The sequence below is a fragment of the Psammomys obesus genome, unplaced genomic scaffold (genome assembly GCF_907164565.1).
Source record: "Psammomys obesus unplaced genomic scaffold, mPsaObe1.curated_primary_1811, whole genome shotgun sequence".
Taxonomy (NCBI): Eukaryota; Metazoa; Chordata; class Mammalia; order Rodentia; family Muridae; genus Psammomys; species Psammomys obesus.
In genome coordinates this window covers 18,607,557-18,679,645 of record NW_026585504.1, presented here as the reverse complement: position 1 = coordinate 18,679,645, position 72,089 = coordinate 18,607,557, and the positions used below count along the sequence as shown (strand labels likewise).

At 42.7% G+C, this 72,089-nt stretch overlaps 1 protein-coding gene across 1 annotated transcript; it reads left to right on the top strand.

Moving 5' to 3' along the window:
* The first annotated feature begins 52,597 nt into the window (after positions 1 to 52,597).
* On the top strand, positions 52,598 to 65,493 carry Tmco5a (transmembrane and coiled-coil domains 5A). Its single transcript, XM_055605264.1, has 10 exons — positions 52,598 to 52,632; positions 53,557 to 53,706; positions 54,121 to 54,244; positions 55,692 to 55,742; positions 56,433 to 56,504; positions 59,464 to 59,520; positions 59,948 to 60,007; positions 60,479 to 60,543; positions 61,553 to 61,654; positions 65,295 to 65,493. The coding sequence occupies exons 1-10, from the start codon at positions 52,598 to 52,600 to the stop codon at positions 65,491 to 65,493; spliced, it is 915 nt and encodes a 304-aa protein (XP_055461239.1).
* The last annotated feature ends 6,596 nt before the right edge of the window (positions 65,494 to 72,089 follow it).

Genomic DNA, 72,089 nt, shown 5'->3' with positions numbered 1-72,089 from the left:
TATGTATTAATCTGATATCTAAAAACTAGGTCTTAGCTTGAATAAAGCATTAGGCATGAATGGAACCCCCATAGGTGATAGATACTGGGCCATAGTGGACTTCACATTGTCTGTATTTTTTTAAATCAAACAGAACTGTTTCCTTCAGTATTGCCTTTGACATTAATAGGTTGGTATTTGAAAAGTCACAGTTCACTAGATGAGCAGGCTTGTGGGTGCAAGCTCATTAAACAAACCCCCTGTCCTTGTTGTCCAGTAAAAAAAAAAAATAATAATATATATATATATGGCACCATACCACCACCTTGTGGCGTCTCTGTTCTTGTGCATACCACCCCCAGAGAGAGGTCTAAAAATCAGTTCCATTTTCCATATGTATAAATCCAGGTGGGACATAATTAGAAGATCAATAGTGTGCTTTATAAGTGAGTACATTCACAGGCAGCTTTCACTTAAGACAACACATTGCCAATAAGATCATCTGAGTTTCATAATGTATCTTTAGATATGCAATATGAGAGCCATTCCAGCCACGTCTGTCCTAACTTTGTGACATTCCGATGTCCATATACCTGAAGAGAACGGGCAAAGCCATTTTCTCCACCTGTTCCCTCAGAGGTGCCCGCTAGCTCCCAGATTTCAACACAGCTAAAGGGAAAACAGGACTCTTTGAGCTTTCCATAATCTTTCTAAATGTGGGGAAGACCACAGAACACCATCAAGCCCCTTTCTGTTCATGTCCCTAAATCTATATTGACAGAATTCTACGGACCTTCATTGCTATGATTTCACTGGGGGACCTTGAACAGGTTCAGTGTGCGCTAGCCTCTCGATGTGGCCCTCACACCGGGCATGCAACGCCATCCCGCAGTGTCACTTGAATTGACTCCTTGAACCACGTGGCCTCCGGACATCATCCTAGTCTCAGGTTCAGGACAGCTTCGTCCACTTCGGCACTTAAAGATAAGCATCTAATTGCATTTTTTTCCCCTCGCCTTTAATCTCACGAGCAACAAGTTAAATGTTAATTCATATCTCAGGCAAGATTTTTTAATATTGAAAGTCTAATGAAGATTTAGTGTTCCGTTTTTTTTTTAACAAGGCTGACATTACTGTCGAAGGAAAGCAAATACATTATTTTAATTAATATCAATTCATAAGTGCTCCTGATTTATACATTAAACAAAGAGAGAAAGTATCTTGTCACACAGTACAATTGAGTCTGCATTCACCCATCATTTACGCGGGGCCCATTCTACCCCACACCCCCACCTCCTTCCATGGAAAATGCATGACAGAAGCCACCATGTAGAACTGTGTGTCTCTCATACGCTGTTGTGCTGTGCTATGATCACTCTCCCCGTACTTCCTCACAACGAGTTTCAAGTCAGTTCTAGCCAACAGTGCTTGCCTCCACATGACATCTCCTACAAGCAAATAAGCGGCTTCTATTGTTTTAAGGGTGATGCTTCCGTGTACGGCACAGCCTCCCAATAATCGCAGAGAGCCCAACAACACGTGTGTGATAAAGGCATGATGTTAGGCCAAAGGAGGTAATTAATAATAGTGTTTTAATGCAGCTGGGAACAGAAACTGCCTTACAATCCAGAACATCTTCAGCTATTTAGTTAAGCACAGAATTAACCTAATGGTTAGGGCCTGCTTGAAAAAGTCCTTTCAAATGTCATTGCCACAGACTAGAGGAGAATTCTGGTTCCTGGAGATGCTCCGTTTGTTACATTCCACTGGATTTTCTCCGTCTTCCCTTCAGTCTTCACAATGGCAGTGATTTTTTTTTTTTTTTTTGTCTTTTGGACTCAACACCGTGATATATTCATGAAATCTCTATCCCAGAATAGTTAATGCTCTTATGCTGTCTCCTCACCTCTTCCCATGCCCATCCCCATAAACATGCTGTCAAGTCATTTATGTCCATTTCCAAAGTAACAACATCAAAGTGGACATTGGAGCACTCTGTGCTTCAGGAAACACACATTTTGGTCCAAGGTCTACTGCCTCAACCCTGCCCCCCAGAAGATGCGAAGACACAGGCAGATCCAGGAAAGATCCTGTGGGTGGGCAGGCAGGAGGGGGCAGAGCCACGGTGCTTAAAGTAGAAATGGATTAAGCCAAAGAAAGGATTTCCTTTCTCGTTAATTGTTGAGCTGTAGGACAAGCCAATAATTATTTTGTCCCCCACTACTTCTACAAAAAAAAAAAAAAAATCCTTCTCTTAATATTTCATGCTTGAATCACTCCAACCAATGCAGACAGATCCTGTTTCTGTGCTGGAAGCTGCTGGATCTGTAAAAAGCATTCCGAAGCTCTGAGGCAGGGTCCTAACCCCACCCCATTTTTAAACTGGAAAATAACTCATTTGCCAAGAGTAAGACAATTGGTATCTTGAGAGGGGACCCGACCTGGAATTTCAGCCCGATTCTTCTCCTGTCTGACCTAGCCTCTACCTTCAGTCAGTTCAAATACAAAGGCATGTTTATTTTCCCGGACTCTTCGGAGACTTCTGCCTGGCAGTAGACATGGCTCTCTCCCCCAGATTCCTAACGGACAGAAGCACACACACACGCGCATGCCTGCACGCACATCACTCTCTTCGTTCCGCTGTAGTCACCTGGGGCTTGGAAAGGCACTTTAGAAATCAGTATGTAAAGATACCTGTCCCTTTTACCCTCTGTACAGTAAGGGGGCTCCCATTTGATATCTCTAGTGGGACTATATATCTGCTCCATGTTTCAGAAGTAAATCCTGGGATGCTTGAGTAGTTACTGTTGCCACTTTTGTTTCTCAGTAACTCTGTAAGTACATTGTGCCATTGTTCTATGTCCTAATTCCAGATGGAAAATAAGGCATTTTCCCCCCTGCGGCTTCAGCTTGAAATCTTAACAGCTGATAAGAAGCCTAGATGCCCATCTCAGCTACATCCTAGGCATTCTGCATTAGCATTGTTGGGGGTAGGGTATTTATCCACAACCTGAATGTGTTTCTGGGATGTCTAAGCTATCTCCTAGGATGTGATGTGCAAGCATTGAGCCATGGAAGAATGCTAAAAGCACTTCTGAAAAGGCCTCAGCTTACAAAGCTGATTCAACTTGGTTCTCTCTACCTTAATTAGCACAAGTCCTGTCCATATTTGCTTATAGCACTGCATTAGTGACTAAATAAAACAGTTATGAAGCTGACCACAAGGCCACTAGATATGCACGAAAACCCACATAGTCGTTACTGCCCAGTAGAGGGCAAACATATTGTATTTTATTGCTAATTTGGGTCAAATCCTTATAATTTGGTGCTTAAAGACTGTGCACGGGTTATGAGCATACAGTTATTAAATAAATGCACCTCGATTCATTTTTTTTAACATCTGTGGCTGTTTCAATTGAATAATAGTCTCCTTTCTATGTGGCTTAAAGGAAGACATTGTATATCTGGTAATTTGAACTAGGCACATTATTTGGAAAAGAAATTAAAAGGAATCGGCTTCCGCTGTCTAGAACTCCCCTACACTGCTAGAATCTGGGATGGGCAGGCAGAGCTAACATTTTTAAGTTACATATGAGTGGAAAATCGTATTTCTCCTTTGTGATCATGTTTCCTTTGTTAAAGGACGAAGCTCTACAACTCTGCTCCCCCAGTGGAAGGTAGTTTAGGACAGTGTGTTGTGTTATTCCATTAGTTTGTGTTTTAGACTAAGAAGAGATATTTCTGTGTTATAAATTATTTATAAACACAAGAACAAAGGGAAGCTGTCAGGGCTGCCGCTATTTTGAGAAAATAAAAAAAAAAAGAAATGATGAATTTATGGAGAACCCAATTTGATAAAGAGGGAGGAGAGGCAATGGCTAATTATTAACTTCCATCGGCAGACAGCAGAGAATTAGATGGATCCATTTACATCTGTCTGTCACCCAAAGAAACCTCACTAATGGTGTTCCACCCTGTCACCAGAATCCCCCTGCCATGCAGACTGGAGAGACTTAGAGACATGCAAAGATATTTTAATCAAGAACAGGCCACAGAAGAAATTCGAAGAACTTGAGAAGTGGACAATGGTAAATGACAATGGTAAACAACTTCATCTCTGCCCACACCCTTTCTTCCCTCATCAAACATAAAATGACTGTAAAATTCCGTGGTCTTGATATTTGTGTGGTATCTGGAATGGAGATGTACAGGTTCTGAAAGCTTGTCTATTTAAGCAGCTGCAAGCCACAACCCACGGATGCCAAGCATGGTGTAGAAGCCAAGGTAAAATAAACAATGTGGGGGTGAGAGCATGTTTTGTTTTATTTTATTTATTTTGACACTGAGCCTATCTCTCGTCTTCTGGACTTGGCTTTCACGCGTGGGAGGGAATAGACAATAAGATGCTTTCAGACGCACAATCTTTTCTTGAACGGAACAGAGGGGAAGGATAAGTATATTAAGAATTTGTCAGAAAAGAAGTGTTCCGTGCTTGTGTGCAGCTTGTTCAGGGAAGGAGAAGAGTTCTTCTTTCTCAAACATGGGTTGAAGCCTGTGGGCCCCTGAGAGGGGCTGCCATTTCACCTTTGCCCCGTCATCTTATTTTCAGTTGCAAGGTCATCTATACTTGGGAGGTTGCAAATCACCTTCAAGAAATTTGGGGTACTATTTTTATCTGTGATCCCTGTACACCCAAGCCATGAGCTGGTTCCCACATCTGCTATTCTATGAATAGATCTGGCAGATTTTTAGCCTTGATTTTTGATGTGCTGTCCATCATAAGATTTTTTTTTCCCCAGCTGGTCTGGATTAACCAGGCTGAGTATGGGAAGATCTTTTTTTTTCTTTCTAATTCTCTTATTTTGTTGCATAGTTTTAAAAACTAGGCAAAAAGAGAGTCAACGTGGCTCATTTCAAAATTTGGGAGACATCATTCTGTATATAGTATCCTTCCATGCAGCCATCCCATTGGCTTCTACAAAGATTATGGTGTTGATAAGCCAACCCATTTTTTCCTTTTAAATATGTCTCAACCTGCTGAGCCATCCCATCAGCCCCTGGAAACATGATTTTTTTTTAAAGACAGATCATGACTATCTATTTCTAAAGAACTTTCTTTTTTGCATTTAGTAAGGAGGAAGAGTCTACCCTTGAAAGCAATAACAAACGTCCAAAGCAAAACATGAAATAAGTAAACACACCCAGTGCAATCTTTTGTCTCTCTGCACGGACACAACCAGAAAAATCTGGAGCAGGTGAGCAACTGGTAAACCGTTTTTGAAACTACTTACAAGGTTGATCTTGATTAGAGTTGTCAAACATTTTATAATAATCTATGAACTGGAATTTGTAAGTGTTTTTCCTCATGTTCAACTATCCTTAAGAATGCTGGTTCTTAACAAGGAAGTCAAATGCTAGACAGGCCTAAAATCTCCAGGGTTCTGCACAGTGGAAAATCTCCAGGCGTAAATGTAACGGGGCTGCATATGTTGAATTGGAAGAGATGGGTCTGTTTTAAATAGCAGTTTTGTCGGAAAGGTGCAGAGGTCAGCCAACAAATCAACCTAAGGTAAACTTTTGAAGGTTATTCATTTCCTTTTCTTCCCCCAAATACTTTTCATTTATTATCTGGAGCATCTAGGATGCAGAGGGGAACCTTTTCCAGCAGAGATTATCAATCAGAAATCAGGGCTTGACCATGGAGCTTGAAGACCAGAGACACATGAAATACTGTCCCAAGATGGAAGCCTGTGGCTGCCTGGAGAACAGCCCCTGTCTTCCAAAGGAGCACGGTTGCTATCTCTTAGCTTGCAAATTGTCTATGAAGAAGGAGGCAGTGCCTAAGATCTGGGCATTGTGTACAAGAAGGAAATGGGCGAAATGGAGAACTGTGGCAAGGAAGAAGGATTAATCTGCATTACCACTCGGAAACACGGCAAGTTAATTCAGCACCTTTTACCAAGAGAAAGCAAGCATCGTCCTATTGCAGGGCCTACATTCACTTACATGTGATATTTGGATACAGTGTCCAGATAAACATCCAAGAAACCATGAAAGATCGCATAGAGATGCTGACCAAAGAGTAGGAAAGTCTGCTCACACCTCTACCCAGCTGGGGACCTGAGGGAAGCACCTGTCAATCCTGGATCTCTGTTTCCCAGTCACTGGGGTAAAGGTAGGGAATTCACACAACAGAACTCTCACGTGAGCTCTTTGCCAGGAGCAGCACTTGGGTGACTAAGTTGGAGAAACAAAACAAAACAAACAAACAAAAAAATGCTTGCATTTGTTCTTGAATTTGTGTGTTTCTAGAGCGTTGGCTATGTAGAAAATCTGTGTGTATGTTGTGTGTATCTGAATGCACCCACACAGACACACACACACACTTGAAAATATCCCACACATGGACGAATCTGCGGTTTGAGTCATACTATTTATTACCGAAAAGGAACATTCTCAACATTCCCCTTCATCAAATTTTGAGACTCAGCCAAACATTTCTTTTTTTTTTTAACAACCACTGATTGTAGGCCTTCAGAAGACAGTGAATCCTCAGTATATTACACAGCTCAGGTGCACCGTAGATAATGAAGGTGGAAGCAGAAGAAAAGAAAATGCATGTCCTTGGAAGTTCATCTGCCTCGGTCCTCCAGCACCTACATTTGTGCCGTAAGGCTCGTCGATACCTAGTTGGGTCAGTAAAAGATGCCAGTAGCTGCCTGCTATCATTTGTTATTTAAATAATAAATTGTAGTTACCATGCCACTCACCTGCTATACCTTCTTCCAGGCCCAGATAGCCAGTTCCGACTTAGCAACGTTTTGACTTTGGATCTATCGGCTTTATGACGGTGCAGGCACCACTCTTAGAAGTTTGAACTTTGGTCTCTTTCCTAGCAAGCAAGGTAGGCCGATCTTTGGAAGTAGATGCTGCGCCCTGCTGCTTCCGGTCAAGCAGGCAATCACAGGACGAACAACGGATACTCCACGGGGCTCTGTGTTGCTAAGCTGTATGTTCATGAAGGTTCATCGTTTTGAACGCGTTTTAGACTTAAGATATTCTTGGTTTATAAAAGGTTGGTTTACTGGGTAGGTGACCGCCAGCGTAAGGATCTGTGCAGACTTTGCTCAGCTCTGTGACGCTCGGGCTGCACCTCGGAAACTCCCCCCCTTTCCAGATGGTCTAGATGAGAAGACCAGGAGCCCCGGTGGCTGTCCTAGTTGGCTTTCTGCTGCGGCAAATAAACGTCACGTCGTGACCAAAAGCAACCTGAAGAGGGAAGGGTTTGTTTCATTTTACATTCCACCATAAAAGGAAATCAGGACATGGGCTTAAAGAGGAATTCATGGAGGAACAGTGCTTACTAGCTCAGTCTCTGGCTTTTGTTCAGCTAGTTCTCTTAAATAACTCAGGACTCCACGCCTGGAGACGGTACCACTCACAGTGGTCTGAGCGCCCTCTCCCCCTCCTTCATTAATAGCAATGAAGAAATTGCCCCTTCGACATGTCTACAGGGCAGTCTCCTGACTGGGACTCTCTCAGATGAGTCTGGACTGTCAAATGGACAACTGAAGCCACCTAGGAGAGGAGCCAAGGCCAAGGAGTCTTTTTAAATCTTTTTATTCTTTCTCCACCCTTCAGTGGCTAGATGGCGGCTTCCTAAACCAATGTGAAAGGACACAGAAGTATATCACCTCTAGTAAGCCAGCATAGGCACCCAGTCACGTGGCTTTGAATTAGCATTCCGTGATACTGTCTCTAATCAACCAGTGACTCAACAAATAAAGCCATCCAAGGGACACAGAGCGACTTACCAACCCAGACGCTCACGCTTCCAAAGAGTGTAAGAGTCAGGCATTAGGCAAAAGGTTAGCTACATCTTCCTCAGGCTTGGGGAGGGAGTTATACATAAATTAAGAAAATTGAAGGAAAATGAAATTAAACGTAAAACTATACTATGGCATTAGTAAAACAGCATCCTTTATACTCAGAAAATGTACTGTGAATTTTAAGTGAATACTCTTGGTAATAGAAATACGAGTCAAAATCAAAACTATCTGGCAAACTCCATGGGAAGATTTCTATAATGTGGAATTGCTATCACACAGGCTTCCTTTAGCTTGTATTGTCATTTTCTTCAAGGCAAAGCTAGTATTTCAACATGATGATTCCCACCTAGTGTGTGATAAGAAAATATTGATTGAAGAAAAGGCATGCCAAGTAGCGCTGAAGTCTTAGTGAGATGGGAATCATCCAATGTTTAGTCTCAATCTATTTTTCATAACTTTTATTAATTTCCTTATTTGACAATTTAATGCTTGTACATAATGGATTCTGGTTACTTCTACCCGCACCTCCCATATCTCTCTCCCACCCCTGATAACCCCACCCCCAACCTGTACCCCTGCCTCCTGCTTACAAGTCCGTTTCTCACATGCATGCCTCTTGTCTTGTGCTGTGATCCATGGAGTTTAACAAGGGCCATCTGCGTGACCATGGGTTTCACACTATTTACTGGAGCCTGAGAGGCTCCAGAGTTCACCATTATCAAACCGATGGTCAGGGGGAGGTGTGTTCCTGTGTCTCCCCCATCTATGATTGACTAAAGACAGGACCAGTTGGGCAGGAGACGGCAGCTGCTGTGAGACTGTGATTTGCAGTTCAGCCTTCAGAGTCCTTCTCCCTATCTTTCGACTCTGACATTCTTTCTGCCCCCTCTTCCTCAATGTTCTCTGAGCCTTTGAGGGGGGTAACAGGAAGTTCTGTTTAGGGCTGAGCACTCAGCTGTTCCTTGTATTCAGCCCACTGGGCAGCGATGAATCTCCACCTTTGCCCTGTTCATTGCACCGGACCTTCTCTAATTCAGGTTAAGTGTGGTAACACTTGTTTATGAGTAGAGTATAAATATTCAAAAGGCAGTTTGGTGCCGTATCTCTTTAGCTAAATGCCTATAGGAAGTTGTGTAGGGTCTAAGACCTCGTGCCATGAGTTTTGGCTAGATTTACTACAGAAGGTATGAACTCCGACCTGTAGAGAGGGTTCAAAGCCAATCAGCGAATGCTTGGTCAGCACCATGAAAGTCCCTATCACACTTGTGGGTGCAGACTTGTACTGTAATTCATAGAGCTGACAACTGGGTAAGAGCGTTAATGTTTTTTCTTTCCCAATAGCCTGCATAGCACCTTTTGGCACTGTGAAAACTAGCCAGCTGGAAAGAAGTGTCCATCTCAGTTCGAGCTTGATTTCTCTATATCTTGTAACAAAAGCATGTGGGGTGAGGCCCTACCAATTAGTTCTAGTGGGTAACCAAGAGAAATGATGGGAGAAGTGTTGTTTTGGCGGCCTTTGGAGCTTCTCTGAGCAACAAATCATAAAGAGACACCGCATGCCTGATACAAGGATGTTTGTTTAGTAATCCATGTCTTCTGAGGGGGCAGAGTTATCTATCCCTGCAGGATGTCTCTCTTCTCTTTATTGTTTTAACTTATATTTTTTTTTCTTTTTATAAGAGTTACTTTTATTTTTAATGGCATGTGTGTGGCTGTGTGTGGAAATGTGTGCCATATGAGTATAGGTGCCCATAGAGTCCAAAAGAAGGCATCAGATTCCCTGGATCTGGAGTTATAGGCAGTTGTTAGCCACCTGACATGGTGCTCGGAACTAAACTGGGATTTTTGGTACAAGCACTACACACTCTAAACTACTAAGCCATCTCTCCAGCACCTCAGCTTATTCCTTTAATTGGCTTTAAGAGTAATAGATTCCCACGTAGATCTTTCTGACCCCCCTTGTTTTGTTCTCTCTCTCTCTACTGTTCCCTCCTATCCCCATTTCCATCGTTCCTCGAACCTTTCCACCTCAGTCACCCCGCTACTTTCAAATCACCCAGATTCTACCGTCTTCTCTCCCCGAGAGCATGCCACACCCCGTAGAGCCCTTTCTGGTTTTCTGGATTCTGCAGGTACTCTAAGTTAAATGCACAGACCTCAAGGTTTAACTTGGATCCATATATGAGTGGAAACATACGACACTTGCCTCTGAGCCTGGATTACCTCACTCAGCATAATTTTTTCCCAATTCCATTTATTTGATTCCAAATTTAAACATTTCACTCTTCTTTATAGCTAAATAAAATCCCATTATGTATGTGTACCACATTGTCATTATCATCCACTAGTTTGTGGACACCCGGGAGGATTCCATTCTAGATTTTGTGAACCGGAGTGGTGATGTACATAGATAAACCAGTATCTTGTGGTAGAATCTGAAGTCCTTCAGGTATGTGCCCAGGATAGGTGTGATAGTTTGAATGAAAATGGTCCCATAGGCTTACATATTTGATTATGTGGTCCCGGTCGATGAAACTGTTGGGAAGGGTTCCAAGTGTGTTACTGGGGTGACTGAGGTTTCAAAAGCCCCCCACATTCCCAGTTAGCCCTCTCTGTCTTATGCTTGTGGGTCAGGAATAAGCTCTCAGCTGCTGCTCCATTACCATGCCAGCCTGTCTGCTGCTGCGCTTCCCACCATGAAGGTGACTGATTCTAACGAACCCTCTGAACCTGTAAGCCAAGTGAAATGCTCTCTTTTACAAGTTGTCTTGGTCGTGGTGTTTTATCCCCGAATTAGAAAAGTAACAGAGACAGTGTCATAGCTGTCCATACGGTTGTTCTGTTTTGAGACGTATTTTCTTAGGAACACACTGATCTTCATAGAAGCTGCACTAATTTACATTCCCACCAATGGTCAATCAGGGTTGTTCTTTGCCCACATCCTCGGGAGCATTGGCTGCCTCTCTGTTTCTTGATGATAGTCGGTGTAAGATAGAACACAGAAAGTAGTTTTAATTCACATTTCCCTGATAGCTATGAATATCGAACACTTTTTTCAGCATTTGTTAGCCATTTGTATTTCTTTTTCCAAGAAGTCTGTATTTTGTTCAATAGCCCATTTTTAATTGGGTCGTTTCTGTTTTTGTCTTTATGCTTTATTTTTAGTTCTACGTACATTCTAATAGTTAATCCTGTTTGGTGTTAAAGCTGATAAACAGTTTCTCCTGTTCTGGAGGTTGTCTCTTCATTTAGATTACTGTTTCCTTACTGTGCATATTTTTGGTTTCCAAGGTCTAAGATAGTCTTGAGAAACCCGTCTTGACTTAGGACCTCCTAACGTACTCCTCTGTCTTGAAGTGTACTCCATAGTGTTTGCTCTAGCTATTTCAGAGTCTCGAGCTTTATACTGAGGTCTTTATTTCATTTGATGTTGATTGCTTTCCAGGCTATGGAAAGATGTCTAGGATTATCCTTTTACATGTGGACATCCAGCTTTCCCAGCACTATTTGTTCAAGAGGTTGTTATTGCCCTCAATGTGTTTTTGGCATTTTTGTTAAAAGCTCAGGTGACTGTAACTCATGGAATTGGATATGGTTCTTCTATTCTGTTCCATCGATACATGTGTCTTCTTTTGTGCTAATGCCATGCTGTTTTTATTACTAGAGCTCTGTAGTATAGTTTCAGTTTGAGTGTGGTAATGCCTCTAGCATTACTCCGTTTGTTCAGGATCCTGTTGACCATAGGGGGTGTTTGTGTTTAAGATTATTTTTTGTGTTTCTATAAAGAACAGCAAGGGACTTTTGGCAGGGGTTGCATTAAATACATAAATTGACTCAATAATCCTAGTATGGATAATTAATTATTCCATCTGTTTCATTAGCATGGTGTAAGGTGACTCCTTGCTCAGGAGATTGACCTAGCCCTGACTGGAATGTTAGAGCTGCACTCAAGACAGAGATTCTCTTCTCTTGACCAGGAAACATTTTTATTTCTTAACAGGGCTTCCTGGCTACTTTAACATTCTACCTCCTTAAAAATTCACAATCTCTTAAGAACTCAACTTAGTGGAACATAAGTTTTCAAAGTGCATCATTTTGATTTTTTTGAATTTCCTTGATATCTGTTATGATATTCACTTCTAATTTTGTTAATTTAGGCCCTTTCCCTTTCTTCTGGCTGTTTATCTTTTCAAAGAACAAACTCTTCATTGATTCTTTGTATTAGATTTTTGTTGTTGTTGTTGTTTTCCATTTCATTAAGCTCTGTTTTGGTTTTGATTGTTTCTTACCATCCATTGCTTTTGGATTTTATTTGTTCTTGTTTTTCCAAAGTCTCGGAGACACCATTTAGTTACTCATGTATGGTCTTTGTTATTATTTAATGTAGGCCCTTAGAGGTATAAATTTACCTCTTGGGACTGCCTTTGCTGTTTCCCAGAGCTCTGAGTATGTTGTGTCTTCATTTTCATTTAATTCCAGGAATTGTTTTTATTTCCTTCTTGATTTCTTCAATGAGCCATTCTTTATTCAATAGTGCTTTGTTTGATCTCAATGAGTTTGCTTATGTCATGGCATTTCTTTTGCTCTGAATCCAAGATTCATTCTATTATGGTCAGGAAGAATACATTCAGTAATTTCAGTTTGCGTAAATTTGTTGAGGTTTGCTTTGTGAACTAGCATGTGGTGTACTCTGGAGCCACTTTCATGGGAGACTGAAAAGAATGTGTATTCTATAATTTCAGAGTAGAATATTTTGTAGATATTTGCAGGGGCTTTGGTTAATGATGCCACGTCACTCTGATATTTCTCTGGGGTTTTTTGGTTTTGTTTTGTTTTGTTATTTTTTTGTCTAGATGACATGTCCACTGGGGAAAGTGGAGAATTAAAATCACCCACAATTACTCTGTTGGGGTTAATCTGTGGCTTACTCTCTATTAACATTTTGGTGTGGTTTTTTTTGTTTTTTTGTTTTGTTTTGTTTTGTTTTGTTTTTATAGAATTGGATGCTCTTATGTTTGATACGTGTGTGTTGAGAATTGTAATGTCTTCCTGGGAAGTTTTTAACAGTGGAAGAGACAGAAACTGTTCTTTGAGACACTCCGCCATGCTCTTTGTCAGTTATTGGCAGGATAACTATACACTAATTTTTCCAGCAGAGTCCTATTTGTGCTGTTGATCTGGCAAACTCAACAACACTCTCATTTACTCTCAAAACTATCCTCACTGAGGATCAAAGTATAGGGTTACTCTGTTATGCCTGACCTTAAAACTCTATTTCAGGTTTCTGAACCCCAGTTTCCTCAATTACAGCTCTGAGGGGGAAAAAACTATGAGAATATACATTAAGCTTCTTAAGCATCCGGTATATGTCCAACATTGTTATCATCACTATTATTAAAAATGTTAAGTCAGGAAAGTATCAACTATTAAAGTTCTTTTCAAAAATCACTGCTCACTCCTTATTTCATTCATTCAACAAATGCTTGATGGACTATAGCTGTGCATCAGCATCTGTGGATGGCATGGGGACAAAGATGAAGAAGACAAAATACCATGCATGCATTCACACTCTCAGCTCACCCTAATTTTGCTCTGAAAAACGGATTCTATTCGAAAAGGCTGAACAGGCAGTTCCGTTTAACAGACATAACAGGAGGATGACTAAAATGCAGGGGAAGAGTGGAGTTCGCAGACCACAGTTGCAGCTCAGTCCATTTTGGTTGGAGGTTAAAACTTGCACATCCTGGTTTACACCCAGACTAGCCAGCTCACTGTTTTGTTTTTACAGGATTAGTGGCGATTCTTAGGGAGTCCTTGATCTTACCTCAGATCTCTCCTAGTCCATCCTGGCCCCTAGGCAGTATTGCCCTTAAAGGCAAAACAAAAATAGCAAGACTAATCCTCGTGATTGTGCGGTGTTGCTCAGTCATGTTTATACAGGTCCCACAAACCAAGCTCCAGGATGTTACTTTAAAGCTTAATGGCCCCATCTTCGGAACTTTATACAAGCTGCCACAGTCCAGAGACCTCAAAACAATGCAACATTCTAAACTGAGAGACAGGGAAGGGACGTTGATGGGAACCAAAAGGAAAGAGAAAAGCCTCTCACCATCAAACGTCCAAACAAATCACAGTTGAGCAGAGTTTTTGGCAAAGGGCTTCACAAGAGTACACTTTCAGAGTGAGCCTAAATATCAGTCTTTTTTTTTTTTTCTTCTTTCGCTGTGTTCTTTGTCCGTCAAAATAGCAGCTCCTCTTGACATTAAAACACTGCTTCTCAGCAAATCCGCGGGAAACAACAGTAAGAATGTGCAGTTTTAGGTTTACACGTACAAACATGAACACTAATCTGCAGTTAGAAAAGACCCCCCCCCGGAACAAAAAGACCTCCACACCCCTCCAGGAGCCAACCCCTGTCAAATTGCATCTATTCTATAAAGTGGGAAAGGACCAGGACAAATATCAGCCGAAAAGCCTGCTCCGGGGCCCTCCAACAGCAATCAGAAAGCTCCGAGTGCCCTCTTTTGGCCAGTAGCGAGAACTGCAAGCTCCCTCTATTGTCAGCGGAGCACTCTGGAAACACAACAAAGCCCTTGACTTAGGAGCAAACCACAGTGATGACGAGACAAATGGAAGTTGCCTCCAGTCAGAGCACTCCTGCTTTTAGAAAGCCTCATTAAATGAGTTTCATTATACATCTCTCGAGCCTGGTTGGCAAACAAAGCTCACTCTTAAGCCTCTCGAGCTGATCGCTGGCTTTTAATAACGGTTCATTGGAAAAGCGCAGGGAGTTCTGTCTTAGAAGCTGCCTCCAAAGGCACGCTGTGGCCAACAGTTAACCATTCCCTCCGCTCTGCGTTCAGCGTGTATTCCATTCCTTCCTGTGCTATGGTTAGCTATTCCCAAACTCCTTCTTAAGTGCCGGGAGGGTTTGGACTATTCAATGCCTATCATTGTAACCCCGGAACCAACCCCAGGAATTTACTTGGAGCTAGGGTTCTGGAGAAACCGGAGGGAAATATGAGGTGTGGAAGAAGTCATTCGGAATATATGTCCTCTTGGATCACCTTGGAATTAATTTTCTTCTTTCAATCTATTTGGTTCTAATTTGCTGGTAAACCTTTCGGGCTTTCTCTGCAGGACCTCTGGAATTCGAGAACGGCAGTAAGAATTCCCAAGGCTTAATACCTCCTGTGCTGGTGTCTTCGTTAGGTTTCTGTTACTGTGATAAGAACAAATGGCCAAAGGCAACTCTGGGAGGAAACGGTTTATTTCATCTTACGTATTATAGTCGGTCATGAATGAAGGGCAAGGCAGGAACTTGGAGCAGGAATGGAAGCAGATGTCTCGAGAAATGGGGCTTCCTGGCTTGTGGGTTTTATATAATCTGGAACAACCCACCCAACTATCCACATGAGCCAGGCCTTCCCACATCAGCCCTTGTTCTAGAACATGCTCCACAGCTGTCTCTGACTGTGTTGACTGCCTTTGGGACCCTTTCCCCCCTTTCCTCCTACTGGGTTACCTTGTCTCTTGCCTTAGTGGGAGAGGGGGTGCCCTGTCTGGTTGGTAGCCATTGGAGGCCAGATTTTCTCTGAAGAGAAATGGAGGACGAGTGGATGTGGTAGGGGGAGGGAAAGGGAAAGAGAAAGGGAGAGAAGGGAGGGGAAACCGAGGTTGGGATGATTGATGAATTAAAATTAATTAACTAACTTTGAAATTAAAATTAATTAATAAAAGAATGCAAAGTTTCAGGGAAGATTAATAGATGATCGCGTGAATCTTCCCTCCAAAAAGAAGGTGCTCCACAAACTTGTTTGCATGCCAGTCTGATATTGACACTTCCTCAACTGATGTTCCTCTTCCCCGATGACCCTAACTTGTGACAAGCCAATAAAAACCAACAGGGACAGCCAGGCTTCTGCCTTAAGAAATAATTGATTAGCAGTATAAATTTCGTGGCTCTCAACCTTCTACCTCATCAACAAGCTATGCAGCCCTTTCTGCTGAGGAAACAAGTTCAAAAGCCACTAAGACAAAACCAAATCCTGAACTGCCCGTGTAACCGCGGCCTTCGAGCCTCGAGCCGTTTTAACGTATCTTGAGCAGTTAAAACGTATCTTAAGTTAAATATTTTGATGCCTGGCTATCAGCTTTGCCACTGCAGTTAATACAGTTGCTGATGTGCGGGTGTAAAAAAAAAAAAAAAAAAAAAAAGTCACGGTGAAGTTTGTGAGTGTCTATACCGTGAGTTCCTGAACTTTTAAAGAGGGGAGCACAGGACAGACCTGTAAGAGCTATGCCCATGACCAAATTAAGTTTTATTGGCAGTGATTTCTAAAAGAGTGCTGAAGTGTTACTGGGTGTGATTGGCCCATTGTGTCACTCTCTGCCATGAGTTGGCTATTTGCTGAACACCTGTAAAATCCGGAACCACCTTACTCATTACTTACTACTGGACTGAAAAAAAAATTAAAAATAATAATAATAAAAAGACCGGCAAAGCGATGGATGGATGGATGGATGGATGGATGGATGGATGGATGAATGGATGGAGCTAAAAATAATAATAATAATAATAATAGTAATAATGGGCCTTGTGTTTGCTTGTCTCATCAGTGTGACCAGGTCCCTGACAGGAATCGCTCTTGAGAGAGAAAGAGTTGTTTTCGGCTCACAGTTCTGGGGAATTTCAGTTCATCGCTGGGAGGGGGAGGCATGCAGTGGAGCAGCATCTCTGCGTGGGTGCGGGAGCCAAGCCAGGGCTTCTCACTGGGTGATTGAATAAACACGAAGCAGAATCAAGCCTGAGCTAAACCATCCAACACGTGTCCGGTACCTACTTCCTGGAGGTTCTGCAGCCTCCCAAACCAATGCTACCAATTCTAATGCACATGCCTGGACAGGAGATTTTTACATTAAAACTGTAACGTTTTACCTCAGCCTTCATGGGCTCAGGTCCATCTCATGACGCAAAATGAATCCCGTGCAACTTTAAGAGCCCTCATAGTTTTAACGGCTCCAGTAATATTGAAAGGTAGGTTTGGTTTGGTTCTCTGATACTCCTGGCAAAATCTTCACTGAGAGCTCCTGTAAAACAAGAAATAAATAAAGTCTCTTGTGCTTCCAATATACAATGGCTTTAGAAAAAGACTAGAAACAGGGGATAGAGAGAAAAGTTCTGACCAAAATCAGACCAGAATCTGGCAGGGAAAACATTGGTTTCTGTGTTTCCCTCCCCAACACGCTTAGCATATGGTGACATCGTGTGGGTGACAATGGGACTGGCCAGCCCTGCCCAAGGCCCTGCCGTATGCTGCAAACATGGCCTCTCTCTTGAGCTGCTGCTCTCTATGACAGATGTTTCAGGCTCTGGGTAACAACAACAACCTGAGGTGACCACTACAACTTACTCTTCCTCTTCACAGAATCACACAGGATATCCTCAAGAGCTCGATTCAAAGCTGTCTGTGTCTGGCTATGCCATGCAGAATTTTTCCCCTGGAACCTTAGCGTAAGCCTCTGTGAATCCATACCTGAAAGCACCCATCATTGCTTGTAATGTCAGTGCTATGTGGACAGCACCATGTTTTTTGCTGCCAGCTCAGGATGCAGCTGGGCCCCCGCGGACTTTAAAACATTGTTGTTTGGGTGTCTAGTTCCCCAGACGATCCTGTCAGAGCACACTCTTTTAGAGGGAATTTTTTTTTCAAAGAAATTTGCATTTTTAAAAATTTGATTCTTCCATGAGTGAGCTCTGCCTCTCTAGGCACCTTTGCTATCATCCCAAAGCCAAGGCCAGCGTTCATCTGACGTGGCCCTTCTGCCCCATCCATAGCTTTAGCGAGTTACTGCTCCCCTCCTTGATGAAGCACACATCTGTCACGTCCTCCTGCTTTGCTTTCTTAGTATAAATCTGGCTACAAGTAGTGAGTAATAATCACTCCACAGCCTGAACCCAATATGCTGTCTTGACCTTTCTTTTGTCGAACAAACTAGTCCATGATTTTTGAATTCAGCCTCACTCAGATTTTAACAGTAGCAAGACTGCAGTGATACTTTTTGCCATAGTGTGACATGAATGCTTTCTGATCCAATTCCTTTGCTCCCATCTGAAACTTCATGATCCAGACCTTCATCATCCACATTTTCATCAGCGTTCTTCTCTTCCAGATTTCCACCAGAACGGAAACTGCTCATTGTGTGCTGGGGCTTTTCTAGCTGATGATATATGAACTTTCCGATACTCTTCCTGCAAACTGGCTTCAGAGCTAACCAGGCAGTTAGCTTCACCCCAACAACCCCACTTCGCCTAACTAGTTATTTCACTTGTCACTATGACAAAACACCTGACAAAATTTAGTTAAGAAAAAAGGTTTGAGTTTTGTTGTTTTGTTTTGTTTTGTTTTGTTTTGTTTTGTTTTGTTTTGTTTTGGACAGATCATCTCATGCCATTTCAGTCCGCCATGACAGGGAAACAGAGCATAGTACCTTGTGTCCATGGCAACAGGCACTTGCTCCTGCTATCCTTTCTCCTGGTAACAGACTCAGAAGCAGAAGGAACTAGATGGGAGCGAGGGCTGGGCTATACCTTAAGAGGCTTCTCTCTAGCAACCACCTTCTTCAAAAGTCTCTGTGGCAGCATTTAATAATGCCGACCACTGGGGAATGAGTGTGTGAGACGCTTCACATCCAACCACAGTCTTCCATAAGCAGATACAGCTCATGGGGCAGAGGCACTGATATCTACAGAGAGGAGGTGAGGCACAAAGCCAACTAGAGACACCTCAGTACACACGTATAAAGAATACCTATTTCAGTACTATTGGGATGGCACACTCAGATCTATTCACTATCTGCTGATAGTTACTGGAAGACGCATATAACGGTATAAGTATTCCTGCTGCCCTAGTCTCAGAAGGCTTTATGAAACTGTGAAGATGGGAGCATTGTTTTTAAGCAGGAACTCTGGAACTGACCAAAAATAAAAGGGTCAGCAGAGGAAACTTAGTTAGAAACGCATACATAAATAGAAATGTTTTCAGTAAAACTTTAAAACAAGCAAAATTTGCCTCTTCTTCAGAGTAACATTTCAAGAAGATGAATAAATTATAGTATGGTATACCGATATTATCCAATGAGGCAACAGTGGTTACTCAACGAAACGTTTTTAAATTTCATAGTTTTAAATTTTAAATTAGTTAAATTTCATAGTGCCAAAAGATAAGAGAGCCATTCATTAAAGAATTTTTTTTCTTTAAATGATAAGAAATTCCTGGTTAAATAATTAAAAGTAAGTTTTGCATGCATAGCAGATTAAACTCTGGTATCCATGTGTGTGCAGAAATACAGACTTGTGTACATAATGTGTTAGGAGATGTACACAAACACAGAGAGCGGGACAAAGACAGAGACAGAGACACACAGAGAGATATATAATCACAAAACACACTTGCCTAGGGATAGATTCAAACCAGGAGACAAACAGATAAATCTCTCCTGCAAAAAATTATGTGTTAGCCTTTTCCCTAAATGCATATTCAGTAAGGAACGTGTGTGATTAAATACGATATATTTATTAACAGTTCTAAGATTGTTCCCGGTTTATAAATTTTCTCTCTGTGCTGAAGCACTTTGTACTTGATCACCATGCATAACTGTTTAGTTAAGCAAAACAGCAAAAAAAAAAGGGAGGGAGCAGTGTGAAAATGGGCCCAACCCTTTGCTTGGCATTAACTGTCAGCCATTTGGAATATCCAATGGCTGGATTGCTGGGTCAATCTCTCTTTCAAGAAAACAAAAGAAGTGAGGGAAAACATTTGTCCTGTTTGATAACTGTCCTATCCATGCCTAGGTTGTATGTAATCCGGGCATTATTCCAGCTGTGTCTTAATGCATTACCTAATCAAACACTCAGAATGTACCTGGGATTCCTTGGGCAGCCCAGTCAGATGTGCGGTTCCTTTCCAGGATTATTAGTGCTTAGATATATGTAGTAACATATGGGGAATTACAAGGCAATCAGTTATACCAAAATATGCTAAGTGTTCCTAATTTTAAAATTATAGGGTGCTATCTTATAGCCTTCTTAAATTTGTTATGAATCAGAATGTGGTGATGGATTTTAAAAACTACCATAACTTCAAAAATCGCAATGAATATAAATGACCTTTCAAGAGCTTTGCAATGATAGGCTGCCAAAAAAAAAAAAAAAAAGTCTGTAATTTCAACTGGTGAAAAATATATAGGTATTTAAAACTAACAAGGCTTTTTTTTTCTTATTCCTAATTGAAAGACTTTTTACATTTTAGTGACAAATTAGTGAAAAAATATAATTTTCTTCTCCATCCATGCTCATATCTTAAAAATCCCCTGATGTAGTTTTATAGTACTGGAGACACACAGGTCTTCCAAAATATGACTAATATATAATAATATATTTCCTCTTTTAGGAATAAAACATGCCTACAGTTCCCTTTGGGGTCATAGATGTCATGGATATAATCTTTACAATGCCAAACTTAGGAAAAAAGAAACAATGTCTAATATTACACATTTTTAAACCACACATACAATTGTCAAGGTACAAAGCTGTTCAAAGACCATGGGACATGGAGGGAAACTACTAGAGAATTAAACAATAGAGAAAGAAATGGATCAAACACACGTGCCTCCTTTAATGGTATTTATAAGGCCTAAGTTCAGTTGCTTATGGGGTTGTCTTAAGATTTCAAACAAAAAGCTGCTTTCTTGCTATTGTTTCCACTGCTCTCTTTCTCTCTCTGGACTGCTTACAGAGTCCATAACACACATAAAGAAACAAACAAACTATGGCTAGAATAAGATCTAGATTAAGGGAAGACAAAGAGAGACAGGAAGAGAAATGTTGCCTTAAAGGAAAACTACTTCCGGTTCTACTGCCTTCCTGGAGGAGTGAGGAGCATCTTTAGTATGCTCCTCAGTGGATATCCTGCGAGCCAGCAGGTTTCGACCAACATGAACGACAGAGCAAGACAATGGAGGAAAACTCCTGAAAACAGCTTGCTTGGATGAAAGAATGGAGGGTTAGGTTACCGATTGGAGGGAGTGGGATTCAGGGTGAGAGGAGAGCAACTTGAGTGCCTGCCACAAAAGGAGTACACCCCCCCGCCATTGAACATAAGAGGTCCCTACCTTCTAGACAGGCTTTGAAGCTTTAAGCTTGACTTCCAAACCAAGCTGTAGAGTGACAGGGTCATCGGGCCCTGCTCTGCCTCTCCTATGATCTGTTTCATCCAAAACGCTGATGTAGCATAGAACATACCATCTGTATTGTGTACTTACACAAAGCTACCTACCCCCCCCCCAGGACCAGGTGAACACTTCTAAGTTTTCATATGAAATTTGCATGCCCGCACTTAGCTCCGTGACAAGTCCATACCTGACACGGTGATAGTCATCTCAGATGATATATCTTTATGGCGAGGGAATACTGCAACAACAGAATGGTAACCACTGCTAACAAAGACCTTGAAAGATCCTCCCCTTCGCTCTGACGCTTCACATGGCCTCCCTTTACCTAGTGTACTGTCTACCTGTTACCTCTTATAATAAAGCCCAGACGACTGTCTAAACTAAGAGGTTGTGCAAGAATTGAGAAATTTGGGTTTCTGTCTTACCCTGATGGAATGTCTACCACACAACAAATTCTCAGTAGAGAAGGCGAACTATTTTAAATTATTAAAATGTTATAAATGGGTAGTCTGTAAATCGGAAGGTTAGCATTTCTATTGTATTCAGAGTTGGGTTTTCTTTTTTCCTGACCATAACAGCTCTAGCTGACACACTGACCTGTGTCTGTGCAGGTAATGGCCAACCTCCAAGGTAAGTTGAGGCCAACAAAAAGAATCAGGGCCCCAGGTGCGCCAGAGGCTCATCGATTTGGAGAGGATATAATACAAAAATGGGGGCATCTCAGCTCAGCTCCTGGATAGTTCACATGTCTTCCAGAAAGTTAGTTACAGAGTCATTTTAGCAACCATTACAAATGAAGACATCTTTTAACCATCCTCCTCCAGTCTACAACTTATCAGCCCTGACCTGAGAAATGAGTGGAAGACAGAGAATAGCAAAGAAAATTAATAAATAAATAACTCCTCTCCCCCCCCCCCACAGTACAGATTTCTGAGGCTCAGACAAACTGGGAGTTATGGACAAAGATCAGAAGAGAATATACACTGAACAAAATATTAACTATTCATTATTCCTGATACCTGCCGTGTGCCCTGAATGAGAACACTTCCTATGCATTTCGCCCATTAGCAGCAGCATCCTGTTTCCACTTTTGCCTGCTACGCCGTGAGTGTGTTGGGCCACCAGGAACCCTGGCTCAAGGCGTCAGAGAGACTTGGCGGTTAGCAAGTACCTAGACCTCCCTAAAAACCTCAGCTTCCTCGAGTGCATTAAGAGGGTTAACAGTGCACAGCTCAACCAGGTTTGCTACGGAAAGGGAAGCAGAGAATGTTCTTTTATTTGTCTAACACTTGTTCCAAGCCTACTTAATTTGTTTTCTGAGCCTGCTCAGACAAAGTCCCAACAACGTGTGATAGAAAAATAGAAATTTACTGTCTTGAGTTTCTTGACAGGACCATGTTCCTCTGAGATCAGACACTAAAGAAACTCAAGGCCTTTCCTTGAGTTCTGTGTTGTTCCTAAGCTAGGAACAACATGACTCCAGTCCTTGTGTGGTGGTCTCCCATGGTACGACTATACCTTCACTTACCCTTCTACAAATAAGGCACTAATCCTTTGGACCAGGGGTCCTCTCTGCTGTACTTTATTCTCTACTCCACTACGAGCTCCTCCTACCCTACTACCTATTTAACAATCCTATTCCAGAGTTACATTTCAAAGTACTGAGAATTCTGGCTTTAATAAATGAATTTGAACGATACACAATTTAACCTATAACGAACGCCTAGTTTGTGACAAACACTGCTGGAAACTGACATGGTAGGGTAACCAAACTGTACTTAGGATGTTTGTGCTCAAAGCGGGGAAATCACACGATAAATGGACAAATTATTTCACATAGGGATAAATGACCTTGAAGAAAGTAAAATGATGAATTGGACCTATGTTCCTCAGACATTTTAGTCTCACCATCTCTCTTGGCTTCCAAAGAGCTTTCGTTTGGAGGGCTCACATATCTGCCAGTGTTCTTCATTTTTAAATTGTAAGAATTTTAAAATCCAAAAATTGGTAATATATTTAATGATTCATTGAAAATACTAAGATTAGCATCTATATACACATATACTCACCAAAATATAGAACTGTTTTGTAGATACTTATAACTCAAACAAAAAAAAATTAATAACATGAGGGAATTTCAGTTCCAGTAGTCAGTCATATAACATCATGCCTACTGGCCAGAAAAACTCATTCAGTGGGTAACAGATCTTGCCTCTAAGCTCTGTGACCTGAGTTTTTTTCCATGAGACTCACAATGTGGAGAAAACTGACATCTATAAGTTGTGCTCCATTTGTGCATCCACTAACATTCTCTCTCTCTTTCTCTCTCTCGCATTCTCAACACACAATAAATTAGTATAAAAAGCATAACTAAATAAATATTGAGACTGTGAGTTCCATATTATGGATTCATGTGTAACTTTCTTCTGTGATGGAAACTCATGCTTAATCAAACAATAGCAACTTTACAAGAACCACATATGGACTGAGGGATAACTTACCATTCCTCGTCTCTAAATATTTATTTCTCAATTTAGAAGCACCTGAGAAACTTTAAACATTTTTGAGGACTATGTATCATCACCCAGCTCCTGAAATCAGTGTTTGAACATGAGTTCTGCTAACAAAGCAAGCTACAGTAGTCTTGAGGAGTCAAAACCAAGGTGTATAAGCACAATGCATTTGCCTCAGGCCTGATCTGAGGACCATGCTCCTTAAATGAAAATAAGCTCAACAAGCACAGATTATACATTCAATCTCCTTCCCAACGTGCCTCACCTGACCTTGTTATTTTCATTCTGAACTAATATGAATATGAACAAGAATATGCACATTCTATTAACTTCACCTCTACAGGAATGGCCAAGGGATTTCAACGTGAGAAAAGATCAACTCTCGTTACCTTGGAAGATGCCCAACATTCTGTCCTGCTGAAAGGTTCCAGTGTCAAATGACATTGTTCCCTACAAAGCTAAATTAGAGTGTGGCCTCAAATGTTAATATATTCAGAGCCTTCCTCTGCCCTTAGGAGCCAAATATTCACAACAGCCATAAAATCTGCATTGTCCTCTCCTCCTTGAGTTTCTAAGGCCAAAGCAACAAACTATCAAATGAAAGAGGAAAAAAATCTGTTGATGAAAAGTTAATAGTCTTAAGAAAATATAAGATTCAGCTAAATGGAGAAATGTATCTTGGATAATTCATTCATAACTAATAACTGTGCTGTGGCTCACAAATTTACAGGACATTTCTACCTGTGCGTTGATTTGATACTCATGACATTTTAGATAACCTTCACTCCTATTTCCATTTCTATGAAGGAATGAGAGACTGTGGGAGGCTGAGTCATCCAGGGTTTGTTAGTGACACAGCTGAACTCGGCTTTTTTCGAGACATCCTCAGCCCTTGCTACTGCCTTTGGCTAGGAGGATGTGTCAGTGTCTCTTAAAGCTCCACAACCAAATAAATACAACATCTTTCACATCTTACCTACACATTATGTTACTTACAAAGCAGCAAAGTTTAATTTGTTCACTGGAATAGTATACTTTGTCACCAAAGATGATTGGCAATGTTCAGTTCTTCATTTCTCACTAACAACAGCTTAGCCGCACAGCAAACCCAGCTTGGGGTAGATCTCTCAAGGGGGAGATAGACTTTTAAGCTATTTTTGGTCTCAGGCTCAACCCTTTAACAAAGCAAATGTTAGAACTGAAAACGCAGTCAGTCTACGAAGGCATTCATTTTTTTGGAACCATTTCTGAGCCAAATGAGGAAGCACACAGGGCTAAACGAGAGAAAGAGCAGCGAACGTTTCACCTGAGATTCTGGCCTGACAAAGAATGTGAGGACGGCAGCCCACAGAAGAGGCAAGACTTTGTCTCAAAGGGATGAGTATGAGTGAAACTTAAGTCAATGCCCCATTTCTGACATTTGTGCGTGTCTGCAATCAGTGGAAACAACTGGGTTAGTCTCTGCAGCTGTCCCTGTGCAGAGGTGAAAGGGGGAAAGCCCCCAGAACAAGAAGGCAGGAGGGACCCCTCTTTATATCAGTTCCCAAAAAGCAGTCCATTTTCGAAAAATAAAACACACGAAGATGGACAGAAGGAGAGACGACCCGGCCACTGAAAAGCAGATGATTCGAGGAGACGGGAAGGACTTCTGCAGCGTGTGTGTTTATCTTCTTGAAAGCAGCGTGTAATTGAATAAAAAGAGTTTTTAAAATAGTGAGGCATTAATTAGGCGGCGTGGGTTAGAGCATGGCGTTTGGGTAACGTGGGAGGCCACTGGGAGCCTCAGCCAGCGCTTATCGATTCTGTCAGGGTGCCAGAAGAGCCAGGAGCCCGGCGTTCACCCCTTCTGGAAACTACCTGATTCATTTGGAAGTGGCTTCCGTGCACAGGCTCTGTTCAAATCACCCCATAATTACCCTGGCACTGTGAGCTGCGAACTTGGCGGGCTTTGAGAGATATCAGATGTTTTTCTCATGCTTGCTGAACCTCTCTTAGACAAATTTTGCATTGTTTTCTGTGTCAGTTTTATCGTGGAACATCGTGTTGCCATCTGGGAAGAAAAACAACATGGTAGCGAAGCAGCTGGTGAATGGCAGTGGCCAAATAAACATTGGCAGGCGCCGGCCATTAGGTGAGATAAGAGGGATGGCAGCGGCCAGCACCACCGCTCCCTCACCGCTGGAGCATCGGTCACTGTCCCCTTCTCGCTTATCTCCGCTCAGATTCGCAACCATTTTTCATCCAGAAGCGCAGGATGTGTCAGGTGCAAGGCCTTCCCTCCTCTACCCTGGAAGTGCAAGATAGGAAGGCTTTCCGCCAGCTAGAATTCTCTCCTGGGCCGGACAATGGCTTTCCCGAAGCAAGGGGAAAACTACTGGCCGTGACTTCCACTGGACTGCACCCAAAGAAAGGCGGGCGCTGCCTCGCCCGGCCTTTCAAACAATGCGGTGGCCCTTTTTGTTTCCACATGGCTTTGTCACTAGTGTCAGCTGCTCTCCCATTGCTAGGTCTCCTTAGATTTATGTGGGGTAAAGAAACTACTACCCTGCGCTCGTGTTTGGAAGCAGGGCAGAGGGGAGACGCGTTACCCCAGCCTAGCAACAGTCCACCCCAGGCTTTCCGGTTTTGAAGAATTTTCTTCCACTGTGACGCTTCTTTTAAATTTTATTATGAGTGTGCCTGAGTGCGCCTGTGTCTGTGCGTTTCTGTTTCGATGGGTGCGTTTGCATCTGTGTGAATGTGTCTATGCCTCTGTGTATATATGTGTATGTATGGCTATGTCCTTCTCTGTGTATTTCTCGGTGTGTGTGTGTGTGTGTGTCTGTCTGTCTGTCTGTCTGTCTGTCTGTGTCTCATGAAAACATTCCACCACTGAGCCACCATTTCCAGCCCTTTTTCTTTTCCCCTGACTTTTTTCTTCTTGAGGCACGGTCTCTTCAGGATGCTTAGGCTGGACCTGATGAAGCCATCGGGTTCAGATCTCCACCTTCCCACTTCAGCCCCTCGAGTACCTGGGGCTACAGGGATGTGGCACCAGGCTCGGCTGCAAAAATGATAGTAATTCTTTTATGCTGTTCAAGATTTGACATTCTGTTTCATTATGGTGCAGAATCAATCTTTTTTTTTAACCTGTTTAAGTGAATTGAGGTTGCCACCATGAACATGTGTTAGAGAGGCTAATCCCCAAACGCCAAGGGACCAACCAAATTAGGGCCCATCAGTAATTCTTCCTAAAACTTAAGCAGAACAGATTCTCTGAAAAAAAAAAAACCTTCCCTATTACCGAATCAATTTTCATTCATATATTTATGATGAAATAATCAAGATCAAGAAAAATGTTGAAGAGTACCTAAGAGAGACATAATGAGAATTTCTTAAAGGTCTGTTTTGATTCATCTCGCTATTACTCATTTAAAACAACAGTTATTCTGGATGTTTCCACACATAAAAAAGAAACGTAATCTGTGTGCAGCCACATTCTTTTGCAAATATACTTTTCATTCTTCTGATATCTGTCAGGTAAGCAATGCTGTCACTCCTTGGCCAAATCTCTAATGACAGTGAGTTCATCTATTATTCTCCTGCTAATTTGGAAGTTGGGTGAACACACTCTTCCAGTTCTTAATACTGAACCTATAAATTAAATAACACTTTGGCCTATAGACCAGTTATGATTAAACTTTTTAAGTAACTTGGCCTTCCCACAGCAGGGAAGTCCTTTATGAAAGAAATCACTTGTTGGCTCACAGAAGCTGTAAGTCTTCCTTCTTCTCTGCCTGAGAATTCGCTGTGGATAGCAATACCAGAGAGACTCCACTGTGAGGCAAAGAATGTGGTCTTGGCCTCATTCCACCCATAAGGAGACTGGAGTCTAGGACTCATAGACAATTTGTCCAAGGCTCAACGCCTCAGATGTGACTCTGTGGCCTGTGGCTTGCAGCCCAGTGCTGTGGGGCCAGGTGTTCAGCACCTCTCCCCCTAAGCGGCAGCCTGTAACCACAAGATCCTAAACTCGGTGAGCACAGGAAGGCTTCCTGGAAAAGCCTGGAAATAAATACTGGCTGGAAGGACAAGTAAAGTTAGCAATTTTACAAAAGCCACAGCAAACATAACTGAGGAGGACCCACCCGTGCACCCGGGAAGTGGGGGGGGGGCTCAGAGAGAGCACCTAGAATTTTGCAGAGGGCCTTCAGCAGAAGAGATTAAAATCAGACTTAAAATGCTGGCCAAGGCAGTGTGAATCAATTTGTAAACGATGGATGTGCCCACTGGCTGGCTTCCAGGGAAGCTACAGGCAGGAAGCTGCCTCCCTGAGATGAATAAGTCAGTGCCTTCCTGTGAAGGGTAATGGCCTCACCTCAGTGGGGCTCAGATGACAGAATACAACAAGGTGACAGGGGTAATATGAACGTCCTGTGATAAATTAAAACCTACTATCACGAAGAGATTTATTTTTTTTCACCCTCAAAGAGAGGATTGTCACTTAACAGGATCACTGTATAAAGAAGCATATCCCCCGGCCACTGAGGTCCCCAAAACAGCTGCATCTGAAAGGGATTGAGCTCAGGTTGCTGAGACAGGGACAGATGGTTCAGATCACGCAAAGGACCCCAACCAGGTCCCAGTAAGAAAGGAAATCTCAGAAGGATCCAATCCAATGTTCAGCTATAAGAAAACAGCTGAAACTGGGTAATTTATAAACAATAGAAATGTGTTTTTCACACCTCTCTGGACATTATAGATCTGAGACTTAGACACTAACAGGTTCAGTATTTAGGGAGGGCAGACACCTGCCTCCAAGACAGCATCTTAAATGCTATGTCCTCTAAATGGAGAAAGAATGTTGTAGCCACGAATGGCAAAGGGCTATAAAGGTAGAAGACAGGTTTAACTGGTTCCCTGTGATCCTTGCTACAAGGTCAGCATAATGTGAACTGTGAAGGCTGTAGGATCCATCTATTCCATTACCTTCGCTGAGCAGAACACCTTGAATCCACCTATGAGCGAATGTTTGCTCGCTCGGTCTTTTGCAAGCCCTATTCAGGCAATTCGTCCTGACCTCTAAATGAAACACTGGGATATAATGCCAAGAACCTTAGATTCTCAAAATGGAAGATTAAACTTTGGGGGTGGGGGCAGGGGTTGGTATTAAAAAAGAAAAAACTCCACTTGACAATGAACTTGAGAAGTGGAAGAGGTTTTTTTATTTCTGATGGAATCCCCGGGGCCAAGTAGATGGCCCAGTACACATTAAGAGTTCAGTAGGGCTGGAGAGATGGCTGGGTCATTAAAGGCTAGGCTCACAACCAAAAAAATATAAGAGTTCACTAAACATCTGATGAATAAGAAGATGTGGGGCACCCTTCTGAGAGTCTGTAAACTGTAATAGAGACAGAACTATCATTAGAAGAGCTTCAGGCATAACTCGATCGGTGGAGCATTTTTTTTTAAAAGATGAGACAGGGAGAGTTGGTGCATTCTCCTTTCATGCTAGAAAAGCAATACAATTCAACAACAAAATTCTGAATTCTTGCGTGGAGAAACCACTCCTAACCCTCAAGGTTGAGGAACAGAAACAACATTCATGCATGTATACGAGACATCCTGGTCACACTCATCAGTTTACCCCCTCTCATCTTCCACCCACCCCTAACAACCTTCCCTCCACCAAGTCCTCATCCACTTTTATGTCTTTTTGGTTTTCATTTTGTGACCCAGGAAGTTTGACTAGCATGGTTTATGTGGACGTGGGTGTGAAGCTTTCCAGTGGAGCATGAAGACAATGACTTTTCCCCCAGCAACTCTCTATCCCATTACCTTTGCTGAGCAGAACTCTTTGAGTCCATCTAGGAGCAAATGTTTGCTGGCTCAGTCTCATGCAAGGCCTGTTCAGGCAACTGTAGCTTATATGAGTTAATGAGTGCCACAGACCCGTCAAGCCCTTATAAAGTGATTCACAACTGCCCCGCCCTGCCAATTACCCAGCTCTTACATCCTTCTCATTCCTTCTTCCACTGTGTTCCCTGAGTCTTAGGAAGTAAAATAGGTGCCCCAAAAACTTACCGCTCGACAGTCACTGTTCTCAGCACCTTGACCAGCCAGGAATCTATCCTGATCACTCTTCGCTGCACAGAAAACTGTTTTGATCAAGGCAAAGGACGGAACTAGTCTGAAAATATAAACAAAAGTAAGTGTTCAGAAGGCAGTTTGAGAACATGTCCACTTACCATGTCTTCCTCAGGGTTGAGCCTTCCCAATCCACAGGACCAGGCATGAACTCTGTCCAGTGGAGCAGTCCATAGATACAACTAGAAATCATTTGGCCACACCCTGTTGAGGCAGTAAGAACATCTTGCCTGGCAAGATTGTATGGTCACATACAAGGGCCAAAGCCAGAGAAGACCTTTGGTCATTCCTCCATATTACCACCAAGGTTCCTGCATGGCAACTTACAAGAGTCAGGAAGCGTCCAGCTGAGTGCCAGCATGGTTCCTCTGTATTCTGAAACTGAAGGATTTGGCATCTTCAGTAATAGGGCTTTACCATCTCGCGCTGGTAGGCATCCATGGGCATTGGACTTTATCTGTACAGTTTGGGGAACCCCGGGGCCTTCCTAGCCAACAACTCCTAGGAAGGTATCTCTCATCTGGCAGTGGAATTTTTATTTAATAACCTGTGGCTTCAGGAGTAGCATCGTATACCCATGCATAACACTTACATTCAAAGCATTTTGTTGTCGTTGTTTTGTTTTGTTTTGTTTTGTTTTGTTTTGTTTTGTTTTTGAGACAGAACCTTACTGTTCAGCCTACTTGCTTGGAATTCACAAATTCACCTGCCTCTGCTTCCTAAGTGCTGGTATTAAATGTGTGTGCCACCACATATAACCAGTCTTTTACAAATTATGTTTGATCAGCTTTAAATTAGTGAGTTTCCATGTGACTTAGTCACGAATCTTCAGTGTGAGTCAAGCCTTTCCTTTAATCTGTGCCTTCTTTCCATCCTTCAACCAAGTCCATGTTAGACCTTGCTATCGACTTTGTTTTTCTGACTCTGATTTAATCTTTTCAGGATAGGAATAGCTATAGGAGCTGCATTATCATTCTTCTTTTCCTCTAGATTGGAAAAAAAAATGTCATTAAATAGAATTTTCTTGTTTCCCCAGAATTAAATTCAAGAGCAAAGCTAAGGACTACAATATGTCAAGGGAGCTGCCTGCACAGCTTACAGGGATACTAAGGTGGAATACACCTTACCTCCACCTCCCTCTGGCTACTTTATGAAGAAAACTGAGAGGGCAGTGTGGCCGGTAGCATACTAACGAGATACCATTCCTTGGGCAGGTGGAGAACTTGTTCCTGAAAATCAAAGGAAGAGAGCTTTAAACGAATCAATTCATTTTTAAGAATGAGGTGTCTACCTGACAGCAAGAAGAAAAGTTCATTCTCCAGTGGATAACATATTTGAGCATCACACGTGGCTCCCTGAGCCAAGAAAGAGTTGGAGAGTGTGACAAGGCAGAGCAGAGGTGGCAAGGCGGCTATCTGGTTCCACTATTTGATGCGATCCGGACAGGTGAATCTCCAGACTCAGTTGACACTTCCAAGCTAGGCAGGTGGGCCCGAATACAATTTCTGAATGGGAAAGACAAAGCCAGATGTCTAACATGAGGAAGTATATAATGGGAAGGAAAGGACTTGGAAGGCCTTCAGAAGAGCCTACATGAGACTAAGACAAAAATTATATGCCTGCTACACAAGAGGGCCTTCGTGACGGCCTCAGCGGACCAAGTAGGGAACTGGGCTTCACCATAGACAGAGAACCAGTAAAGCATTTGCTCTTGTTCCTCCACGAGGAAAAACTGTCCAGAAGATTGCGGGTAGAGAAGTTGATTATTTGTGGGGAAAATGGAGGAAAGGGCTTTTGAAACAACGTAAGATTATCTAAATAACTGAAGGTCACTAGAGCTTTCTACAGTCAAGTCAGCACATTATTAAGATACCTGTTAATACCTATACATAATTAGGTACCATGATACTTAATTGCATCATAGTATATTGATGGACGGTAACTGGAAGCCTATACTGAAGTGAACTGAAACTCCTCAATAAATGTATTTAGTTGTATCTTTCCCCACTTCCTTGTTTATTTAGAATGAAGAGGGACATGCAGTTGGTATTTAGTATTCTGCTCCCTTTTCCTCCTTGTCTGGATAATTCTGAGATTATACATTCTCAGTACTTAACACCTCTTGAGACTCTACACAGAGAGACAATACAACAACCTGAACAAGCAACTTGATGTTCCTCGAAGGCTCCCCTACCATGCTTATGCAGTGACAGAACTGATGTACACCAGGGGCCTCTGTGTAGATCACCAGAAACAACTACAGAACCTTCCACAAGGAGTGGGCTAGATGGTGAGGACATGGCTATGTTAAACCTCCGAAGAGAGGGCTTGCTATTCCTTGGCAATTGGACACAGGGAGAGAATTTATCCTGGTGGGAGATGATGCCTATAAGTCACCATCATTTATAATATGTCCTGATCTACACCTATAATAACTCATATCAAATTCTATATGGAGGAGTCCTAGACATGAAGTTAGGAGGAGAGCTATTAAGGAGACTTGGGAAATTAGTAAGCACCCTAAGGAAATGAACTCAGAATGAGACATCATAAAATAAGGAAGTGGGTGGGGTTAGTGGACACGAAGAAGAACACGCATCTCGGGGTCATGTCACAGCCCCTCAGGTGACGTTCATGTCAAGATGTGCTATCAAGTGCCATGATCACACTGCAGCTGGCAGACGAAGAAGAGGCTGGAAGGAGAGGTGTAGACTGGACCACCACCACCACCAAAAAAAAGGTACTCAGTAAACACTTATTAATGCGGAACGGAATGGTGACCTAAAGGGACTTCTCTCAGAGAGACCGTGAACTGCTCTGAAGTGCCAAGGAAAGAGATTTCATAGACTATGCCGAGAGGAATTTTAAAAGGATATTATCCTAATACTTCAGCATTAGCTCGTTTTTACCGCTTTGGCTATGTTGAACTTCCAGGCTAACTAGAGTCGGGAAGATTCCATAGTTAAGATTGAGTCTTATTACTGTTACTTATTACTAAATAATAATGGCTGGAAATTCAGCCCTGTGTTTAAACAGGGCTTTTCAATGTCTTAAGTCAAAGAAACGGGAATCCTGAGAACTCCGGGCTTTTCTATAGAACAAGGGGGCACCTTTTGGGTACAGACTGCATAGTTATAAAAGCCACCCAGAATGGTAGCTTAGTGTCACATTGAAGCATACTATTCTACAACACTCATGTTGCCAACCAAGGCAAATGCCTGGAATTTTTTTTTTTAATCTTTTCTTCATTTTGTAATCACAGATGATGAATTCCGGCTAATTTGACATGTTGTTTAAACTTTCATGTGTCCCCTAAATAAGTGAAATCGTAACCACAGAGCCACGACAGCATGGTGCTCAAGTCAGATGGTTGAGATTCCTCGAAATCTAGGCTGAAGTTTCCCATAGCCCATGACTAAGGTAAGTCTTGCATGCTTTATTTCACATGGCTTTTGCTGAGCAATTTCTCTCACCACTTGTAAAGCCCTAAAGAGCTATTAGTGGCGTTGAAGTGAGGACTTGCCCATTTTACATGGTTTTTTGTTTCTTGGGTATAAAAGAGAGCTTCTGCTCCAGGATGAAACTTAATTGCACCCAAAACTATTACCTCTAGGAACTCAAAAGTCCTCTGAATTACGGTGCTTTCTGGGAAATGAATTAGGAACTGCATTGGGGTGCCACGGCGACTTGGGTATCACACAACTGCTAAGCTGATACTGTGCACTTTCACCCCTGAGGGTCTGGGAAATAAGCACAAACAAAATAGTCAAGAGCTTAAAATTTAGCTGTGGGAAATTTATTGCAGCTAAATAGAGAAGAAAACAGCTGATCCCTGGGGAAGCAAGCAGGCTGTAATGCAGGATGCAATTTGGAGCAGCGGTAAAGTAATTCCCCGGTACTGTGTGCTCGGCAGTCACTGCAAGGAGAGAAACGGACCTCTCCACTCCATCATCTGGGGAATTCAGGGATTCCCAGCACAAAGACCCATCAGTTGAAGGGCAAAGTGACAGAGGATTCAGGGAGATGGGTTCGCTAATGGATGGGGGAATAAATTCTCCCAGAACACTCACTCCCCGTTCAGATCACTGGAAATGGAGTCACCCTTCAAATAATCTGTATGCCTGTTTCTTTTTTCCATTTTCAATTTATAATAACAATAACGACCTAGACATAGGACATTTCCTGGGTCTTAATGACTGTCTGAGGTTAATGGCCCTCAACTACACCTCAGGCCATCAACCCCTCCCAGCTGGTCATTAATCTCCAGGAAGCACCCTGTTCCAGGGTCATTATTGTTTCCGTATCAACTATACCTTAAACGCTTTATGGATTCTGCAGATACATATCTTTTGCCAATAGAGGTTATAAAACTTGTTTAGAATTCCAAAATTATCTTGAGCTTTACCTCTCAACAATGTTTTTCTTCTAAACCCAAACTGGCCTAAGAAAACATGCAACTTTATTTTTGTTTATTTATTTACATTTTGTCGACAGAGTTCAACTCAGTGTTACAGTATGTCAAAGATCAATTAATGTTGGAGGGAAAGATTACCTTTAAAGGAGAATTCCCTAATGAGGAATAGCACAATCTAGCCTTTGAGAAGATGTTATCCATGAAAACAGCTCCCTCCAATGATGTGCATGGTTAGGTGGTACGGGCCACATTTAACAAACAGAATTTTCTGAGCACATGTAATTCAAAACCCTTTTTTTTTTTTTTTTTTTTTTTTTTTTTACTTTCACCAGAAATATTCCAGTCTATACACAAATATCATAATAAGCATTTGTTTGGCTACAGAATATTCTATATAAGGAGGGATTGAAACAAGGGTGAAATACAACTTCTAGTAGATATAGCAACTAAGCTTCTAACCCTACAACTAAAGGTAGGGTAGTTTCTCCAGAAGCTTTGAGGATCTAGAGAGCTCCTGGACAAAGGAGGAAGACAGGGTTAACACAGGAATCCCAACTAATGGCAATAGGTCCATGTCCCAATTAAGCAGGGAAGCCATAGAAACCTGGAGTCAGGCATTTAAAGTCTGTGCTGGCTAGTGCTTGTCAACTCAACACCAGTCACGTGGGGAGAGGAAACCTCATTTGACGAATTGCCTCCCTCAGATGTGGGCCAGTCTGTGGAACATTTTATTGATTTCTGATTGATATAGGTGGTTACCATATCTGGGCATGTGGACGTGAGCTGTACACAAACAGTAGTTGAGCAAGCCAGAGGAGGCAGGCCAGTAAGCAGTGTTCCTCTGTGTTTGCTACTGAAGTTCCTGCCTCCAGGTTCCTGCCTTGGCTTCCCTCGATGGTGGAGTGTAACCTGTAAGCTAAATAGACCCTTCTCTTGCCAAGTCAGTGTGCGTCAATATCTTATCAAAGCAATAAAAACCAAACTAGGACAAGGACCTTGGAGACTGGTAGAAACACTAGTTGGGCCCCAGCTTTGGAGAAACATGGGGATTGTCAGACGCATGCACGGGGATTCTGCTGAAACCCTCATGTAATGCAGAATTGGAATTGCTTTGCCAGCTCGTTAGTCCAGATCCTGAAACTGATGAATATAAGACACCAGAGCACAAGATCAGAGCAGATGTTACAGCAGGAGCTGGGTGACTTATTTGCACAAAGGAAGTATTTTCCTCTATGTTGTACAGGCTGAGTGTCCAAGACCAAGATGTTACACTGGACGGTTAATTCAGCTCCCAATGAGGGCCCCACTAGAAACCTGATATGGTTTATTGTGTCTTATAAGAATTCTGGTCCCAGAGTAATGGTGTTGGGAGGCTGTGAAAACCTTAAGGGGTGGCACCTACTGGGAAATCATTATGTCACTGGGGTCACTGCCTTCACCAAGAACCAATCCTGGCCTCATAGAGTAAGTTCTTATCAGTATGGGTTATTAAAAAGCAAACATACTTTGAGAACTTGGCCTTTCTGAACTTAGCTACTTTCTTCTTTTTTTTTTCTCTCTCTCTCTCTGCAATAGTAAGATGAAGCCCATGGAGACTTTGACAAAATATTTTTTAAATGGTGGATTTCTTCATCTTCTGGACTCTAAAATTGTTATTTTCCTAAAGAACCCGTTTTAAAACATAAGGTCCAGATTCAAGCATTTTGTTGTAGTATCAAAAACATGACTAAGACCTTTTTCATGCTCTTCAGAGATCTTCCCTCTTGATATAGTCTAACTTGGAAAAAAATCTCACATATCATTCTGTTTAAAAAAAAATCATATAATTAATATTATCACTATGGATTTAGCTTAGAGGATCTTCAAAAAATTAAGTATAGAGCTACCATGTGAGTCACACGTGGCATCTAGATAAAGGAAGCACATGCTACGCTATTATGTGATAGCACATCACAGTTATGCCTTCACATCAATATCTACTGCAGCACCATGCACTATAGCTGCAGAGTGTATATATGTATGTATGTATGTATGTATGTATGTATGTATGTATGTACGTATGTATGTAGTAAGTCCAACCACACAATAGATTAGCATATGAGGAAAATGCAATATATACCATGCTGGGAATGGAAGGTTCAGGTCATGGGAGGATATTACCCGAAACTGATAAAAAAAAAAAAAAAATTTCGAAGCAAACACCTACATCGATCACCCTGCAGAAAAATCAGCTCTAACTGGATCAAAGGTCTCAACAAGATACCGTGAATCTGATAGAAGAGAAAGTGTGGAATAGTCTTAAACTCGTTGGCATGGGAAAAGACTTTCTGAACAGAACACCACTAGCACAAGAGCTAAGACCGGCAATTAATAAATGGGACCTCATGAAATCAAAAAGCTTCTGTAAAACAAAGGACACCATCCTTTGGGCAAAGCAATGACCTATAGAATGTAAAAAAAAAAATCAAACAAATTATACATCTCATAAAGAGACAGTAACGAGAAGAAACCAAAAAAATTGAACATCAAGCAAATAGCTCCATTTTTAAATGGTGTAAAGAACTAATCAGAAAGTCCTAAAAAGAGGAAACATAAATGGATAAGACACACTTGAACGTTCAGCATCCTTAACCATCAGGGAAATGCAAATTAAAACCATCCTGAAATTTCACCTTACCCAAGTCAGAACAGCCAAGATCAATAAAAGAAGTCACAGCATACGCTGGCAAGGTGCAAGAAAATGGGAGTGCTTGCTTGTTGCTGGAGGTAGTGCAAACTTGAACAGTCATTGCGGAAAGCAATGCGAAGATTCCTCTAGAAGCTGAGAACGCATCAGTCTCCACCTGTAGCAAGCCTCTTCATGTTACCACAGAGACATTTGGTCATTCACCTTCATTGCTGCTCCATCCATAGCAGCCAGAAATTGGAAACAGTCTGTGGTAACGAAATATGGCACATTTATACAATGGGAGACTGTTTAGCTGTTATGACAAATTAAATTATGAAACTTGCAGGTAAATGGATGGAGCTAGAAGATAATCATCCTGGATAAAGTGACCCAGACCAAAAAAAATAAAAAATAAAAAGAGTTAGCTTTTAAGCTTTCAATATGTGTCTAAAGAATCTGAATCACTGCAGAGATTAGGTACCTAGTAAGGGACCAGAGGAGAGGGTCTTCCAGGGGAAGAGAAAAATAGAATATAGTGTTATGGAGAGATAAAAGGGAAACTAGAATGGGAGAATTAAATGGGCAGGGAGATAGGCAATCAGAGTAGAAGAGGAAATACGGGGAAAAATACTAACACTAATGGCCTTTTAAAATAGAAACCTACTACTATATAAGACTCCTGAAATATACACACATGTGAAAGGAATTTAAATGGAGTCACCAAATAAGGGTGAGACAGTGCCCCAATTGGATATCAGATGCCACCAAATAAAACCTCCAGATTTGCCAGGAATGGGTGACAGACATCTTGTTGAGTTGTTGGCCAATGGACTCCCTTAAACAACACAGTCTATTGCCAACACTATGCTCTCCACAACTGTGCTCTCTGACGGGAGGGCCCTATCTCTGAAAGCAACGCTTACACCATCAAATACGGAGAATTAGCTCTGGTGTCCTACTGAATACTTGTCAAGATGCTAGAAGTTACTATGCATGCTACTGAAGAAGAAAAGCAATCATCAGTATCATCCAGCTACAAACCCTAATGACCTATGACAGCAACCTGCCTGAAAGATATACAAAGTCACAAGAGTAACCGACATTTTTTACTGGATGTAAGGCCCACTCTGTGAGTTAGAACCCATATCTCACACTGCAAAAGTTGGGACATGAGACTAGATATGTCATGAGCTCTTGTAGAGTTATTATTCTGCTAGAGAAACATAGTAATAAAATGACCCTAATGACATATTGGTGTCCCGGTAGATCAGGGCATCACTCAACCCCCATCAGAAGAGTGTTTTCTTGCCGAGGATGGGAATTAACACAAGACTAACACTTGGGAAATGTACAGAGAATGAAATACTTTTGAGCACTCATTCCTGGGGGGGTGAGGAGGTTGATGAAGACATCCCAGCCCAGGAATGAGTGCTCAAAAGGGTTATGTCTTCCCCTCCAGGCCCAAGGATTTATGCAGAAGAGGAAGTAGAAAGATAGAAGAGCCAGGGTTCATTAATTACTCCAGGCAAACCATGTCTTCCAAACACAGCAGGATTGATGAAAATGCAACTCAACTCATGGAAACTGTGGAAGAAAAGTGGACACAAAGTCTCATTCCTAATAGAGAGAGAGAGAGATTTTGTTTTTGTTTTGTTTGGATATTTTTCCCTATTTTTTGTTTGTTTGTTTGTTTGTTTTGTTTTCTGAGGAGTGTTTTGGGGTATGAAAGGAGAGAACAAAAACATGAAGTTGGGTGGGGAGTGAGGTGTGGAGGATCTGGGAAGAATTGTGGGATGAAAAAAAACATAATCAAAATCTATTTTATGGAAAAATTAATAAATAAATAATAAAAACAACTCAATAAAAATAGCAAAAAAAATCATGTTGCTTTTGCATATTTGTTATCGCTCAAGAAAGCAAGACAAAATGAAAGAAGAATTCTCCTTTGGGGAGAAAAAGGTCTGTGGACAAAACCCAAGTGTTTTTGTTGCTCAGAGAGAGAATCACCCTCTGAGCATGGGTGGTGTCTTCTCATAGCAGTTAATAGAAATTACCTGGCCTTGTCTTCTGGGCCATTTGTGTGGGATGGTCTTCGAATAGATAAGAGGGGGCTCACTTTCCTCTTGTCAAGGAGTAAATTTTATCACACCATTTGTCCTCTCTGAGACTGCTGTTTGAGATGAGGTGCCAAGGGTCATTAGGAGTTAGACTCCAACTGTTTGTACAAGGCATTACAAGGCCCTAGGTCAGGCTCCAAGCCGTGAAAGTTGATTGCTAGAGAGTGGGAAAATTTGCTTTTTATTTTTGACCCTTTATTTAATTTGGCCTTTTGCCTCTACTTCCCCCCCCCCATAATGGCAGGGGGTGGACAAGGTCAAAATCAGGACATTGGCAGAAAAATGAATAGAGCTGTATATCACTGTGTTAAGCAAGAAATTAAAGCATTGCGCATTTTCTCTCATATGACGAACCTAGGGGTAATAGAAGGGGACTGTGAGAGAAAAGACAGGCACTTGGGGGACCAAGGCAACAAGGTCAGGGACATGACCAAAGTGTGTTATGCCCGTGTGTGAAAACATCAAACAAAACCCAGCCTTTTGTACAAATAATATGCGGTAACAGTAAAGTTCATAATTCCATCATGGTGCTACATTATCAGTACTTTAAAGTACTGAGCGCCTCGAAAAGGCCACACCTCCAAATTCCATCAAATTAGGGTCAGTTATTTAACCTATGAATTTGGTGACAGCTCAGGAGATGGCCCAAGAGGTAAAGGGCTCACTGCATAAGTTACAGGATTAGGCTATGGTCGTGCACGCATGTAGTTGGAGCACTTGAAAAAGGGTAAGTCAGGAGGATAATGGGTTCAAGGCGAGCATGGGCTACATCCCAAGACTTACAACTGCCTGGATCTTCTGCTCCAGGGGAATCTAATGCCCCCTTCTGGCTACAATGGGCACCTCACTTATGTGAACACACACACACACACACTTTTGTTTAAATAAAAAATAAAATTTAAAACTTAAATATATTGCATAGAATGAGAACAAATTTTATGTAAGTGAAAATAATGCTTGTATTACAGGAACACTTTAAGTTCATAACTATCCTGGGAGAGCGTGAATCTAGAGTCACTGTGAGGGTGACATGAGTGAGTGAGGTGTGACAGTCAGAGTCCTAAGAGCCCGTGTAGCTTTGGATGGTAGAAAGCAAAAGCCAAGCCACATAGGGAGCACCATAAACTTAGTGTCAAGAGTTTGGGTTTCTTTTAGAAAGTGCTCAAACTGGGCCCTAAAGACAAGCATTCCAGACTCTTAAGAACAAATGCGGATAATCGTGAAGGAAATCAAACTGAGCCAAGATTAGTGAGAGACAATGAGTTCCTCATAGTTCTACTGTTAGTCGCCAGTCCTTGTAAATAACTACTATTGTTGTTGTAAAACACCATGAACAAAAGCACCTCGAGAAGGAAAAGGCTTATTTCCTCTTACAGCTCACAGTGTATCACCAAGGAAAGCCAAGGCAACAACTCAAGGCAGGAACCTGGAGGCAGGAACTGGATACCTCTTCGTGGTTTGTTCTACATAGCTTATTCAGTTTGCTTTCTTAGACCGCCCAGGACTACTTGCACCAAAGTAACACTGCTCAGAGTGGGTCAATTATTAATCATCCATCATTAATCAAGAAAATGCCCATTGCCTCTTCCCAGATGACCCTAACTTGTGTCAGTTGACAAAACATACAAACAAACAAAGTATATAAACACTCCATAGGCAGGGTTCTCTAAAACAAAAACAAAAACAGAATCAACAATGTGTGTGTGTGTGTGTGTGTGTGTGTGTGTGTGTGCTTGCACGAGTGTGCATGCGCATGCATGCGTGCATATTCTTACTACAACAGCTTATAACTGTAGGGGATGGGTAGTCTCACAATGGCTAAATACATGAGACACTGAGAACCAAGTAGCCCTTGAGCCTGGATGCCTTACCTGTCCCAATCTGATGCTGAAGGCCTAGAAGACTCCCAGAGAATGGTTGGGTCTTAGTCCATACTAGAAATCTGAAAAATCTGGGTTCCAGTGTCAAAGGAAGGTGGCAGCAATAACATCAGGATTGGGGTGTAGCATACTCACCAGCAAAGAGCAAGGCAATATCTTCTCGGACCACTTTCTGTCTCAGCCAGCTTTCAGAAGGTGCTGTCAGTCCAGGGAAGGTCATCTCTGTTAAGCCTTCCTGGAAATGCCCTCACAGAGCCATCAGAGGCTCGTCTCTTAGTTGATTCCAAATCCTGTCCAGCTGACAACCAAGAACCATCACAAGCCCACCCCTTGTCAACACAACATTCAGCTACATCTTCTTGTGCCATGCCTAATTTTCACATGAAGAAAGTTACAAAGTCATAGTTCCACCTAATATCATGCCCTGTGTACAAATATCTCACAGCCTCGGGGCTGCCCCTCCCAAACATCCTGGGATGGAAGTGATGGTTAACATAACTGCTTCTTCCTACACCTTGATACAAGCCAGGAGAGCTAAATGAAGACCCTACAAGCATACCCATGTACTAATTCCCACAAGCTGTCAATGCCTCATCACCTTAAATGTCCAAAAGTCCTTTACAGTTGCTATTAAAACAGGAAGACCATCCTGAGCCACATTTATTTAATGGTCTTTACGAAAAAAGAAAGATGAGGATCAGAGAGGGAAAAGGCAATAGTTAATGCAAACAAAAGCTAGACGATCCAAATATTTGAAGATTCTATGTTCTTAGCTTTGATGCTGAAGGAAGGAGGTATGAACCTAGGAATACAGGTGGCCTTTAGAAGCTGTAAGACTTTAGGAGCTGAGACACTCCTTCTCGGATCTCTAAGACCTGCCCACATCTTGACTTTTTGATCCAGTGAGAACATTATCAAACTTCCAATCTCTAACTACATTATTATAATTTGTGTTATGTTACATAACACAAAACTTCATGGTAATTTGTCACAACAATAATAATAAAAAAAATCTAATGCAATGAAAGCCCAATAAGGGGTCTCACTATAGGTTCTTTATACCTAAAGGAATACTTTGGAGTGATGTGAACTCTTATCTGGAAAATTGGAGGCATGGCACAGGTTAGCTAGCTGTATCACCAGCTGAGCAAAACACTGGAAGCTAGGTGTGCCCCTGTCCAATCTACAAGCACATGGAAGTGTTATAACCACACCGGTTGTGTTAGCTGAAGAGTCACCTACAGAGTGCACAGAAATGTGTGGTTTACACAGAAACCTGCATTCAGAAGAAACGTGTTTGGTTTGATGTTCTTCTGTGCCAGAGTTGATTAATTTTGCTTAATAATAATCCTCCTGCAATGTTGGGGATTGAATCCAGGTCCTCATGTATGCTAGGGTAACGCTCTACCTACTTTTGAAGTACTAAATTCATTTATTTACTTATTTACTTCTTATTTATTTATTTATTTTGGCCAAATGGCTCTGCATTTTCATTTTGTGCCCAGTCCTGAAAACCATGTGACATTTCATGGTCAACAAGACAAGTAAGAGGAGGAAGCAGAATGATAAAAATCTTAAACACTGAGAGAAAAACAATGAAAATCCAGATTCGACCTACATTTGAGAAAACATCAGTTAAAACAGCATCCAGGCTCCAGAGAGCAGGGAGCTAGCCCACAATGGTGTTCATTATTGTTCTACTTCCCTTCCTTCCCCTGCCTAAGTAGGTATGTAAGATCGTAGGCAGGCGCCTGTGGAGGAGTCAGTGTGCATCTCGTGTGTGCAGGTGAGCTGTTTGTCAACTTGCGACAAGCTAGAGTCATCTGAGAAGAAAGAACCTCAATGGAGAAGATGCTCCCTCCCATCAATTAGCCACTAGGTAAGGATTTATTTGATTGACATTTATAAGGGAGAGCCTAGCCCATTGTAGGCTGTGCTCTCCCTGGGCAGATGGTCCTAGAATGCGTAAGAAAACACTCTGAACAGACCATGAGAAGCAGGCCAGTTTGCAGTGCTCCTCCGCAGTCTCTGCTTCGGTTCATGCCTCCGGGTTCTTACCTTGAGTTCCTGCCCTGGCTTCCCATGGTGACGGGCTGTAACCTGTAGGTCAAATAAACCCTTTCCTTCCCTCGCTCTTCCCCAGCTTGGTCGTGGTGTTTTACCGCGTCAACAGACACCTAAGTCGGACAACATGGAAAGAGCTGCCGGCAAAGCTTCCTTCCCCTGGCAGTCTTGCCCGTCTAGCGTGTCTGACTCTCTGGGTACAAAAGCCTGAAGCACAGTGAGTTCAATGCTTCGAGTATTTACCGCCAAGCCAGTGCGTTGTTTTGTAACTGAAGTTGAGCAGGAAAAGTCATGAGGTTTTTCAAATTCCCACTTGGGGAAAGCAAGCTTTAGAGGGCAGTAGGAAATCAAATTATCTAAGGGTTGGCGTTTGTTCAAGACAATGACTTTATAATCAGTTCAGACTGGAGAAGCTGAGGACAAAAACTCTCAGTGAGACCTTTACAGAGCCTCATTATTGTCTTTATTAATCAAGCAAGGAACTAAAATGTCTCCAATATACGATTTCCAGAAGGAAAAAATAAACTCATGACAGTACTTGAACTGTGTAGGCTTTTGGCAAGCCCAGAGCACCCACAGCAGTAGCTGAGGTATGTTCACGGGGTAAGAACACTCCTGGTTTCTTTAAAGAAGTATACTGCTGAACTTTTAACTTGCCTATCCTATCTATTATTTTAATAGCTTTCAGTCCCCTACCTTCATAAGGGTAACTGAGATCTGTGGTATGAATATAAAGCCTGAGGAACCAGTTCCTTTCATGGGAGACCCTCTGTCCTGAGGCCTGCCCCAGAAGCTAGAGAACCTCCCAGAGTGAGTGGACCCTGAGTTGCTGACCCCAGACAATCTTGACTGCTATGTAAAAAGCATGATCTGAAAGGCCCTTCAAATTTCAGAGATTGGCAATAGCTGTGTGATGGAGGCAGATTTGATCCAGGTGACAGAAAGGAGAACTGGATGTTTTCAGGACCCTGCAGTTTCTGAGAAAGAAAGAGATGAGACTGGGTTTTTTTTTTTTTTTAACATAGTTACATTTAAGGATATGGTGAGGCATCTCACCCAGAAAGAAGGCCAGCGAGCAACACCTACTCAGAGGAAATGGTACCAAGTTGTGATGCTGGAGAACCATAGCAACCTACTCACAGTAGACTGATAAGTCATCAAACCAGATATAACCTTCAAGTACAGTGGTTCTCAAACGTCCTAATTCCGTGACCCCTTAATGCTGTTCTTCATGTTGTGGCGACTCCAACCATAAATCTATTTTTATTCTTACTTCATAACTATAGTTTGGCTACTGTTATAAATCTTAACATAAATATCTGATACGCAGATGGTCTTAGGCAGCTCCTGCCAACCCCCCTGGGGGGTCATGACCCACAGGTTGAGAATCTCTGTTCTAATAGGACACTAAGAGGCCAGCCCTAAGGTAAAGGCTACAGCTGAGGAAGGCTGGTGACATCTCTCTGCATGTGAAATGCACACTCCTCTTCAAGCAGCTGGCCATGATTCCAAACATCTACTAGCAGAAGAAAGAGAATTTGAAAGTTCTGCTTGATTGATACTGGAAACCAGGACCCTCATCTCTGGAGCCTGAGTGGTGTCTGTATCTGATTCTGTTTTTCTCTTTTGGATGCTCTTCTAAACAAATATTTTACAGGAGGCACACTCTAGATAGATAAATAAACAGCTTGTGGGATGAGAAAGCTACTTGACTATTGTATGGGGGGGGATGGATGTGTTCCCCCCACTTCACATTGTCAGTGATGTTCCATTTTGTTTGTTTTGTTTTGAAATAGGCTCTCCCCATGTAGCCCTGGATCTCCTGGAGCTCACTATGTAGAACAGCCTGGCCTAGAACTCACAGAGATTGCTTGCCTCTGCTCCCATCATGCCTCACACTGGGATGGTCCCAAAAGCTCTAACCTTCTTTAGTGCCAGTGGTATGGATACCTCAGAGTATTACATTTCCAGGTATTGTTCCTCCTGTATCAGACCTATCTTTCTTTTTCAGATTGCAGAGTCTCAGTAGTCCTCCATCCACCCCCTCTCTTTCATTTACGCCTTACTTTTGGGATTGCTTTCCCTCTCTATACTCCTCCCTTCCTCTCTCTTCTCCTTTCCACTCCCCTGTATCCATAGTTCTTTCTTGCAGATTCAGTATTTCATGAGTGTATAGTGCTCTCAAACCATGTCTTTGTCCACCTTGTATTTTTTTCTTTTCTTTTCCTTGTTTTAAAATCCTTGAGGCTTATGTTATATATCAAGAATAATATTTCCTATAATGCATCATAAAACTCACAGTCTCGTAGCTTAGAGTGTACATTTCTCTGGTTCAGAATCCTATGTTGTCTCAACTCTGATTATAACAATCTTGTGTTCATATTTTTTAAATTATACCTTAGGCATACCTGGTTAAAAGTTATAATCCAAATGATAAAGATATATTGAAATACTACTTTCCCATCTTACCCTTGACATTACCCTTGACCCTTCCTGTCTGCACATATGATTTTTTTTTCAGAGTCTTCTTGGTTATTCTCGACAAATTATTTTACCATATGTATGTTATATTTTTAACTCTTTCTGAAGAAAAGCCTACAGGATTGTTATTAAAACCGGGCTATGCTGAATCAGGGTTAAACAGTCTGTCATCTTTATAATAAGATTTTCTGCTGGAGAACAGGCTGTTGGCCTGTCCTCTACGTCTGTGTTTGTCAGAAGTGGTCCTTTCTAAGTTTTCTTTTGTAATCTTTGTGTATTGTCCCTTAGGTTTCCCTAAGGATTACACAAGAGGGAAAAAGACAAAGTTCTGTACCAACTGGAATGAGAACTCCGATTTATTCTTTATGTGTAGATGATAGGATCACAGCCTGGAAAACACAAGAAGAGAACCATCCTAGAAAGCAGTGAAAAGGAGGACAGGAGATAGCCCAACAGAAAGTTGACAGAGTATCAAATTATCACAGAAAAAAATCAGTAGCTCTTACATGTGCTTCAACAACCAAGAAAGGATACAAAAGAAAGGAAACAACCTTGACAGTGACAGCCATACCGCCATGTGGACACAAGCACGTATATATCACAGCATACGTCATAAGTCCTGCCCTTCACCAGCTTATCATGTGGTGGAAAGCGGAGAACCTAAAGTTGTATACGTTAGAAAAAAAATTATTTAAACTTTACGTCTGACACACATTGGCTGCATCTAAAAATTGTGATTCCTGCTGTTGTTTCCAATGGGCTATTGTATTTTCAGGTGTGTCCAAGCTTTGTGACATTGTGACAAGCTGTCATCCACAAAGTTCATAGCTGAGAAATGTGAAATCAAGCTAGAACACTCTCGCTAGGCAGTTGTCTCTAGTTTCTCAGTTTTTTGAGTAACACTCGGAAAAGGCTACTCTGCTGATACGTTAGATCATGTCACTCATTTGATGAATGTTCAGAGGAGGGGTGGGGATTTTGTTCCTTTCCTTTACAGACTCAGAATTTTATGAAACGATGTCTTAATTTTTATCAAACAAGGTAAGTTTTTCCAACTTGGAGACTCATGGTCCTTTGCTTCCTTTAGCGTCATAATATGATACTGGGTCCATTCATCAGTATATTTGTTTATCTTCTAATAAGAGCCTTTTCTCCTAGACCCACCATCTTTACGCATCGTGCCTAGCCCTCCTGGCTTTTTATTATTATTATTATTATTTATCGCAATTTACTAACTTTGTATCCCAGCTGTAGCCCCCACCCTTATCTCCTCCCAGTCCTACCCTCACTCCCCCTCTCCCCCCCATATGCCCCTCCTCTGATAGGGGAGGTCCTCTTCCCCTACTATCTGATCCTAGTCTATCAGGTCTCCTCAGGACTGTCTGGATCCTCTTTTTCTGTGGCCTAATTAAGCTACCTCACCAGGGGGAGGTGATCAAAGAGCAGGCCACTAAGGCCATGTCAGAGATAGCCCCTGCTTCCCTTCACAATAGTCATAAATAACATACGGCATTTTTTTATGAAAGCTGAAGCTCCAGTCAATACACAGTGCCACTATGTACCCGGCTGGTCCTTCCCCATCACCTAAGTCACAGGCGCTTTTAGAACGCCGTATTCTACACACCTCAGTCATTCAAATACTACCCTCGTGGTGCTTGCTACCTGTTCAGCCCCTACAATAATTACCAAATGTATGATGTTTCTATAAGATGAATACTGTTTATATTTTAAAATTGTCCTAAGCAATAGCTTTACATTTTAAAAATCATGGTGCCTGGGGTTTTACTATTTATTTAACTATTACTATTGTTTAATTATGTGTGTGCATGTATGTAAGGAGGTGCTTATACATGTGCCGGTAAACGCAGGTGCTTGTGGAGACCAAAAGAAGGTGTCAGATCCCCTGGGACTGGAGTTGCAAGCAATGATGAATCACCTGACATGGGTGCTGGGAACCCAACTTACAATGCTCTCTGCAAGAGCATTACGCAGTGGTCCCATTAACCATGGAACTATATCTCCAGCACAATTGTTACTATTAAAATTCATTTGCAAGTTTGGGGACATGTTATGGTTGGAGTAATAATGGCCCACCTTGGCTCATAGATTAGTCACTAGGGAGTGGCACTATTAGGAGGTATGGCCATAATTAGAATAGGTGTGGCCCTTCTGGAGGAAGTATGTCACTGGGGGGTGGGCTTTGGGGTTTCAGATGCTCAAACCAGGCCCAGTGTCTCTCTCTCTCTTCCTTCTGCCTCCTGATCCAGATATAGAACCCTCAGCTACCTCTGCAGCACCATGTCTGCCTGCGTGCCATCATGTTTCCCGCCATGACAGTAAGTGTAAGCAAGCCCCCGTTAATGGTTTCCCTTCATAAGAGTTATGCAATGTATTTCAGAGGACCTGGGTTTGCTTCCCAGCACCTAGTATCTGTAACTTAAGTTTCCGGGGACCCAATGCCTTCTTGTGGCCTCTGAGGGAATTAGGCATGCATGTGATAGACAGACATACAAGCTGGCAAAGCACCCGCACACATAAGATTATTAAAATTTAACATTTTTTTTAAATCTTCAAGTTGGCAGTGTTTTTTCTACACCCCGCTTAGAGTCATGTTAGACCATCACTTTTCTCATAATACACCTGCTAATATTCTCTGAGGAACAACACTGAATTTTGCCCATCACTGGGTCTGTTGTGCTCTCAAAGTCACTGTTTACCTCTGCTTATAATATCCTTCCATTATTTGGCAGAGTTGTTTCTCTACATTAGGATTCAAGTCGATAGAAAGTCACTGGCCTACCGAAGCACACTTAAATCACCAAAGTGACTGACTGTGCATCCGAATCCCAGAGCACTTTCTACCTGTCTCCACCAGAGCATCCACTCCATCTCAGGGTAGAGCACACACACATTTGTCTCCTTTGGAAAGCTCAGTACTGTGCTCTTCTTGGGTCATCCCATCACCTGGATCAGAACACACTACGTGTTCAACATTTTCCATTAACTAATTGAATAAAGATGGGATATATAGCCTCAACTAATGGGAAATCACTTAAGAGTATAAACATCCAAACATAACATTGCCTTAATTAACAAGAGATACTCAAACTCTTGACATTTAGAAAGGTCTCTGTCTAATAAAAAAAAATTGATCAATTTGTGTTTTCATAAATGACAAAAAAAAATCAGAGTTAGAAGACTTGGGAAAAGAGCATGAAGTCGAATTAGGGTATGTGTGAACTTTATGAGTTCATGTGCAAAGACTCTAGTCACTCTGCTTAGGATCTTCATAATTAAATAATGATCGTACTCTAACTGCAAATATGGAGAATAAAGCTATAGGCACAAATGCAAAATAAGCAAAGGGACTGAGAAAATGTCCAAGTACTGGATACACCAATGGGAGAACCAGCGTTTCCAGCTCCCACATAAATGCCAGGTGGAATTTATGCCAGAGGCCATTCCAGCCCGCCTGGCATTCTAGAGCTCAGAACATGGGCACAGGAGCTCCTCAGAGCCAAGCAGGCCTGATAGACTAGCCGGTGAGATCTGGATTCAGCTGAGAAACCCTGCCTCAATGAATAAAAGGCAAAGCAATGGGGAAAGGCTCTGGATGCCAGCCTCAGGTCTCTACATGTACACACACACACACACAGGTGTATGTGCACTTAAACCCACGAGCACACATGTACATTTGCAGGCACAGGCACCTGCACACACCACACGCAGAGGCACATAAGAAGAAATAAAGTTTGGCTAAGGTGTCTCCCACATGTGTTGTCAGTGGAGTGCTCAAGCACAAATGGGATAAATGTATCACGTGTTCTTATGCATGGGCTCCGAGGCCATCACAGAAGATGATAAAACCCAGAGGTCAGGGATGACCAGATCAAAGCTGCCTTCTGCACACGACAGGACTACTGCACTGTTGAATTGGTAACACCTGTGGTTGCCTGCGCCCATCTCTGCAGGACATGGAGAAAGTCGGCGCTCCAGGACAGGATGAGCAGGAATCTCCTTCCCTGACTCAGGTGCTTTGGACATCGGGTGGCTCCTGAGGAAGAGCAAGTCAGTTTTATTGGATATTAAATTATGCTGCGTTTGAATTTTGGCTTGCATATAACTAAGAAGGAAAAAGCCAGTCTGGGTCAAATAACAGATATATAAATATAGATATGTATATAGAGAGATACATATATTTGAGACATGCATATATACCAGAGATATCTCTATCTATCTCTGACTCTTTTCGGTAGCTCAAGTGTATGCTTTTGTGGATACTAGAAATGTATTCTGAAGGGGAATTCAAAGAGATTTTATAAATGAACCTAAACTTTACACAATAATAGTAACTACAAATGCAAAAATACACAGGAGATACAGTGTATGTGAGGAATAATTCTCTAATAAGATGTCCTCAACCCTCACTCAGCTATGAACCTCAAAACCAGACTTACCTATAAAAACATCCGATACACATTTAAAGAGAGGACAAACTCGGTGAGCAGAGAAGTTGGCTTTGCATTTTCCCACAGACCCCACCAAACAGCTGGAGGCACTCAGCCGTTTCCACTGAGGGCTCAGGGCTCAGGGCTCAGGGCTCAGGTGCACCTACCTGGCCAGCCCCCACAGCAAATGGGCACAGGCCCAGCAAATCCAGCAGGGGCTCCCAGCCTGGAATCAGGGGCAAGAGTTTCCCAACAGAGTTACACACAAAGGCAGAGGCATTTCTGACAGCGGGAGGTGAGACAAGAGATGAATCTCAGACACTCTTCCCTCCGGAGGGGGAGGGCATAGGAACTTTACCACGGAGAACAGCTGCTCCAAAAGCTGCACTGGGTGTTAAACAAGCCATCTGTGGTCGGCAGGAAGGGGCTTGTATCAAAAACCTTAACTTGCCCCCAAGGCCCTGTTTCCACCTTGATTTAATGATTCTCACTGGTAGCAATCTGCTGTCCTCATCCTTGCAGGGCCCCAAGCTGGAGTTTCTGCCGCTCATCCAGCCTAAGGAGGTAGCCCCTCAAGGAGAAAGGCTCCCCTGGAAGGAGACTCGGCTTTATTTTTATCCCAGTTAAAGTCCCTGTCCAATCCATTAACAGCTGCAATAACCTTGGTCCAGGGCATTTCCTGGTGAAGCTATAACCAGCTGGGGTTAATGAACTCTCCCTACCATCAATTCCTAGGAGAGGCCATTGGCCTGAATTGTTACTTAATTACTCTTCTGTGTACAGCTTCATAAAGCAATGAAATGCCTTCTTTCAGGAGATGGTAATGGGGGCCATCAGAGGCCATTAATTTTACAAATAGTTGGCTAGAAACTTCAGTACGTTAAGAAGTAGGTCTGGCTCACAAATCACCTTAGTGTGGTCCTCTCTGAGTACCTGAAACTTGACAGTTTTCTGCGACTCACACCCAGAAGACAGTACCACCTGTGGAGAATTGGCCGCCACATACATGTGTTTGGATATAAAGAATATACATTCTTTTTTTTTTTATTTTTTCCTTCACAATTTATTCATTAAAAATCCCAAATGAAGCCCTCTCCCTCAACTCCTGCTGCTTGAATCCTTTCAGAGGACCATCTATAGTAGACTCCCATCCTGTTTCCTCTCTTCCACTGCTTCTGGTGTGTCTATCCTGTTTGCCATTCTGAATGAGATTTAAGCATCCTCCCTAGGTTCCTCCTTAGTGTTTGGCTTCTTTAGGTCTGTAGATGGCTGTCCTATATTATATGGCTAATATCCACTTATTAGCCACATAATATAGGACCAACAATGCATAGACTTTGTTTTCTGTGAATGATTCTCCCCTACAGCTTTCAAGAGAAGACATAGTGGAGCTAATTCAAGATAATCACAGTTACTGTCAATGTCAAAATCTCTTGTAATTTCTCAGTCTTGGGGGGAGGGGTGATTCTTGATCTCTAACTCAGACCATTAGCAAGCTCTGGTGTACCCATGAGCCTCGGCAGGCAAAACTGGGTCTTCATGCCCCAGGTTGGTGTTGCTGTGTCTGCTGGTCTCACATTCATCTCATCACACCCCAAGTTCTCCTCATGTCCATAAAGCCTCTTCACACATTGACATATGCTACTTTCAAACACGAGGAAGCTCCATGGCTTCTCTTCACTGTCCAGTTTAAAACTGTAGAATCCTCCCTTTTCCACACACTTGTTGCCTTCCCTGCTACCCTTCACCTGCTCATATTTTCACATTCTCCCTTTTTTTATATGAAATAAAATCAACTCATTTACACACACACACACACACACACACACACACACTTTGGAATCTAAACTCTCTCATAAAGGCAAGTGCTCTGGGTTATTCTTTTACCTCTTAAAGACACTGGTACCTTTACTTTTCAATACCCATAGGATGAATGTGTCATTAATCGGGTACATGGTAGCATCACCATGGCCACAAGACCAAATTTCTTATCTTCATCACACTTGGACAGAAAGAAAGCCCCGTTTTCCAGAGACATGATAAGTTTTGGAAAAATGTCCCTTTGTACTGCCTAGAAACCAGATTCCCTGAAGCTTATCCATGTGTAGGACAGACTTAACCATAAAGTCCACACACCTACAGAGCTCTAAGTTTGGAAAGAAGAACCAGTTACCAACGGCACCGCTGTGACATGACACCTGCCCATCCTGCCTCGGTTGTGCAGTCATAACCCCACGGAAGGTTGTGAGATTCTACTGCATGGTTCCAGTGGAAAGAGATGAGAGTCTTCAGAAGCTAATTGACTAGGGCAGGATCAGGAAGCCAAAGCACATCGGTAGAAGGGAGGTAGAGTTTGTAGAAGAGGCTCAGGGCAGAGAGGGCCTCAGAGTTTTCTTCTGCTTTGTTTTCTGATCCCTGACTGATACTAACACACGTCCCAAAAAAGCTTGCAGTGGCTGGGGGCTAGGAAACACCCATGATTTTCCAGGGCAGTGATGTACCTATATCCACGCCCTGAGACCTTTAAGGGAGCAGCAGGTCATAAAGAAAGGAGACTTAAGAAAAACTGATACCCTGTCTTGTCCTAGTGTTTTGCTCTGATTCCAACCTGAGTTACTAGAGCAAAACAGTCTCTAGGTGTGTTTGCTTACAGGACACCTTATGAAATTTTCCAGCAGACCTCTGCACCTTCCTCTTCCTGACGCAGAGTCCGATGAGCAGAAAGAGCGGGAGTTTTTATGTTCAACCCATGGGCTCTGAGGGGGAGAAAAACCAGTTCATTTATTTTCTATTTGGGAGATCATTGTTCATAACCACATCTCTGCTGACATTTTAGGGGTCTACAATGGAAGAGCAGAAGGAAAATCAGCTGGATTACGAGTAAGTAACGGTAACTGCAAAAGGCTTCAGTCCAGGCACCCAGTGTGAAGGTCTGCTGCTCAGACCTTCTCTAATCTTCCAGTCACCTCTCCTTTCTCCTTCCCTCCGTCCACCTCCCAAGTAGTCCACTTCTACAGGAAGTGGTAACTACTATAAACTCCTCCATACAAGCCAGCCCTTCCAAGATAGGACTTTATTTACCAGTATCATGCTTCGTGCTACCCAAAACAAAATCCCTGAGCCATACTAGCCACCACTCTCAACTTAGAACTCCAAAGACAATGAATTATTTCACATGCTAGAAAAAGTTTATCGTGAGCCTCTCTTAGGTGCTTTTCCAAAAGTTATCATTTCATTCACAATGCTTTCAAAACTGATGTTTGTCCTCTCGAAACAAAAGTATTACACACTGAAACAGCCCTCGTATGAGAATATCAAACATAATCAGGAAGTCAAAGAGAAGCGGAACCAAGACGGGAAAGATTGAAGCCCTATTATGGTAGTAGAAACTTCTCTCTCTCTCTGAATAAAGCCAGACTAACTCAGAAGTGATGAAGCAGGTGCCTAGATAAAAATAGTCAATAAAAGTGTATTGCATAATCATGTTTTGAGAACAATTTAGGAAAAGGTTGCCATGGGAAACGGTTCTCTCCAGCACAGGGCTATTTAAGGAAGTAAAGCCTCTCTTGAAATCAGACTGTAGATGCATCGTTATCTCGAAATGCCCCTTGATGGGTTGAGAATTACTGAGCTGTTGCAGAGTGAGATTAAGATGCATGAGTTTTCAAGAATGAAAACAGAAAAGTATGTTCCCAGAAAGTGCACAAAGGATACAATACCTATCTTCTAAAGAGCCCACTTGGCCCAGTAATTTTTGCTCTTGAGATAACCAGCCCTTGTTCCCTTGTGGGGCTGAGCCTACAGGTCAGAAAAAATGGAAATCTTGAGATTGGCCCAATCAAAGAAGAACATTATCAGCTTGAACATGGACCTTGAAAGGGATATGCAGAGAATAGATGAAGCCAACCAAGAGCTTCTTCTCAAAATACAAGAAAAAGAAAATGAGATCCAGAGGTGAGTCTTAAGGATTCTCAGCCTGAATGAGGGGGAGAGGGGAAAATAACCTCATTTTCTGCTTGTTCTAGAGAACTCTGTCTCTTGTAGCAAACAACTCTCCTTCACTCTGATGATTCTCTCTGGATAGGACCCTCAAACACAGCAAGTTTGAAAATATATTTACTTCAAAAAAAAAAAAAAAAAAGCAGAGCTTGCCTAGAGTTGAACACTAGAGTGTTTGGCCTGGGAATAAGGCAGATCTTTTCTTTACATGGCCTGAACATGACCTGCTTCTACGGACCTGGGAAAGAAGGCTTTCCAACTTGGGGTGCACATGTAGTCACCAATGTGACTTCATGGCAAACATCTGAGTTTTATCACTTCTGAAACTGTCTGCCATGGGTCCTTCTGGGTTATGCTTGCATCATCCAGGATGGAAAATGAGATCACACATATTGGAGATCCTGCAGAAGATGAGGAGTGGGAAAAGGAAAACTGCGCTGCGATGGAGAGGGAGAGAGCTCTGCAGGAGCTAGAGGAAAAAACAGCCAGACTTGTAAGCATTCTTCTAGAGAAACCAACTTGGGCTTCATCCTGGCCTCACCCTAGAGCACATCCCCCTTCAATTAAGCTAGTCTTTCTTTAATCTTAATTTGATAATATATTTAATTTAAGCCAACATAGCTGAAATGTCATTTCAATATAAAATTGATATTAACATATTTTTTATTCTTTTAAAATGTTTTTGAGATTATAATTACATCATTCCCTTCTTCCCTTTCCACCCTTCAAACCCTCCCAGGTACCCCACTCTGTTCTCTTCCATGACTTTCTTTTAATTCATTGTTGTTACATTCATATATGTCTATGTATTCCTAAATTCATAAATATAACCTGCTCAGTCTATATATTGTTGCTTTTGTGTATGTTTTCAGGGCTGACCATTTGGTATTGGATGACTAATTTGTGTCTTCTTTCCTGGGTGAGACTATTTCTCTCACTCTCAGTATTTTTGAGTTAGGCAAACCATTGGGAAAGGCTGAGATCCTCATTGACTTCGACATATCTGCTGCTGTCATCCTTGTTTTGTGATGTTCAGGTGACCATGATAAGACTTCTGGCAGCTTCTGACACTTCTAGGAGACTCAGTCTCATAGAAGATTCCCTGTCCCTCTGGCTTCTACAATTTTTCAACCCTCTTTCCAGCAAGATCTCTGAGCCTCGGGTATAGGAGTTGTACTAAAGATATATCAGACAGTACTAGGCTCAGAATTCTGCATTTTTGTCAGTTGTCTTTTTCTGAAATGACCTCTGTCGGTGCAAAGAGAAGTTTCCTTGATGAGAGATTATGACTACTCTTGTCTGTGGGTATAAAGACAGACACTTAGAATGTAGTTGTATGCAGAATGTGGGCTGGTTTAGTAAAAGGTTCTCCAAGATTCATGACTTCACTAGCCCTGAGCAGTTGTGTGGGTTTCAGTACTTGCCATGATTTTCCCTCTTGTTGCGCAGGTCTTAAGTCCAATTAGAGAGTTGCTGGTTACCACCAAGTGTAAATGCCACTACTACACCCTCAGGGTTATCATGCCATGCTGATTGCCATTGTGATCCACAGGTGGCAAAGCTGGATGGGACTGCTGGTTGGCTCTCGTTTGGAAGGTTCCTTGGTACCTTCTGGTACCGTGAAACCTAGTCCTCAGGGAGGAGGCTTTTAAACTGTTCCTTTTGCATCCAAAGACTATGTCCATGCATGGGAGAAAATTGGGGAGAGTACGGTTTCTTGGACAATATTTAGTGCTGGAAACATAAGTATCTATAACCCTCCTATGCTCCTAATGATTTCATCTGTGACTTGATTTCAAAATCTACTTCCATTGTACAAATCAGTTCAAACTTCTGTAAAAAGAAAAAAAAATACCTTTAAGAAATGGGCATATCATCTGAACAAGAACAGACGATGCCATTTTCTTTCAAACTTACACACTGGTCCTTTTCCTCTCCAGGAGAGGAAGAATGAGGCTCTGCTTCATAGCATCTCAGAACTTCAGAGAAAGGTAGGGTGGGGCTCTGTGCTCCTCCATGCTTCCACAGCATCCTCCTCCCCCAAAAGGCAAGTTAAGAAATGTGGACAACAGGGGTGGCTTTAGTTAGTCTGGCATGGGTCCCACTCTCTGACCCCCTACACTAAGGCTAGGACTCATGTCCAAAAGCCATGACTGTTCTCTGCAAGTGTGGAGTGGAAGGAGGAGTGAACCAGGTGATCTCACTAGTTCTCCATTCTACCACAAGAAAAATAGATTCCGACAGCCGCTCTGTTGAAGTGCTTAACCGAAACCTTTATGAAAAGTTAATTGTACCTTCTTAGCACACACACAACTACCCTTAACCCCCAAAAATTTCCTCTTCCCTCCCCCTCACATTGCAGAGAACTCCACACTGCTACCCACTCTGACCCACCCTGAAAACCTGAGTAGCCCATCTTGAATTAGGACTTGAAAGAAGTGCTTGCTTGTCCTGACTAGGTCACCGGATTAGTAAGAAGAGCTTGGTGGAACCACAGATGGCTCCATAGGACTCCAAGTATCTCCCGAGGGCCATCTCCTTAGAGTTTGCATATAGTCATGACTCAACCCACACACACCAAAGGATATCTTTTCTCTGTGATTATTATCATCATCATCATCATCATCATTTTATTTATGTTTGTATTTGTAATGTGTGTGTTTTTTTATTTGAAACTACAGCTTACAAGAAAATCACAAAAGACAGTCAGATATGAACAAGGTGATCTGGAAATATCCCCCGAAAAGTCCAAGGTAAGGGCTAAAGCAATCAAGGGTGGGTTTAGACTGCATGGCCAGAAAACAGCTGTCAAGCTGGACACATAGTAGCCACAGATCATCAAAGCAGCTGCAAATTTTTTATACTTTGGCTTATATCAGACTTGACATAGCCAGAGCCACGGAGGCCTTGTCTCCCTCTTCTGCCCTCATTCAGGAGTTTCTCTCTTCAGCAGATTTTATTCTCTCTTCTCCTGGGAAGGACAGAGCACACATAAGCAAGCGCAGATCGCTGGGGGAGCTGAAGTCCTTCACTTAAACCCTGCCTCTAGTACTTAATCTGCTGTGTGTCTTCAGGCTTTCCTCGCCCTCTCACATTGTCAGCTTGAGGAACCAGCTGAGGCTGTGTATGTGAAACGTTCTTCTTCCTTTGTGTTATCTGAATGCTCACAAAGTCATCCAACAATTTTGAAGTTGTTACTTAAAAAGTCTGGCTGAGGTTACATATAAATTTAATAAAGGCAGGCCTAGGATCCTATGTCTAGTGAATTTCAAATAAGGAATAATTATTGATTGCAATCAGAAAAGGATTTGTCCACTTAGTCCCTAAACTATTTAATGAACTATATTTTCTAAACATATTATGAATGTGTAGCATTTCTCTAATAATGTTCCAGATTTTAAGGACCTAAAGCTAACTACAATGTACCTAATGAAAAGCACAAGAATTAGAGAATTTTTTTGTACTGAGAAAGCAGATGAAATTCTCCGTTGAAATTTAGAACTATATCTTTGTCCCAATCTAACTTCCCCATACATTCATAAATCCACACTTTCTGAAGCCTCTGAAGAAATGGAGATGCTGAAGATGGAAGCATAGAGTGGAAGAATATAGAATCCTTGTCCCACCTTCTGCTGGCCAGGCTAGTACTAGGGAGCACACACACAGGCCAGCAAGCAAACTTTCTTGACTCAGCTCCTGTGGAAACATCTGGGAAGAAGGAAATTTTGAGTCTGAGGCTGCATCAGGAAGAAACTGGAGATAAGACCAGAAAGGGTTATAAAGACCTTGACTATACTTGACATATTAGCAGACCGGTTTTCTCTCGATATCCCTTCTTTTGCAGAACAGATTTTGCTGTAGATAACCCAGCCATAATCAGGAAACACATTGGGCCTGGCTGTGGTGTCTGTCTGCATCTCCGCCTTTGTGAGAGCTACTGCCACTCTTGGCATTAGAATGCCGTTAGCCCTGTTCTGTGGCATTCTGGTGTGGTTACTGTGTGATTCACAGCATCTCTTTTTACTTCTTTTCCTTTGACATATTAGTAATAAGACCAACCGCTTAAGGAGATAACTGCTCCCAGACCTTATGACACACACCACTGGCCTGAAAGAATAGCTCTTCAGAACATCTCGATGACTGGCCTTGACACAATTAATTGAAGGAAGAAGTAACTGAGCAGCGTGCAGATGTCAAATCATGGCATCTAGATGGAAGAGGAAAAATAGAGATGAAGGGAGAAGTGTGGTATTTTTGCTCTGCCTCCAACATACACCCCAAATGCAACTCCTCCTTCCCACTCCTGTTACTCCCTACTTCTGTAAGCTACCAGAACATGGGCAACTGAATTTGCCTCGGTAACTATTCTCCTTGCATCTTATGTTACTCCTAAACCATCCATTTTCCATAGCAGGAGAAAACTGTTCTTTCAGGTCACAAATGAGATTTTTGCCTTTGCACTTCAAGCCCTCTCCCAGATTCACCCTGCAATTAGAATAAAGATCCAAACTCCATCTATTGGCTCTAGGCAAATCTAATATAACTGAGACAGCGCCTTCCAGAATCTAGGACAGTGGTTCTCAGCCCTCCTGATGCTGCAAACCTCTAACACGGCTCTTCATGTTGTGGTGACCCCCAACCATAAAATTATTTTTGTTGCTACTTCATAACTGTAATTTTTCCTACTGTTACGAATCATAATGTGAATAGCTGGTATTTAGATGGCCTTTGGTTACCCCTGTAAAAGGGGCGTTAGACCCACACACACACAAGGTTGAGAATCACCTTTTAGAACCTACAATGTCCTACAACCTATGCTACTCCTTCTAGATGCTACAGGGGCCTCTAATATAGCCCCTATCTGCCTTACCTACCTGTTCTGCCTGCCATACTCATCTACCTGTCCATGATCACCAAATGTGCACTACCTCCTGACCTTAGCCTTGGCCATAACTTACCCACAAAACATAATTCTTCCAGATATCTCTCAGGCTAATATTTATTATCTAGGCCTTAGCTCAAGTGTTATCTTCATTCCAGAGGCCTTTCCCACCACCTTGTATCATCCTCTCACACCTCTAACACCTCGCCCTCCCCTCTCACACTCTGTTTCTCTTCTACAGACCATTATTGTGTTGACTTTTCTGTTAAGTCCGCAACTATAATGACATCTCCTAATGAAGGCAAAGGCCTCATCAATCCTTGCCCTCCAGAGAGAGAGAGAGAGAGAGAGAGAGAGACCATGCGTTTGTGTGTGTTAGTTGGTTTAGTATACTGGCCAATATAAAAGAGTGTTTTTCTAAATAGAAAAGGAGGTAAAACAGCAAAGAAAAAAAATATAGTGAAGGATAAAATACTGAGCAAGAGGCCTGGATCAAACTAATTACAGAGCAAGATCTAGGACAACCAGGCCTACACAGATAAAAGCTGTTCAGGAGTAGGGGATGGAGGTAGAAAGGAAAGGGAAAGTCAAGTTCTTCAAGACTTGTAATTTTTTGAGAAAATAGCCTAAGAACTCTATATAATCCAAGGGCAAAAGTGACAGGCAAGGCTCAATGTAGAGAAGTCCATTCAGCTGCAAAACACTGGATACTGTAAAGCCACCATCGCCTGTGGCCTCTTGCAGCAGGAGCTATCAGATAACCCCTGAGATGCTGTGCCTCTCTTGTGCCTTTTCATCTGCTGAGGGTCTTCATCCCTTCCTTTCAACAGGCTAAGTTACAACAGTTGGAATCATCCTGTGCAGAGCAAGAGAAGGAGCTTAGCAAGGTAACAGAGGAGACTTCAAGGTTCTTCCCAGAGAGGGGAAACAAATCCATCAACCTAATATATCCCTGAAAAGATTGGCGTATAATCGGGGCCCAGACTCAGGAACATGCTGGGTCTACTTGGTGGCTTAAAGAATAATAAAAAAAAGATAAATGTCATTCCCTAGATTTTCTTCAGCTGAATGTTTTACAGGACACATCCTAACATCCGTGTCTAATACATACTAGTATCTGTTCCTTTTCCAAATTCCCCTAAGTAATTATCATTTGGACTATAAAATATGATTTATTTGTTTTCCAAAATGAAATGAATTTAGACATCCAGGAAAAGTGTACACTTTTAGGTTTAAAACAGGGCAGAACATATATACTTCTGCTCTTACAGCAATAAACTGAGAAAGCTTTAAGACTCAACTTTGGTTTCCCAGATAATGGAAGACTATATGTTTGTGTCTCAGCTCTGTGAAGATCAAGCTCTCTGCATAAAGGTACAGCTTCATGGGCAAGAGACAGTGGAGGCATTGTTAAGGGACAGGATGAAATAGAACCAAGCTGCTCAAGGGATACTACCTAGAAAAAAATTATCACAATATGATCCTGGGGAAAGACTGTTTGGTCAGCAATCCCCAGAACATATCATCCTACTGTCCTTTGGTTTGTTTTATGTTTTGTTTGTCTGGGTTTTTTTTGGGGGGGAGGAGGGGAAGGGGAGGTTCTAACTGCTTATCTGCTATCTCAGTATCTGTGTTCTTAAGTTAATAATGAGCATGTCTGCATATCTAATCCCAGTTACTCTGGGGATCCTACTCCTCCTGAGGAGTAAGGAGAGAGAAGGTGGTAGGCTGAGAGGGTGTGGCCATGGAAACTCCAAGCATTCACTCTATAGTCTAGGGAAAAGGGATTGCATGGGTAGAAAAATCATCAAGTGTAACTGTGGCTCCCTTCAACTCTCTTTGAAGAAGTACCAGGAAGCTTTGAAGAGAATACAAGAAGAACTGGAGACTGGATTCCTTGAAAAAGAAGTGTGAGCATTGACAAAGGAACATACCGGTTTGTTGGTAACCCCTTTAGAGCTGAGTTAGAGTGAGCTCTGCCCAGGTCCCCACCAGAGCTGAATGAGCCCCTCCTTTTGTAAACTGGTTAGAATGAGAGTCTTAAAGGACTACAGAAACATATCTTCCTTCATAACTTTAACACACTGTTACATTGTGAACTGTGTTAAAACTAAGAGCATAAAAAATGCATTTTAAAAAGTGCTGTTGTTTGAAACCCTTGGCAGGTAGGGTATTCCTTACCATTCATAGGATGACCTAAAAACTGTCATCACCCTCACTTCTCCTAATACATAAAGTCCCAGCCATGAAATAGGAATGGAATGCACCCTTGGAAATACCATCAAAACCTGAGAACTGTCAACTCTTACTGAACTATAGATATTAAAAGCTAAAAAGGGCAATACTCCTTCAAACAATTGTGTCCTCCTCCTCCTCAGATGTCAGATGTAAATAGTTACAGAAGCAAAACAAAGAGCCTTGCCTCCATCATGTCCCCTTCCTTGTGAGCTAGTCGTAATGAATATGCATTTCTGTTTATTAAATATTTGGAGGGTCTCAGGTTCAACAACAAGAAGCCCAAAACTGCATCATTCTCTAAGTAGGCCACTCCCGAATGACAATGTAGAAGCCAGGTTCTAGGATATGGAAGTCCTTGATTCTGAAGGACACTCTCAGGTCTTTTTAGAAGCTTGCTGGACATTACATCAGGACTTCACTGTTAAGCCAAGGCTTTAGAATAGAGTTGTCTAGTACAACTTTCTGTCCCATTCAAAAGGAAGCCATGATCTACAGGTAACTGAGTTCTGAGTACCTGGAAGATGGATAATGGGGCCAAGGAGCTGAGTTTCTGTTTTAAATATATTTAAACTGAGGTACTGACTATGCTATTGGATAATTCAGATTTTAAATAACCATCTTATATGTTATGAATATTTGAGTACTTTGTCCAAGCTCTTCTGTGGTTTCTTTTCCTCCTAGATCAAAAGTCTTAAGCATGGATTCTGAAAGAGGAAGGAATAACAGCCTAAATATTAAGGTAAGAATTTTTCCTTCCACTAAGTGCCTTCACCTCCCAAGGGAGTTTCCAGGAACTGTAAGTTGATGTCACGTTTGCTCTCCAAGTTTCCAACTCTAATCCTGAAACATTCTATACCACCACCACCACCCCCCGAGATGCAAAGGAGCGACTGTCTCTTCTACTTTCACCCATACAAATAACAGATTCTCAAAAGTTAACGTAAGACCTAGGAGAATTCCAAACGAAAACAGGAAGGAGCATCAATTGAGGGCATGCTGCATAGGAGGGGGCAGACATAGCACATGCCCTTCCTCTCCCATAATCGCAACACAGAAAACGATACTTCTCTATGTCACACTTTAGTGTCTGCTCACAGTTAGCACCACCAACTCACCACCGGCAAAGGTCGGAAGTGGCAGAAGTTTTGGAACGACAGCCTTGTGGTTGTCTCATAGCAACAGGCATACCGGGCTGCACTGACCTTATAGCCAGGGCTGACAATCATCAGAGTTTTCATGTAGTCGAGATAAATGGTTCTTCCAATCTCAAAGACAAGAGCTCATCTCTTTCTGTAAAAGAAAATACCAGATGTTAACTACAGTCCTGGGATCAGCCAGACATTTGCTTCTGTTGGACCGTGCTCACATGTCCTGTACAGGTCACTCTGGTCTTTAACATCTTGCCCATTCCAGTCATCAAGTAAGACTCCTGGATTTTGCTAGATCCCACATCCTAGAACCAAGCCTAGCCTGCTCTACCATCCATCTTCAGAAGCCCATCGGTGGATCCTTCTTCCTAGCAATGGCCAGAGAAAATGAGGGTTTTTTTTTATTGCTTTGTTTTTCCAGAAGCCTGTTATAGTCCTAGGAGGGTCCACTGAACCTTTGGGAAGGAAGGGCTGCCTGAGGGCCAAGCACGTGCCACGACACCAGCTTCCCTGGGTTACAGAACACATTTCCAGTTTCTGATTCCAGTTCTGTTGGCTTCAAAATGCAGCCAGAACTTCTCTTACTCTTGGCCTCATGAAGACATTAGAAAGGCGATAAAATAGCTGAAAAAAAATATTTTGGAAGAGAGATGTCAAAGAAATTCAGTAAGCCTCATTTTGAGACTATTTTAGTCCTTTTGAAACTTTTCTCTTAGGTTATGTCTGTATAGGATTCCAGTGGGCTATAAGTTCCCCTTGGCTAAGCAGAAAGTAAATGAGCCGTTTAGAGAGTTAGGAATGTGTCTTCTGCAGACCGAGTCTGTAGATCACTTACCATCTTTATTATCACCTCATTAATAATTCTCTTTGTCTACCTTAGTATATATCAGGTGTGTGTGTGTGTGTGTGTGTGTGTGTGTGTGTGTGTGTGTGTGAAAACCAAGTCGGAAAGATGACTCAGCTGTTAGCAGTGCTTGCTGCTCTTGCAAAGGACCTAAGCTCAAGCTCATTTCTCAGCACCCAAGTCATTCAGCCCCCTATCACCTGTAACTCCAGGACTAGGGCATGTGACACCCTCGTCTGACCTCCACAAACACCCACACCTACATCCACACATCCACACACAGGCACACGTAATTTTAAAAATAAATACATCTTTACAAAGCAACTTTCATCTTTAAACATTACATGTGTTTGTACATATGTCAAGAATTTCTAAGGTTTATGCAAACATAACGTTCATCTGACGACTCACTAATGTTATCTGGCAGCTTCCAGAAATTGTTTATTCACGATTGGTGTTTCTTTCAGTGTGATCCCATCACAAAAAATGCACTGAGTTCCACTAAAAGGTAAGCAAGGTCTCTACCAGCAAACATCCTGCAAAGCTAAGGAGCCAGGAGCCAGGCTTAGCCATCCTTGCATAGAAGCAAAATCTAGACAAGGGCTGGGCAGTGGTGGCGCACTCCTTTAATCCCAGCACGCAGAAGGCAGAAGCAGGTGGATCTCTTAGCTCAAGGCCAGCCTCATCTACAGAGTGAGTTCCAAGACAGCCAGGGTTACATAGAGAAACCCTGTCTTGGAAAAAAAAATCTAGACAAGAAGAACCTAGTACACACAGAGACATACACACACACACACACACACACACACACACCAGCTGATTAGTGCCACTGGCTGTATATCTCAGTTATAGCGACCTGACTTCTGAAGCAAAGGCAACTGATAAACTCAGCTTCTCAGTGTCAGAAGCTAGCAACTTAGTGGTTACGAGGAACAGGACTCTTGATTCTCACAAACGATGAAGCAACTCTCATATTTTTGAAGTAGCTTGGCGAATAGAGTTTCCCAGTGGCAATGAAAGACAGGACGTGGGGAGGGGGCCAGAACACCTGGATGCAAGATTTACCACCATCTAATGGCGGGAATAAGAAACAGAAAACATTTGTTTTCATACCATCCAGCACATAATAAATTTTTTAAATGCACAGGGATTGAAGATTTGAACACTGGAGTACATATCAGTCCTAAGAGAAACATTGTGGCAGCAAGGAACAATTATTAGTATTCACAAAGCCCCACCACATGCAAGAAAAGACCAAACTATGTTCCATATGATCTGCTTAAGGAGGCATAAAGAAATATGTTCTCAGAGTGGTATGAAATATGGTTTAGAAAGAGTTCCATCAGGGCAGTTAAAAATTATTGGTGCTTAAAAGTCAGCCCTGATTGTCTGGAAAGTTTGGTTAAGGAGAACACCCTTTAATTCCACATATAGGAAATATAACATGTTCCCATATCCCTACCTAGAACATTCCCAAGACAAGGAGCAGGATGCTCCCAGAAGCCCCTGGCTGTTCCTCAAATCCAGAGTCCACTAGGACTCACTCTGATTTTTGCCACATTTTCCTTAGAAGCAGCCATTCTGTCCTGTCCACACTCCAGAGCATGCCTGGGAAGGAAAACTAGTAAGGAGTGCGCAGCTAGCTGGTAAAGCCACACAGACTTCGAATAGAAAAATGGGAGTATCTTTGTCTTGTTGCTTGGCTTTTGAGAAAGGGGTTCACTCTGCTGATCTCCAGTTCATGATTCTCCTGCCTCAGCCTCGCAAACGCTGGGGTTACCGACAAGTGTGCCATGTTTGACGTAAGCATTCGTTCCAGTCAAACAAAAGGTTGACAAAAAGATCTTATTAAAGTTACGAGCCTCTGTTCTCTGATATCTGAGAACAAGGGAGCATTACAATGGTGGAAGATTGGGGAACATTACACATAGGAAAGAGATCTATATCCACAGTAGATAACGCTATATCCACAACAGATAATGCACAAGCCACCTAATAGGCAAATGAGCAAGAGGAAAAAAACACGTGAGATCAACCAGCCTGAAACAGATGTTCAACTTCAGTGCTCACCAAGGAAGTGTGGAATGAGGCCAAATGAATTCTTGTTTATGTTTGACTTAAGCATCTGGTAAGATTCTGTTGAAGGAGAAGAGGGACCACAAAAAGTCATACTTAGATGCCACTAAACTACTTTGCAAAATAGTTGGCCAAGAAAATAAATAAATAAGGGAACAAAATGAAGTTCCAGGGTGAGAAAATGGCATAAAGAAAATAAAATGAGGGGTTCCTGGGAAGAATAACTGACTGAGCAGTGGGAGCAGTTGAGGGGTGTCAATGGAATGTGAAGATTCGGATGGGCTCCAGTCTGAGGTGGTGGTCTGTTCCAGGTTTTTCAACCCCTAATTAACAGTTTCCAGGGTTTCTCTTTCAGGATGTTCCGCTCCCTCTTGTTCACCATGCTGTTTTTCATCAGACTGCTAGGATACCTAATCTTCCATCTCAGCTTTATCAATCCTGACCTCCTCGTCAACGCACTGCCTAAGATACTGAGCAGAGACGTCTTATGGAGGCTGCGATGCTTCCTCTTTCCATCTCTCACACTTGAGACAGATGATATGTTACCCCATTGAATCACAACCAGTGTCCGTGGGCAGCAGAAGGCAAGAGGAACACGGTGTGGCTTACAAATGGGAGGTGGAAAACTCTTCAGGGGGGAGGGGTATTCCTCAGGTTTCCCCTTGAGGGCGGCCTACTTGGTGACCTTCTGTCTCCGTGTCACTTTTTCAAGATTAACCTTGCCCAGTAAAGAACTCTGTCAATAAGTCTCTGCATGAATGGGTACAATGAATGGTACATAGTGGAACAAACCTGGCTGATTTTAGAATGCTATAGGTGCTTTGTAAAATTAGAACTAACCGGTGAGCTCCATGAATCTCCAAAATCTAATGACCAAGATCCCTGAAATGGAGAAGATCCCCCATTTCTTACAGTAGAACTTATAAGGGACTCTAAAGTAGTGTCAACTAACCTGGTGTGTGTCTAGCCATTAACAGGCTTGGCTGGAGTGCCACACCTGTCACATCAGACACTCAGGAGACTAAGACAGATCATGAATTAAAATTCTTCAGAGGCAATATAGGAATATCCTCTCTCAATAACAATGATAATAATAACAATAATAATAATATAATAAACCAAAATCTATGAATATAAGGAAAGACTGGAAGAAGCCTCAAAATGCCATCGGGATTTCATTTTCTTTTCTTCCTTCTTGGGCATTCCCTTTTTGGTTCAGTATGACTGTCACCACCCTAAATTCTGTTCTACCCAATAAGCAACCTCAGCAGAATGAAACAGTCTTTGCCAACAGGTCTAATAGCAGAGCCCAGGGGACACAGGCTGGCCAGTCTGGAGGTAAATCATTTAACCCCTGTCTTACAATCATGGTGGCCAACAGGACAGACTTTCTGATTGATCAAGCCTGAGGCATCCTTCTAATGCCTTGTTAGAGAGGTAAAAAGGAGAAACAGGGAAATTGGTGCAATGGGCAAGATTATCTTGCTGTGGAAGAATGAGGACCTGATTTCAAATTCCCAGCCCCATGTAAAAAAAAAAAAAAAAAAAAAAAAAAAAAAAAAAAAAGTCAGTCGTGCCAGTAAGACCAATGCTGAAGAACAAAGACGGGCAAATCCTCACTGGCCAAAAATAGTAGGCTTCAGTTCAGTGAGACCCTGCCTGAAGAAGAAGATTAACAAAGCAGGATCTGGGATTCCCTTCTCTGTCCTGCACCAGAGCCTGTGTGTGCGCATACACCCAGAGACGCACAGGAAAGAAATAGTGGACCAGCTCAGCTAGATTGTCTACAGTGTGTTTCCCACAGAAAAAGAGTCTGTGTTTCCAGAAATGGGGAGAGGAATGCTTGACAAGCAGGAGCAGACATTCCCTTAAACATTCAACCCGGCGAAAGCTGGAGCCCCGTCTGTCTTCCCACAGCAAAATTTATAAGGCCTCAAGATTGTAGACTGAGATACCAAAAATTCCTACAGACGCGTCAGGATAAGACGCGCGTCGTTAATCAGGTCTCTAGAACCAAGACAAGCAAGGACTCTAAAGGGCACACAACTGCTATAAACCACTCTTGAAGATGCGGGCAGTGTACATATGGCCGCAGCCCATATTTTTCCAAAACTGCCAAAGCACATACGCGCCTTACTACAGAATATCTTCAGATTCCGTCCTGAAGTGCCCCCTCCTTCCTACCGCCAGGACTCTACCCCTCCTTCCTACCGCCTTGGCGGCTCTGACATTTAAGGCAAGAAGCTGGCCAGGAGCATGAGGTAGTTCCGTCTCCTGCTATTGCTTCTTGAGACCACGTGGTGTCGCTGTTGAAAAAGTGAGCCCACGCAAGGCGCCGGGATCCTTCAGAAAGCAAATGAAGATACAGTGGATAGCGGAAAGGGATGCTATTGACGTTATGAGCCAAGGAGAGAAATCAGACAGGCTTGTTCTGGACATCTGAGAGGCAGCTCAAGACCCCGTTCACTTGAGCGCTCTGCAAAGGCTCTGTGAGTCCGCCCTTCAGTGTTGTGCACAGACAAGGAAGCAGCCTGCTCTGATCTCAAGGCACACCCCTCCTGCTGTTCGAATCATTAGCACCGAGGTCAAGTCCTTACGATTAAAACGGATTCTAACTTCGGTTATGAGGAAAACGTCTGGTGACCAAAGCCAGGCTGTTCTCTGGAGAAAGCCGACCTCTCCTGTAGTCAGGATTCTTTCCTCTTAGGGTCCTTGGAACCCAAAGGGTCCAGAAAAATCGCCTAAGCAAGGCGCCAAGGCATACATCTTTCCTGCAGTCACTTTCTGCACTCTCAAATGCTGACCCCCTAGAGAAAATTCATTTAATAAAAGCAGTTCTAAACCACTTATTTCTGCAGTCAGTCGTAAATTTAGTTCCTAAAGCTGCTGTTAGGATGTTTAGGCAACATCTCTAAATGCCTGAATTCCCAAATAGTTATTACTTCAAACCCTGGTTTCATATTGCTCCTGTCTGAAGGACGACAAAGAGCAAAAAAAGAGCTTTTGTTAAGCTAAGGTTGGTGGTACAAGACAGGGGAGTCACAGGGACTGTCGTGGAGAAGGGGAAACAGATACCTGGGGTCAGGCTGGGACCTGGATAGTATAAGACAGAGGGGGGCAGTCATCCCCCATGATGAAGGCGGTGGCTTCAGGTCTGTGTGCCAGAGGTTCTCAACCCATGGGTCGAGACCCCTTTAGGGGTCAAACGAGCCTTTCACAGGGGGTGAACATTAGAGATGAATATGAGAGGTGCAGCGTACAAACTGTTTGCATTTTGATTCAGAACTAACGGCAGCACAATCGCAGTTGTTGACGTATCAATGAAAATAGTTTCATGGTTGGGGTCACCACCGGAACTGCATGAAAGGGTCGAAGCACTAGAAAGATGGTGAGCTGTGGCGCTGGACCATGAGATAAGCTGCCACTGTCAGGGATGAAAAACAGGGGCCATTGGGCAACACAAACTAGACTTGGCAAGGGCAGATAAAACACAAAGTTGGGTCGGCTGGGAGGTGAGGGTGGAAGGGTTGAACAGGAGGCGCTTGGGGGGATAAACGGGATCGAAATGCGCTACTGAATGAAATTCCCAAGAATTAATCTAAAGTAACAAAAGCTATGAAAAAATCCAAGGCTGAGGAGATGGCTCAGTAGTAAAATTCCTGCTGCAAAAGCATGAGGACCTCAGTTCAGAGTCCTAGCCTAGCACCCGAGGAACTACCCCAGGGCTGAGCAAATGGGCAGGCAGATCCCAGAGGCTTTGGGGTCAATCTAGCCGAAGCTGTGAGCTCCAGGTTTGGGGAAAGACTTTGCCTCAAGTGTAAAGCGGTAGGGGAAGGAAATGTTAATATCAGCCTCTGGGCTCTTACACACACACACACACACACACACACACACACACACACACACGTCCTACAAGTCTATTCTGGGTGAATATTTTCCATGGAAGGAACTAAACAGAAGTACCAAAAAAGACTGAAGCAGATGCGGGCAGATCGCTGTGAACTCCAGGCCACACTGCTGAACCTTGAGTTTCAGGCTAACCAGCTCCATAGTGAGAGCCTGTCTCAAGCAAGCGTGGGCAAGTCGATCTATTAAATCGTGTGGAACCGTTAAATTCTTTATACCTTTGGGCTGGACCCTAATCCTGCATATTCCGAACGGTAAGTCCCAACAAAATGCTGGGTCCTGGAAGGCTACCAAGGTAAGTCCGCCTTACGCATCCCACGCTCCCTTCCTTCCCCGGTAATTTGCTCCCGCTGGGCAGTCAGTGTTAGGTTATGGAGTCCCTTCTTGGCATACAGAAAGACGATGCAGAAGAACTCCATCACAAGCGTTCTGCCCCGGGGACAGAGGTATCGACACTCTCTGACCTCAAGCGTTTGAAACTCAGAATTGGGGAGGAAAAAAAAAAAAAAGTACTTCCACGCGTTGTAATTTCCGATTCATTTATTTGAAGAAAATTTTCGAGAATTTTCCCCTGTTGTGAATGTCTCATCGCTGTGTTTCCTCTGCTTGTGGCGAAAGTGGGATAACGCTGAGCAAACAGCTCGGCGTGAGCGGCCCCAGCATCTGTATTATCGTCTCAATCCTTGTTTAAGATAAAGATGGGAGCCTGGTGCAGTGTTCCGGCCCAGAATAAGGTAGCTGAAGATGAAGGGGCGTAAATGCCTCGTCCTCAGGTCAGCGGCTAGGGAGCCCACTTAACAACAACCTCAGCGGCAAAGAGCCAACAAAGCGCTGTAGAAGATTAAGGGAGGAGGGTGGTATTCGGGATGGCTTCATGGAACGACCGGGGAGAAGGGAAATGGGAACTAGGGATGCAGAAGGATAGACGGCTTCCCTCTCTAGGACAACCGTGAGGCAACTGCCTTGGCCTACAGCTACAACTGCCTTGCCTTTAAGTGACTTGAACTTTTAACCCTGCGATCCCCAGGAGCAGAGACATTCTGGCGCTAAGGCGCGCTGGTTAGCATCATTGCTTTCAAAATTCCTCCGAGAAGGGGCAGAACAAACCTCGGCTCCTCGCTGCTTGCTGTGAACATGAGGAGCGGTGCGTGTGCGGCATTAAAAAGAAAAGAGAAAACTCGGAGGCAACCTGCAACTCGAGGGAGAGAGCTGCTGCAGCCGGCTAGCCGGCCTCTGCGGCATTTTTGTACCCGAGACCGAGACGCTGCCTTTCAAAACGGCGGCGTCTCCATCACAGCAGACCTCTGGGCAGTCTGGCCGGGCTACCACCACCGGGAGGCCCTTGGCTGGACCACAGCTGCATATGCTCCGTGTGAACAGTAGAGGGCACTGTTCCCCGACGCGTGGATCTCCTCCGTCGCTCACCGGTTCCGATTTTCAAAGGATGCTCTGCAGGCCAGGACATCCAGAGCACAGGCAAGACGGTAGGACACTGATGAGTGCCTGCGATTTACCAGTAAGCCGAGGCATGAAAGTGGACAGACTAGCTTTTGGGGGGACGGGGACGGGGGGCATGGGCTGGTGAGAGTTAGTGGGGCCGGGATAGAAAAGCTTTTTATGAACAGTACAGACTTATCTCGCATCTCGCTATCCATAAAGAAGTTGTTCCTAACCTTTCAGCTGCTTAAGCTCCCCCACAAAGTGAGATGTGTCTTCCTTCTCCCTCGGGATCGTTTGCCTGGTTACATCTTAGTGTCCCATCAGCCCCAGCTACCTAGCTGCGCTCTCTGACCTTATCCAACCCTTTGTGTGACCGCAGGAGACCTGAATTTGAATCACGGCCTCCATGCAGCCTTTCTTGCTGTGTCCAAAGTGTTTAATGCTCCCTGGCTGTGGCGGGTAGCATGCAGATAAGAATCTAACTGGTTATTCTTCAGTATCTTTTACAATAAACAGATTTTTAAATAATCTTTTTTTTTTTTTTAAGTACAAGCAACAAAGAACCTGCCTACAAAAAACTGTCGATACCTAGAGTTGGAAACGCTCTAATCCACGGACTGTGTGCTCTGAGTCGATTTTTACCCACTATGGCCTTAAACCTAGCGCACCTGGAAGTAGGGCTTGCCGCTTTGATAATTCCCTGAACAGCTGTCGCCGCACAGCTCTGCGTCCGGTAAGATAAACGGAGGGATGGGTGGACCCCAAGCTCTTTCGCTTTGTGGAGATGGCCGAAGACCTACCTGGCTTGTCCCAACTGCTCCTTAATGAAGCTACTCTCCTGTACAGGCCTCCACACGTGGGGAAATTAAACCTGTGTCTCTTCTCAGAGCACTCGCTTCTCCCTCTCAGATTAAATTTTCAGATTAAATATAAAATAACCAAAGCTTGGATCCTCTAAAGTGAGTAAGTGAGAGGTAGAGGCAGAAGGATCAGGAATTCAAGGTCCTCGTGGGCTACAGAGCGAGTATGAGGCCAGCCTGAGCTACCTGAGACCTTCCCGGGGATGGGGGCGTGGGGTGAGTCAGGGGGCTTCATGTTAAGTGGCCCGACTTCATTCATTCTGCATTCCTGAAGTTCCAGTGTCTTCCACGAGAGCCAGACCCTCACAGCAGAGATGCTGTTCATGACCATGGCTTTGATATGTGGTTATACACCGGACAATTTTCTACTTGCTGTGCCTCGCTGGATTAAATGTGATCTTCCAACGTAAATGTTATCATGCCCAATTTATAAGCAAGCCTTTTTTTTTTTTTTTTCTGGAAACAAATAACAATGGTTGCCAAGGTTTTGGCTTAAAGTTCTGGGATCTGTGTTTGGCTCTTACTCTAGAGCTTGGCTCCTAAACTCTCTAGTGCGTCTGAAAATAGGTAGACCAGAGGTCCAGCCAGGAAAACGTTGGGGTATACTCCAAGGGAAAGGGATGTTTATGTACCTCTGTATAGGAAAATCCCAGCCTTGACTATTTTCACAAATAACATAGGTGCCACAGAGACTCTGACACTAACTGCAGAGTCATAGAGCTGGAAGAAAATTTAGAGGCTTCTCCTTCTAGAACAATCCATCAGAGTGTAATTGTGAGATAAAAGGGGAGAGAAGTGTTAAATTTTAAGTTGTCTTTCCCAAGATCGCATAATTGGATTTCATGTTTTTTTTCTTTTTTTCAAAAATTAAAAAAAAAATTAATCCAAACGACCAGATTTACATAATTCGGGGTATCACACATGTTAGCTTACAGGTGATTCCA

Excerpts from the sequence above, each read along its gene's own strand:
- Tmco5a (XM_055605264.1), top strand. The coding sequence starts at position 52,598 with ATGGAAGAGCAGAAGGAAAATCAGCTGGATTACGA. Across the intron at positions 53,707-54,120 it reads AAAGAAAATGAGATCCAGAG|GATGGAAAATGAGATCACAC; the intron begins GTGAGTCTTAAG and ends TGCATCATCCAG. Across the intron at positions 59,521-59,947 it reads AAGAGAAGGAGCTTAGCAAG|ATAATGGAAGACTATATGTT; the intron begins GTAACAGAGGAG and ends TTGGTTTCCCAG.